Source organism: Drosophila guanche, unplaced genomic scaffold (assembly GCF_900245975.1).
Source record: "Drosophila guanche unplaced genomic scaffold, DGUA_6, whole genome shotgun sequence".
Lineage (NCBI taxonomy): Eukaryota > Metazoa > Arthropoda > Insecta > Diptera > Drosophilidae > Drosophila > Drosophila guanche.
In genome coordinates, this window is record NW_022995746.1 from 2316616 (window position 1) to 2385213 (window position 68598).

General features: G+C 49.6%; 7 protein-coding genes across 9 annotated transcripts; 2 read left to right on the plus strand and 5 right to left on the minus strand.

The window, feature by feature from the left end:
* Positions 1–9165: 9165 nt before the first annotated feature.
* LOC117582119 (protein drumstick) lies at positions 9166–18338 on the minus strand. 3 transcript variants are annotated; one of them, XM_034269696.1, is made up of 3 exons: positions 18170–18338; positions 11872–12658; positions 9166–10152 (listed from the first exon to the last, which is right to left on the minus strand). In XM_034269696.1, exons 2-3 carry the CDS (start codon positions 12090–12092, stop codon positions 10107–10109), a joined length of 267 nt encoding a protein of 88 aa, XP_034125587.1. In that variant the 5' UTR covers positions 12093–12658; positions 18170–18338; the 3' UTR covers positions 9166–10106. The 3 variants fall into 3 exon arrangements, with proteins under 3 accessions (XP_034125587.1, XP_034125586.1, XP_034125588.1); XM_034269695.1 differs by lacking the exon at positions 18170–18338 and adding an exon at positions 17436–17744; XM_034269697.1 differs by lacking the exons at positions 9166–10152; positions 18170–18338 and adding exons at positions 10287–10768; positions 17436–17743.
* Positions 18339–23802: 5464 nt separating this feature from the next.
* Positions 23803–26158, minus strand: LOC117581906 (intraflagellar transport protein 57 homolog). The gene is made up of 3 exons (XM_034269375.1): positions 25749–26158; positions 24931–25690; positions 23803–24684 (listed from the first exon to the last, which is right to left on the minus strand). The coding sequence occupies exons 1-3, from the start codon at positions 26043–26045 to the stop codon at positions 24533–24535; spliced, it is 1209 nt and encodes a 402-aa protein (XP_034125266.1). The 5' UTR covers positions 26046–26158; the 3' UTR covers positions 23803–24532.
* Positions 26159–26651: 493 nt separating this feature from the next.
* Positions 26652–27643, plus strand: LOC117582628 (RNA-binding protein 7). Its single transcript, XM_034270503.1, has one exon. The coding sequence runs from the start codon at positions 26721–26723 to the stop codon at positions 27444–27446; it is 726 nt and encodes a 241-aa protein (XP_034126394.1). The 5' UTR covers positions 26652–26720; the 3' UTR covers positions 27447–27643.
* Positions 27553–36609, minus strand: LOC117582627. Its single transcript, XM_034270502.1, has 10 exons — positions 33939–36609; positions 32299–32646; positions 31750–32234; positions 31611–31695; positions 31504–31549; positions 31283–31445; positions 30993–31219; positions 30851–30935; positions 29032–29291; positions 27553–28973 (listed from the first exon to the last, which is right to left on the minus strand). The coding sequence occupies exons 1-10, from the start codon at positions 35901–35903 to the stop codon at positions 27664–27666; spliced, it is 4974 nt and encodes a 1657-aa protein (XP_034126393.1). The 5' UTR covers positions 35904–36609; the 3' UTR covers positions 27553–27663.
* A 373-nt stretch (positions 36610–36982) lies between these two features.
* On the minus strand, positions 36983–55996 carry LOC117582626 (cadherin-related tumor suppressor). Its single transcript, XM_034270501.1, has 7 exons — positions 50416–55996; positions 47520–47828; positions 47231–47464; positions 46971–47172; positions 46616–46908; positions 40192–46511; positions 36983–40129 (listed from the first exon to the last, which is right to left on the minus strand). The coding sequence occupies exons 1-7, from the start codon at positions 55906–55908 to the stop codon at positions 37366–37368; spliced, it is 15615 nt and encodes a 5204-aa protein (XP_034126392.1). The 5' UTR covers positions 55909–55996; the 3' UTR covers positions 36983–37365.
* A 6926-nt stretch (positions 55997–62922) lies between these two features.
* On the minus strand, positions 62923–65382 carry LOC117582022 (cleft lip and palate transmembrane protein 1). Its single transcript, XM_034269547.1, has 2 exons — positions 65229–65382; positions 62923–65153 (listed from the first exon to the last, which is right to left on the minus strand). The coding sequence occupies exons 1-2, from the start codon at positions 65268–65270 to the stop codon at positions 63228–63230; spliced, it is 1968 nt and encodes a 655-aa protein (XP_034125438.1). The 5' UTR covers positions 65271–65382; the 3' UTR covers positions 62923–63227.
* A 205-nt stretch (positions 65383–65587) lies between these two features.
* On the plus strand, positions 65588–66538 carry LOC117582189 (ubiquitin-60S ribosomal protein L40). The gene is made up of 2 exons (XM_034269792.1): positions 65588–65715; positions 65996–66538. Exon 2 carries the CDS (start codon positions 66009–66011, stop codon positions 66393–66395), a length of 387 nt encoding a protein of 128 aa, XP_034125683.1. The 5' UTR covers positions 65588–65715; positions 65996–66008; the 3' UTR covers positions 66396–66538.
* The last annotated feature ends 2060 nt before the right edge of the window (positions 66539–68598 follow it).

A 68598-nucleotide genomic window follows, 5' to 3' on the forward strand; every position in this document is an offset into this window, starting at 1 on the left:
GCGGTGCTTAATTAGCGTTTGATTTGTTTGATTCTCAGCTTAAATATGGAAATTTGTATCATTTGTGTCCGGGGAGCGTGACTAATAGCCCTAAATGGGTCAAATTGGTCCGCTTGGCTGCTGGTTTTCCAATCAGTTGGGGGTAATACTCTGCGCATTATCGTGCTGGCTATTAAGTAATCTTTCGAGATCATCTATGTCATAATTCAAAATTAGTTAAATGATAGAAGAGGAGGAGGATTAGGGGTTTGGTGTTTTGTGTTAGTATTTAAGAGTTTTCGGAATGTAAAATATGCTTTTAAGTCACTTTATTTACTATTTAATCTACCAATCACTGGCAGGCAGAAATGCTAATAGATTGTTGTTTGAATTAGCATTTAAATAAATATAAATATAAATAATATTCTTACAGCTAAGTAGGTTAATTTCCTTAAACAACATTTCTTTCATTATCAGCAAACACAAAACAATTACTGCACCCATCAGTGCACTGTCAAAAGTTCAATTGATGTAAAAAGTTCCCACAGTCTGGATTGGGGTAAGGTATTCTCCCATCTAATTAATAATAGAGCAGACACACAAAAAGCGATATCATAGCACTTGCCACCGCGCAAAGTGAGAAGGTTATCGGAATGAGAATTCGGGGGAAAAGGCACAGACACACATTTAATCTTAATCATAACTTTGTTGTGAAGTGGCACTGGGAATAGAGGCAAGCGGCAAGAGAGAGGTCAGAGCAGAGGAGGTCCAGTTGCCAGTTGTCCAATTCCCAGAAATCAATCAGACACAAGGCGGTGGCGGTGGCGGTGGCGGTGGCGTTGTAGCCGTCGTCTGGCTGGGGCAGCTTTCGGTAGCATAGCCAACGGTTCCCCATCCGAAGGGGCAGCCGCGTCTTCTGTTTTTTGTGTTCTTCTGTTTTTCTGTTTTCGGGGCGCTGCCCCGCTGAATAAACGCATAAATCTGAAAACCACAAATTGTAACATTGGCTGTAATAAATGCCGCGATCCGCCCACCATTTGCCCAGGCCCAGGCAGACAGAAGTAGCAGCAGCAGCAGCAGCAGCAGCCACAAGGCGACGCTAATCGAGAGTGAGACAGAAGGAGAGAGGTTCGAGCTGGAGTTCGAGCTCGAGCGGAGTAGGAGGCTGACCCGGTACAGACATTTTGGAATTTTCGACAGTTTTTTAGCCCTGAGCCTTTGAAAATTCACACGGGCCTAAACACAAAATAAACAAAATGTTGTGGCTGCCACGGCAACAGCAGCAGCAGCAGCAGCAGCAGTCAGGATCATCCCGAACCCTTACCCGTAGCCATACCCAAAGCCATATTGTCTTAATGCGCCGTGCCCTGTTACCGCCCCCTGTGCGTTGTGCTGCGGCCCCAACCGTTGTTGCCCCAATTAGTCCGATCTGCTTCTGATACGCGCGCCGAAACTCCGCCTGACCCTGGCCCAAAAGGGTTCAACCTAGAGATGGCACAAGCACACAGGCAGATGATATTAGTCGTGAGAGTTCGTGACAGGCAAAGATCTGGAAGGGAACTGTGCCATAAAGAATGCAAAATTGAATAAGAAAGATGTAACAGAAAGTTGTTGATGAAATTAGGTCAGAAAATCAAGACAGAAAATTATTAATGAGAAATCCTAAAGGCCATAAGGTTAGGGATTATTATCCCACATAGAAAGATCTGATAATCATGCAGAAGATTCTGAAAAATTACTCCAGTCTTCTTGTATCTAAACTTCATTCCCTTCTCGGCATTCCATGACTCCTCTCACGCACTCATCTCCAGCCAGAAAACAACACCAAAGATAAGCGACCACCACTCGCTCTCTCTTTCGAGCTCTCTCTCTTTCTGTTCGCTTTGGTATTATATATTTCTCGACCTTTTGACAATTTAATAATAGGTTTTCTCCCGTGTTGTACTCGCTGACCAAATGACGGACTACAATGTGGCTGCTGTGGCTGCGGTTCAGCTCGGTGTGCGCCCACCACATTTCGTAGAAATCCATGGCGACCTCTGGTCGAAATGCCATATTGCATGCAGCATGTAGGATGTCCATCTCTGCCCTGTGGATGGCTTGTAGTAGCTCCCTTTCGTTTTCGATGGGCGTTAAAATTGGGCTGATCACGTTCCTGCACGCCGTTCACTTTAGGTAGCCGTTTATATCTGCGTGTAATCCGACTTTCAGTCCCACAGAACTTCAGTTCCAGAATGAGAATCCCACAGTTGTGCCTCAATGCATCATCCATCCATCCATCCATCCATCCAAAGAGCCAAAGCGTCGGCGTTAGATGAAATTCTCTCTCGCATTTAACAATCGGTTGGCGGGGCCCATTCTATTGGCTTCCCAGTGAGTGATTCCGTCTATGGCTTTTGATTTTGATAAACGCTGCTAAATTGTGGCAAATTAAATTATTAAACAACATTTTTTTCCGTTGCCTTTTACTGATCGTTTGGCTCTGACTTTGGGCTGGGTTGGGTTTTGGCCAGGTTCTGATTCGGGGACGCTGCAAATTGTTGCAAATTATTTTTGGCCTTGTTCTAAGTTTCGCTATATGGAACGTGATCCAAACCGATCCGAGAACCGAGTTCTGTGGGCCGTCCACAGCCATTTGCAGTTTGTAGATCGATTTAAGCCACAATTTGGAGTCACTTTGATGTGGTTGTGGTTGGGGCTGAGGCTGAGGCTGGGGCTGTGATGTGTGGTCGAAAGGGAAGCCGAAGGCTGCTGAAACATGTCATTAGACAAATGGTGGGATGTGGCCTGTGGCCTGTAAACATAAAAGGAGATTTGCTTCTAAGTAAGGGGAGAGCAAGGGAATTCTTGGATTTATTTTTCGATTTTTACCTATTTTATTGGTAACTCTCTGGTCCGTTTCCGCTTCACAACTCGCTCCAGATGCCATTTGTCGCTAGTTTCCCTGCCATGCAATTTGCATGACACATTCGACATAATCACGATTACTTTCCCGAATTACCTGTCTTCGCGGTTCACTTTCCCCGCGCATTCTGCCGAAATGCCATTGACTAATGATTCAGTTGATAATAAAACAAAAAGTAAGCAAAAGGGAAAACCAGTTCCCCAATCGCGGAGGGCTCAGTCCACTGACAAATTTGCTGACAAATTCAAGGCAGCAACAGCCAGAGCCATCAATCAAGCCATTAAAAAGAATGCACCGCACAAATGACTCAAGGAACGCCACCTACAAAAATGTATCCACTCCAGAGCGGAGAGGGGAGAGAGAATTGCGGGTCCTGACCCTTCCTTTTTTTGGTTGGGGATCGTTCTTCCGACGACTGGCGAAATTATCAGCAAACATGTTGATTGTTATTGATCAGCGATGCTGATTAAAGCGACGGGGACCCGGAGCGTTGCCTTTCCAAAAGGGTCTCGCATCGGACACGGGACATCGGATATCCATGGCCTGGGTGGCCATCAAAGCGACACTATGTCGCCTGTCAAAATTCTTAATCAAATACGCAGCGGAATGTCATCATTATGCAAAAGAGGCGCACTGGAAGGTAGGCAGCCAGGGAGCCTCCTTCCTCTCTTTGGAGGAGACATGCAAAGAGCTTGCCGCTGCATGCCGCAGACATTTACAATTACATGGGGCAGGCATTGGTGGTGGCACCTCTTCTAGTCTTGGGCCTCTCGCTTGACAGACGGCCAACAACATTTGCGCCACATTTACTTCACACGGCGGCCCTCCAAAGTCCTTCTCTCTCACTCTCTGCTGCTGCTGCTGCTCTGCTCTGTTGCTGTGACATTTTAATCGCATTTGCTAAAACTCAGTGAACAATTCCCCTTTCAGCGGCCAAAAGGGATGCAAGAACAGCGAAGCTTTAGGTGCGAAAATAGCAGAATATTTAGACACACTTTTGGGACGAAAATTAAAGGGTAGAGGAGTGCTGCGAAGATCGTTCTAGTTTTACTTCAAAAAGGGAGAATATTATATAGAATTATATGGAATATAATTATCCTAATGAAACAATTTCAAACTCTTTCTTTTCACAGCTTCAAATGTCCGATCCCAAACTTGATATCGCATTGCTGTCAGTAAAGATTAAATTGCTCTCTAAAACACTCCTTTGCCTATCCAAATCTATTCATGTAGTCAGCATACCCTACGCATAGACAGAGTGAAGCCTGCGTCTACGACTGTCATTAAAAGAGAGGATCGCGAACGCGCGCGACTCGCACACGCATTTTACGAGGCAGCGGCAATCCGCAAGATCTGGGCGTTCCCCTACGTTCCCCCAGAGCGCAGCTCTGGCCCACTGTGACAAAGCGTAGCCAGAGCCTGGAGACTCCTCCGACTGAAGCCTGAGCCTCCTCCGACTGAAGCCTGAGCCTGATGATAGCTTACTTAGCGACTGGCGGAGAGGGGACTGCATGGAGTGGAGTCTCAGTCTCAGTCTCAGTCTCAAGTCTTCCTCTCGCTCTCTCGAGTGTGTGTGTGTGTGTAATGTATGAAGCGGATTTGTGCAGACTGCGTCGCCTTATTTAGGAGATCGTGATAAAAGTTGGAAGTCGCTTGATTTATGTCAACGCACACACCAGAGCCCAGAGCCCAGAGCCACAGAGCACCAGAGGGACTTGGCCCGAAGAAGAACTCCAGATACGATACCGCCTAAGATTCTCCCATCCCATCCCATGCCGCATTCGCATTTCGCATTTCGCAATCCCAATGCCGCTCAGCCTCATTGAATTTAAGTGCCAAATTAGGAACAATATTGAAGCACAATTGCCAGGAGGGGAACGTTCTGGAGTTCTCTCTCTCTCTCTTGGTCGAAATCCCCCAAACACTGTCACTGGATGAAGTGAGCTGTCACGTTTGCGGTCTGCTTATGTCAGATTCAGCTGCAACCGTCTGCGGTCTCAGCAACAGCATCAGCATCAGCCAGAGCCTCTCCTTTAAGCCCTTTAAAATGTGTTGTTATGATCGGGCGGCAACGATAAGTTAACTTTTTCAGATGGTTGGAAGTTGGAACTGAAACGGAGACTGGGGACTGGGGACTGCCAACTGCCAACTGCAACTGGGATGCCCTGATGGAGAGAGAAACTGCAATCTCAGTTGCAGCCTTGCAACAGGCTCTAAAGTTACGCGGCATTGGGGTTTTAGGTTTTCTCCCGACTTTCGATGCAAATCATTTTACGTGTTGGCGACATTAAGCGCGAAATGACCCCGTTATCCCACTTGTCATCATCACTTCATAAATTAATGCTAAACCCAAGAAGGAGGTAGCCACAGACACAGACCCAACACCAGCACCAACACCAACCAGGTATTCCTACTCCTTTTGGGGCCACAAAGCGGGTCAAGATCAGAAACAGAAGTTGTACTCCTTCCAGTTAGAGTTTGGTTGGAAATTTTGAATCATAAACTTAATTCCTAGAGTCTGTTCCCCTGTCCGTGCCCCCTGCTACATTCAGTCTCAAATTTGTGTCGACAAATTGGTCCCTTTGGCTGTGTGTGTGTCTGTGTCTGTGCCTTAGCCTGGCCAAAACCCAGCCAAAGTAACAGACTCTCTCGAGAGACACTCGGTCTGGGGCCGCCTCGAGTGTGTGCTCCGCTTTGCGATTACGATCACTTTTAGATCCAATATATCAGAGGCGCGTTGACGTTGTACATTGGACGACAATTGATATAAGTTGTGGTGAAAAGTTTAGTGGCATTCAACGATTGCTTTGCTAGATTAAAAGCGACAGGCAGCCAGGACGGGGACTCGGACTGGGACTGGGACTGGGACTGGACCTGGACATCGATGTGGACTTGAAGCTGATGCTGAAACGAGGCGGCACCGGGATCGAGGCGACTGTTGGCTGGCTGACTGTGCCTGGCCCACAAATCTTTTGCAGTCCCACCAACAATCACAATGCCAGAGCAAAACACACAAAAACAACCAAAAACGAAACAAGGAAGAAGGCTGTAGAATTGATATTTCGAACTCAAGATACCCAGTAAAATGATTCCAGCCTTAACTCGTGATTGTTATTAGTTTTCAGTAGCTGAATATGGGCTATAAAATTACATTAATGTTCAACAAATTGTGGAAACACAGCACACCTTTCCCGAAAGTTTGTTGGATTATTTTTGGGATCTAAAGCTAAATTGAATTCATTGAAGAAGCACATTTTCCGACTCAAATAAATATTTGTATAATTTCTGGGACTTCCAGAACCCTGCCTCCCGCCTGTTACAAACACCTCAACTCACACAACATACCCCTGTGCTCCCCTAAATACCGTTTGCAACAAAGTAAAATAAAATAAGTAAAGAAGCAAGCAGACAAGTCAGCAGACAAATAGCCGCACGTTGTACGTGCCGCTTTGGAATCTGTTTGGATATACATACAAATATCCGTATATATACGTATGTTGCCTTGCTCTCTGTACATTTTATGGTAGTTGAGCTTTTTTAATTGCAGCCACAGCCACACGGCACAGCCGCTGCTTCAGCAGCAGCAGCCGCCACAGGAGCGGCCACATGTACCCATCGTCAGTCGTCAGTCGTTCGTCGTCTGTCGTCTGTCGGGTGCCGCCACCCGTTAACAGTAAAACGCAAAATTATGCGATGCTACGTGATGACAACAAGGTGGAGCATTCCAATACGTCTCGCAGATGCTATCAGATCCAAGGGGGGGATCTCAGGGGATATGTCTCAGTGGCATATGCCTGGGCCCAGGCCTGTGGCCAGCCCACTGTCGGTTATTACGTATAAATTAGTGGGGAATATTTTAATTTAGAATATTGGATGCTCTCTTTAATGAAAGTTGTGTGGTATATATCAGAAGTATTTGACTGATAATGTAGATATTTTAATTACGAGTATTATGGAATATTTGCAGCTTTATATGCACAAATTATTGCACCTTGAAAACTTAAAACTATAAACAAAAACTCAATCTGGTTTTAATAAATTCTAAAAATTCACCATACCTCCCTGCTATAGAGTACAGCAAGAGTTTATCATCAAATGACATCTAATGAGTTAGACATTGTCGCTTAGCGGGTTGCCGAGGTTCCACTGGGGTTCCAGATCGTGTCTCAACCTGCGACTGCTTCTGCGGCTTCAGCGCACCTTGAAGTTGATCATTCCTCTGACGAGGAGGAGGCTGGAACCTGTTGCCAAATATCTCGTAGATTGGGTGAGATTTATGTGTTAGCAAGGCTTAGAAAGAAATTTGGATGAGTCAAGGCGCGTGAGGCGACTCAGTTTTGATGTGGCAACTGCTGTTGCTGATGAATCAGATGAGAAATCTGCATCTGCATTGAAGAGCGTGGGGGAAAAAACCCAACCATAAAAGTTGTCACCTTCCCGATGACGGAAGTGATGATTGGGCTACCGAAGTGTTGAATCAGTCCGTGGTCGGTCCAGCGGTAAGATGGCCGCAATTGATAAGTCCGCGTGGACGGGGTCTTTCAGCAGCGAGTGGGTGCAGTGGGTGGGCAGTGAGTGGTACGCCCCCTGGCCTGGAGTGCAATAGAGTCTTGGCGATCGGCTGCCATCGACGATCCGCAGATCCTAAGCCAATGTGCGGCCAACAAAAGCAGCGGGTGACGGCGCGGCGCACACAGCGGGCCGCCTCCTTCAGGTCGGATTTGTGCGTCTTCGCTGGACTGGGAGTCGGAGTCGAAGTCTTAGCCGAAGTCAAACTGCGTGGATGTCGTCCTTTTGGTGGAAGGTGGAAACAGTTTAGGTTAATGCCATAAGCAGCAGCAGGCCAAAAACCAACGGCAGCGGTTAACTGGAAAACCACACGTGCCTCAAAAGGCGACCACATGCAGATCTATATGGCCACAGCCTACATACAGAATGCAGAAGATACACCAGCAGCCACATCCACAATCCACATCCTGGGACACACTCGCCACAGTAGCTGCTCTGGCATTCGTTTCGCATTTGGAAACGCTTTCATTATAGCCAAGTCGAAGTGGGTTCTGGGTTCTGGGATCCTGTCGTGAGACGCGCTAACATTTAAATTTGTGGAAAATGAACCTCAACAAGGGTCCTCCTTCTCCCACTCCTGCTGCTGCTGCTACCCGGGCAATGTTACGGCTTATCAAAACATAGTCAATATTTAATTAACACGAACGCATCAAGCCAGCAAGGGGGACGACGCTTCGGACTTGAGTCATGCACGGGACGAGCGCTGCCCCGAACCGAGTGATTTATGATCTCTCAAGTGAAATTCTCACTCTCTATCTCTTGCTCTACGTCTGTATGTGTACCTCCTTTTTCAGTCTGTTTACCAATTTCGCTCGCTCACCACGAATCAATGTGCGAGCCGACAAAGGAACAGTTGTTCTAAATAGTGTACTTAATTGTTGGTAAATACCATAGCAAGCAGTTCCCCTAAATGCTGAGCAAATGAATTGATTATCGCATCCCGCACAGTAAACACTCGTGGGGTAGAGACATATCCTAAACACACACTGAATACACCCACATAAGGTAAAACCCAATTGAGTGCATCAACATGTGAAATGGTGGTTTTTACTCATCCAAGATGATCGCAAGAGCACATGTAAATATTCCCCTTAAGTGCAGTGGCTTCAGTTTGGTTCACTTTGTCTAGTAGGCACTGTAGTTTCTCTACCATCAATCAACTGCGCATCAAATTAATTCCACCTCGTATTACAAAACCAACAATTAGCTGTAAATGCACATAAAAGAGAAGAGAGACAGCCATTACCTGCTTCAGCTTATGATTCTCGCTATGCAAAAACAACATCAACCCATTGCACATGCAAAAGCAGAGCGGCGATAAGAATAAAGAGAAGTGGAGAAGCAATGAAATAAAAGAAATGCAGCTTATGCAGGCCGAGGCATGGTGCGTAGTAGTCAAGGTGATACTTTGGCAGTAAAGCTCTTTATCATAGCTATGGCTTGTGGACATGCGTCACCCTACGGAAAGCACCTTGGGCAGAGTCATTGCAATCATCTTAAGCGAGTGAAGAGTCTCATAAGCAAAAGAGAGTGAGTTCCCAAGCGAAGAGAAACCTGATCTCTGACCCATGAGCCTTAGTGCCCACTTATTAAATCATAGAAAAACACATCATTTAAGGCTTTTTTTGTTGTCTTTTAATTGTATAAATATGTTTATGTATTAACTAATTGTTTTGCTGTCTCTCTCTATGCATATAAGTACATTAATTGCGTTTATTTTTTAGCTGATTTATTGGGGAATAAAACAGAAAATGTCTAGAATTTTACACTGTCTGCACTTTCTAATTATTTTATTTGCTTTATATAGTAGGTATATTTAAATGGTATAAATAGCGGAAAAACATGTACAATCTTATTGCCGGGCACTTAAAAAAAGAAATAAAAAAGAACAAAAACAATTTCGGGGTAATTTTTTGTTTAAATTTTTGTTTTGTTTTTGTGATTTTTTTTAGCAAATATTTTCTGTTTTTATTCTTTTAAAATTTAAACTTAAACAAAACAATCGCATATCGTAGTATTTACTTGATAATGTTTTTGTTTATGGTTTATGATTAATATTATGATTAATTTTATGTAATACATTTTCAACGTGTTTTATTTTCATTTTTGATTTTAAAATAAAAATACTTATCATTTAGGGCATGTGTCTGTGTGTGTGTGGGTGTCTTTTGTAGTATTATTATTAAGTTTTAATTAATTTCATTATTCATACAAATATAGCGAGGGGGCAGGGGGTAAATGTTCAATTTTTAAGGCAAGATAATTGCAGCTGATGGTTTCTTTCTATGTCTAAATGTTGCACTGTGTGTGGCTTTCGTTACCGTTAGTATGGAAAGCACAAGAAGCTGAAGCTTAATTGCACTTTCGCTGGCAATGTTAGCCCCACTGGAGAATGATTCTGGCAACAAGTTGGTGGCGGTTAAATGTTGCTTCCTTCCGGCTTGCTGTTTCGGTTATTGTTGCTCTAGCGGTTAATAATGCTGTATAGAAATATGCTGCTGGGTTGACGGATCCTCTAGGGGGTGTGTTGGATCATCCCCGAATACTGCTGGATCGAGTGATTATGTTGTGTGTTTAATGTGGCTTAAGCGAAAGCTCTATCGGTTATTGTTGCTAGGAATAAATGTTCCACCGATTCCTTTAGTGGTTTCTTCTACCTCCCATAGCCGCCACGCCCACAGGTGTCCTTGTGTAGATTTCTGCAAAATATTTTCAAGAGAATTTTGTTGCTTCTGTTCTTTTGTTGTTGTAGTTGTTGGTGCTGCTATTGTTGCTGTTGCTGTTGCTGTTGGTGGTGCTGCGCCTGCGCAACATTTTGTGAATGTTTCTGTAGGTTGATGGATGGGGGGCGTGGCAAGTGCATTGAAGAGACCAAAGAAACCAAAAAATCGAAATAGTAGATAAAACCAACACCCGATCTAGCCATCCATTCATTCATTATAGTACACGATGTTGTGGCTGTTGGACTTATTCTTAACATTTTTTATTTTTTGTTTGTATTTTTTTTGAGTGGTGCATGAAGAAGGCGGTGGTGTGTGTGTGCTTGTTGTAGCTGTTGCATTTGCATTTGCGGCTGTTGCTTCGTTTTGCCTTGCTTGCTGTTCAGATCCCATTCAAATGGATATATTGTAGTTTATTGTATATATAAGATATAGCTGTGATATTGCGTGCTGTTGTTGGTGCTGCGGTGCTTAGATATCGGTTTTACTTTATATATTGCTCTGTGTGTGTGGTTTTTTTATATATATTTATATATATATATATTGTATGTATATATATGGTATTTTAGCTTATCGCCAAACACACTGACTACATCTACAAATAGAAGAGAGAGAGAAAACGAGAAAAATATAGAGAATATTTTGTGATGTGGCAGAAGATTGTGCGATAATTCGGTGAAGAGAAACAAATTACAATATAAATGATATATTAACAAAGCGATTCGGTGGTTCTGTTTGCCCCCGAAATGGGATTGCGATTGCTGTTCTTTTATGGTTGGTTAGGTGTGCGTTTGTGTGTGTGTGTGCTTTTGTGGGTGTGCATTTGTGTATTTGTGTTCGTGTAAGCTTTTTGTCAAATTCGAGAGCTTTTGTCCGGAAATTTGATGGCTTATGTCCTCAATTATTTATCGAATTGATAGATTAGAGCTCTACCAAAATTGGTATTTCCTATTGGAAGCATTTATTAGAACAATATTTATGTGGACTTAGGGGTTCAAGCTTCCCATGGTAAGCACTTTGTAGAAATAAAACAGAATATGCTCTTCAAGTTATCTGGAGACTGTTTTCTGTACTAAAATGGTAAGTTAATCAACAAATGTCAGGCAAGTATTCTTTCTTAGTATTCTCTCTGGGAGTTTTCCCTTATGCAATCTATAATATATAGGCATACTTCTCATACATCTTCTAGCGAGAATTACGCTCATTGAAAGGTGATTACTATATCCATCTGCCTGTGCTACGTTCCGTTCCGTTATCAACGTTTTTCCCCTGGCTATAAATACCTCTGGTATATCTCTCCTATATATAATCTAAATATAACAATTTTCACATGGAATTCTAACCATTTGAGGTTTTTTTTTTGTATATCCAGCTATATAGCGTGATATATGAATAATCTGCCTCAGGCAACGCGTTTTTCCATTTAAGTGAATCCCACTGGCCATGAATAGATGATAGGGTAGTCCCCCTTTATCTGAGAATGTACATTACATGAATACACCCAGCTCTATGGCTCTATCTGTGCCCAACACCGAATATAAGTAATTATGATCCATGCACTTTAACCTTAGATATATCAGACATGTGTGTGGATTTGTTTATATAAAATCCCTTGGAACAACCCTGAATCGGAAGCATTTTGAATTAAAGGTCTTAAAGGGGTCAGGTCAGAGGGTAAGTAGGGAAGTTGCGACTCACCTGTGCTGGCGAAGATTATCACGCTGCTTGAAGTACTTGCCGCAGACCTCGCACGAGTATGTGATCTCCGGCGATTTGTGGGTGCGCTCGTGGATCATCAGGTTGTATGGCTTGGTGAAACGCCGCTGGCAGTACTTGCAAATGAACTCGCACTTCGGACGCATCTTGCGACGGAAGTCCGACCGGCAGTCATCGTTGTCGATTCGCATTACAGCAAACATTTTGACGGGCGGTATGTGCGGCTGGCTTCTCCCTCGGGTGCTTTTCGGTGACTTTTTCGGCGTATTGTACTCACTGTACTCACTGCTCTCTCTCTCTCACCTCACTTCACTCTCTGCTCTGGGCTCACACGCTCTCTCTCTCTCTTTGACTCGCTCTCTCGCCCAACCAACAAATGGGGGGACCTGACACTGACTGACTTGCTCGTTCTCACTCGCTCTCTCTCTCTCTGTCTGTCTGGCTGTCTGTCAGTGGGGGAGTTGCCGTGTGTTGTGTTTGTTTGTTGGAGCTTTTGCTCGGTGTACACTCTCTTTCGTCTAATCGCTATCTCTCGCCAGATAACACCGTTAATTGCGGTGAGTGTTGCCAGTTGGTTGGTTTTTTCCTGGTGAAATGCGGCAACGCTGCTTCCGTCAGACACTATCGTTTTTTTCTGCTGCTGCTGCTGCTGGTGCCGCTCTATCTGTGATTTCTCCCTATGGTGTTGTGGGCGTTTTGGGTGGGCCGTACTGCTGCTGCTGCTGCTGCTGTTGACTTTTTGGTTTATGGCGCACTTTAAGGCAAACACCTAAAAAACACAGAGACAAAAATATATAAAGTTAGCAACGCCTGCGACAACTTTTATGTGCCAATAAATTCAGTCAGAAAAACATATATGTATGTTTTGTATTGTTATTCCATCCGACAAGTTGTCTGTGTCCGCTTGGGTGCTCACGCAACATGAAATTGAAAATGACTCATTAAGCAGCAACGAGCAAGCAGCAACCAAATCCGTTGCTGAAACACGGTGTTGACATTTACAAATCACCACAGATGCCCCCCATACACCATATCCCTGCTCCATCCACTCTCGGATGGTAACCTTCAACGGGCCTTATGATAATTTGTCTCCAACCGACACCGACATTGATTGTTGTCTCTGTGTAGTGTCGCCTTTCGGCTCTGTTACGGACTGTACTGTACTGTACTTCACTTTATTTTACTTCCGCAAACACAATTGTCCAATTAGCTGTAGAGTTATCGTATGTTTGTGGATGAAACTATGAGATAACATGAGCCCATGATAAAGAAATGGATATTCTAATTAATTATAAATCAGTTTTCAAAAAATTCTGACAAAGTTTCGATGGATTGAAGATTAAAAATCCCAACATGTTTCCTCCTCCCCATGGCATACAATTTTTGGCACAACCGACTTCACTTGCTCAGCTTTCGGGCATTTCTTACAAAACTGAGTCATAACAATAATTCACCCCATTGGAGCTACTCCCCCGTCGCGTTATGGCCAAGTACAGTTGCCAAATACGCCCTGTTCTTGGCCACTTCATTAAGGTGGCGCTGTAACAAGTTTATTTTTAATTGGCGCCTTGCGAAATCGAATGAATATTTATGCCCAACGCTTCCCTTGGGATTCCTCGATCCCTTGGATTCCAGGGTCCGCGTCCGCATCCTCGCGGTAGTTAACAACTGTTATTTTTTATGTAATTTTATTTTTGTCATTTCGGCGCCGCTGGATGGCAGTTTTTGTTCTTTTTGGGACATATATTTCCCAGATTTAGTATGTCTCTGCCTTTGGGGATTGGGACTGGGATTCGGATTCGGATTCGGATTCGGGAATTTCTGTGCGAAACAAAAGGCAGCGCTGACTGGTAGCGACAAGCGTCTCGGCAAGGCCCGATTTCGATATTTATTTATATGTTATGGTGCTTTCAGCTCGCAGCTGGAGCACTTTTTGGGTATGGGTATGGGAACGGGTTGCCGGGTTGCCGGGTTCCCCGTGCTACCCGGGTACCCGATTCGGGATCGCTTCGCTTCGGTTCAGTTCGGTTCGGTTAAGGGGGAGCTAACGTTGACAACAAAAGCCAAACGTCACAGCGGGTGCTGCACCGGCCGCAGACGGTACGTAGTTATTGTCATTATAACATTAATGCCCACTAAACATATTCAAATTATAACACTGACTCTCTGGCTCTTTGCTTGTGTTGTGTTGGTGGAAGAGGTCCAGGTCCCCGGCTGAGTCCATGGCTGGGTCGCTGATCGCATTGGTCATGTCTGTCTCAGTCTACGTTTCGGTCCCCAGTCTCTCTGTGTCTCTGTGTCTCTGGGGGGACTCCTCCTCTGCGACTCCTCCAATGTTAATTTGTGTACACAATGTGGCGTCACATTGGCATTTTAACGCCGTTAATCATGCGACACAGGGCGCCTGCATAAGGCCATCCATTCGATATGGATTCTTTGACTCTGTCGCTCCGTCGCTCTGCCCCAGCCTCGCTTTGGTCTCGCATTTGGATTTGGATTTGGATTTGGCTGCGGCTTTGACTTCGACTTTGGCTCTGGGCTCTTTCAGCGTGGGCTTAAGTGGAGCACCATTAGCCACGGGTTACGGCTGGAGGTTAAGCACTCTATTTGGTCATTTGGTGGATGAGGATGAGTCGCAGATGATGCTGGAATTATCTGTAGTTGAAGCTGAAGGCTAAAGGAGTGGGATGTAGAGTGCAGATTTCCCTCCAAAAGTACACCCAAAAAATAATCATAAATTCGTTCTTTTAGCACAAACCAAATGCCACTTTCTGATCCACTTAACAGATCAGCATAATCTGTTGAAAATCCAAGCAAACAATCATGGCAAAAGCATCACACAATCTGGCCAAAATAATCTCAAATCCCAATGGGCGTTTCTTGGCACCTTCAGCCGTCAGCAGCTGACGACGAGGCGATCTCCAACTGTTAGTATTTGGCAACTGCGAATCCGCTTAGCCGCCAGAGACACAGAGCCACAGAGCCACAGAGCGAACACCCACAGATCGGAGCAGAGAACTGCCCAAATATTGTATAATAAACTGTTGTCCAACGCAAAGATAATCCCATTAATCCGCACTGAAAATAATTAGTGTTGTGAACACACGGAGAGATCTACCTTTGAGAGAGAGATGGAGAGTGATGGGAGAGAGACAGAGAGAGGGTTCACACAGCATGATCCTGACTCTGCCTGCCGAGCTAGTCCCAGTCCCAGTCTCAGTGCCAGTCTCAGTGCCAGTGAAGGGCATGCGAAAGGCGTTAATGCTGCGTGAAATTAGATTTGCAGCAGGGAAAGAGCCAGCGAACCAAATAAAAATGGCATGACAGCAACACACACAGGGAGAGAGAGAGAGAGCGATTATTCCATATCTGTGATGGGAAGAAGTGCAAAGTAAGTGCGACTGGAACAGCGCCTTCCACGAACCCACGAACGACACAGACACAGACACAGACACAGAGTTACAGTTTAACACCCCGACAGAGCCGTGCCAGAGATGAGATAAATCGTAGCGGTACGAACGATAACCAAAAAGTGACACACACGTCGAAGGACCGACCGAGGGACATGGTCAAAAGCGATTACCACACCACACTTCTCCTGTGCTCCTTTCACAAAAAAAAACTCTTCTTTCTCTCTTTTTGGAGGCGGACAGTGAGTTGGCAAGGTGCCATTAAAAATTACAGCCGAAAAGTGAAAAAAATATAAGAAAAAAAAAAAACGCAGGGCGAGATGACAATAAAGGGACGACAAAAGGCACCGAAACCCATTTGATACGAATCTAATTGTGCTAATGGCACAAAATTCCTGGGAAAAACACCCACACGGTGACCGAACAGAGCTGAGGGTTGGAGAGCAGAACCAATATGTTGCCGGTGGAAACAATTAGGATATGTGGCAGTGCCACTTCAAGTAGAACAAAAGGTGAATGCAACACACAAGAAAAGATGACCCCAAACAACACACCGCAAACAGACAAAAGGAAGAAGGATCGCATCTCTCTGATTCTCACTCATCTGCTGCCAAAAGCGAAACGGAAAGGAATGTGAAAGAAAGTTGATTTCTTATGGATCTCACAGCTCATATCTGAGCAGATATGACAGTCGGTCAAAGTCAGGCAAGATTAGGTGCCAGCCGATGTCCATTTACAGTAATCGTTTAACTAATTAGACTCTAATTGATGAGGCACAGCGTGTGGTCCAGACGAGGCCGCACAACAGGCAGAAGATCACAAAAAACCAGAAGGTTCAAAGTCAAGAAAGAAATGGGATAAACAGGATAAAAGATAAAGGAACCAACTATTCAGGAATACCTCAAAAATATAGTCTCAAAAGTCCCCTCTTGATTCATGCAACTTTTGCAGCCACATCTGTTAACCCATTCGACTCATTGGTATTTCATAATCCAACAAAAGGCGAAAACTTCATGGCACAATGCCTATGACTCACCATCTGGAAATTTGGCCAAATCTGCTGTTGCTGATGAACAGATCATCGCTCAACATTCCTGGCGATGATTCGCCTTGCTCGATTCGATGGTGCGTTCTGTGATTAACCTTCTCTAGGCTAGACCTTGTTTTAAGCCACAAGAAGTTTGCCTCGCTTCATGCTGACTCAGCTGTTGGCCAAGCTTTCAAGGGGGCAAGTTTTCGATTTGACCAATTGCCGACGGCTTTTGGTGGTGTGATTTTTTTTGTTGAGTGGAATTATTTCAGTAACTAGGAATACAGTTGGAAATATATAGCAACATTTGTGGGAGTTTCTGAACCTGAATATATCTCAAACGAATACGGAAAAGATTTTGAAATGAATCTGTGATGAATGCATAAACATAAATCATAATCTGACGAGAGTTTTCCTGCATCCATTTCAAATTTAAGCTGTGGGAAATTTCAATAAATTGATGCTTCATAATGGAAGATAAATAAAGTATATTTATTTTGCTAGAAAAACTTGTCCTTCAATGATAGAGGATCTGCTTAGATATTCTTCTAAAAGTCTAGTTTCATCGAAGAGAGACGAATAATTTGTGAATATTTTGTATTTCATCATAATCCCCAATGATGATGAAATTCAGTTCATCTTTATTCTTGCTCAAAAATGTATTTGTACAACTTTTGTTTTACTTTCATCTGCTAGATGCCAATAGGGAAATGTTCGATTTGCCGTCAGCCATTTTGCCAAATGGCGACACTTTCACACACGGACACAGACGCAAACACACGGACGACAAGTGACCGAAAAAAGCTCCATTTGCCACACGCACGCCATATTAGCATTAGACCAGCAGCTCTATCTCCCTCATGCACACACACACACACGCACACGCATGGAGAGAGCGAGAGCGAGAGCGAGCGAGAGGGAGAGGAAGAGAGAGTCACGCACCCACATTACGTGGTTGTCCAATGAAAGAGCGTAAAACTGGTAGCAGCCCGAAGCAACAAGTGAAGTGAAGACGGGGCAAGCAGAAAGCAAGCAAGAGGCAGAACAAGAACGAACACGAACGAGCGCCATTGCTACTGGAATTGAAATTCGAGAATAAAACTTACCCAATGGGAGAGAGCGGAAATGTTACGACGATGCTGACTGCTACTGCTGGGGAAACCAAACGGGTGGAATGCTGTGTGTTGGTTGTGGCAGCTGGAAGCTGGAATTACGCGACGGTTGCTGGAATCCGGTGGACTCTGTGGTCTCGAGTCACGTACTTAACGATGTGGGTCTGTATGGATCTGTTTGTCTGGGAATAGTTAGATCAGATCGCTGGCTGAGGCTGATGGCTGATCTCTTTCGTACGTCGCGAAGGAACTGACTGACTGAGGGAACGAACTACGCACTGCGCGGCACAAAGTTGAATGAATGAATGAATAACTGAAAGAAATAGTAGTCAACGCTGTTGCTGCCTGCTGCCTGCTGCTGCTGGCGGCTGCTGCCGTCTGCTGGCGTCGCTGCTGCGGCGACGCAGAAGCAGAAGCGGCAGCGGCAGCAGCAACAATCGCTCTGTCTCTGTCTCTGTCCGAGCGAGTGAGTCAGAGCATAAAATACCAGTAGTCCCGAAGCGGGTTCGGCTAAAAGAAGACAACAAAAAAAAACGCTTCGTGCTACTGCGCATGCGCAACACTTAAGCCGTCTCGCTCTGGCTCTCAGAGCTCCACACTCCTCTTCGGGCCTTGGTGTATGCGTGCGTAAGAGCGGAAGCTCTCTTTCGAAAAAGGGGTAACGGTCACAAAACGGTAGCCACAAAATGGCTACACTTCTAAGAGCTACAAAATGGCGGTGCGCTTACCTATCGAGCTGATTTCCCCGTGGTTTCTGTTGATATTGTACAATATATTCCACTGATCGCATATACCATATAGTCTTCCTTTGTGGCAAGAGACCTTCTTCTGCTGCCTCGACGGTAATATTATTAATAAAATATATTTCACTTCCGAACGCTTCTGTGCGCGAGAGTCAACTGCAAAGTTACGATCGAAACTTCAGGCTTGATGGGTTGTTGTAGCTTTTTTGTTGTGTGTTTTTTACCTTATTTTATTTTCAGTTGCTCACTCTCACTCTCCCTCCCGCTCTCACGACTGCGTGTGCACTGACGCTGTCCCGCTCTCACCTAAACGCTGTGAGCGTAAAACAAGTTTTGAGTGCGACTGCTGATTGGTTGTCCCGCGATTCTGCTCAAGAGCGAGTGCCAAACGAGTGGCAAAGAGTGTCAGAGTGTGTGCCACGTTCCTCTCCGTTGGGATTTTGAGTGTTTTCTGGGGCGTTACATGATTTGACTGTTAATTAGGTTTAAGTAAGGCAACATTTCAATTAGTCGCTGTGCTTAATGAGAGAAAGGTGAGAGCTTTTAATCGCTTAAGCTCTCTCCCCCCTCTCTCTCTCTCTCTCGCTCTATACACGCAGCTCTCTTTCTCTCTGCGAAACTTTCTTTCACTTAGCTTAGTGTCAACTGGGCGTGTCCTATTTTTGTGGCGCTCTGGGCGGCGCTCTGAAGCCTGTCAAGAGAGCAGCGCAACCGTATTACGCAGTTTCTTTCACTCCCCGTCTCGCTCTCTCTCTCTGACTCTGTCTCTCTTTTGCTGTTGTTCTTCTCCTGCTTTCAGCTCCATTTTGTTCATGTGTGTGGGAAACTTTTTGTTCGAGACATTTCCTTTCGACTTTTGCCGCCTCTTGCCGTGTGTGTGGCCTCTTTTGTAGATTGTCTGTTTGTCTTTATCTTTCTATAGATATAGATTCTCCCCTGGCTCTTCCTGCTCCTCTTCCTCCGCCTTCGTTTGCTCTTTCGCAGCGATTTCTCAATGGAGTCTCCCATTCACAAAATATTTCATTAACTTTTTACATTTGTTTTGTTAATCAAGTGTTTCGCCAAAAAAGGATTTGCTGGCCAATTTTTTAATTAAGTTTTCGCCTTTCGACATCGACATCCAAGCATCAATAAAGTTTAACAAATTATCTCTGTCTCACTGTCTCTGTGGCCCCCTCTGTCTGACTCTCAGTCTCTCTGTTTTTGGGCATTTTTAAGTGCAGTCTGTTGGCGGCATTCAATGGAGGCTCCAACTCCATTTGATGGCTTCATTTTTGCTTTTGTTTTTGTGTCAAATTTGCATATTTTAAATGGGCAATCACGACTCTCGAAAAGGAGACGCTCCGACAATTGTGAGGAGCTTCCTTATGGAGGCGAAACTAATTATGAAACGTCCACAGAAGACGCTCCACAAAACAAAAAGGGAGAACAAAAAATGAGAAATCAACTTGAAGACTTCATTTGGATGATGAAAACAATGATTGAGACTCCGCAGATTTATGGTAATTAATTGGTGGTTTGATTCACAAAAAGACTGAAATAAATGCCACAAAATATCATCTGAAATATTCGACATAACTCCTCAAGGCCCTCTCATCACACTTCCCTCCATTTTGACTCATCTAAAAAGTCTTCGGCTATGTTCTTTTAACCCATTTGAATTCCCATCGATCATCCGTCTATCAACTGCCCTCTCAAAGACCCTTCAAACCCATTCAAATGGACTACCCTTCCAGCCCGAATGCTTCAAATGACTTGCCACAACTTTCCCAATGAGCAAATCAACCGCCAAGAAGACAATCTCTCGACCCAACAGCCAACCACTGCCCCAGACAGTGCACAAAAAGTATTAAATTTCATTAATTGCCAAAATTAAAAAGGCAAACAAAATCAGGCAAGGCAACAGCAACAGCACAAGCAAAACAAAAAGAAAAAGAATAAAAAAAGATTGGTGAAAAATTAAAAATTCATACGGCAGCGATGCGGTCACATAAATTTAAGGGGAGCAGCCAACAAACCGAAAGCAGAGAGCAGACAGATGCAAAAAGAATTATAATAAATATATGTGCGAATACACGGAAAGAAATTTGATTAAATATTGATTGGAAGAAAACAAAATTAACTCCCTTTGAATGTCATAATTTTTTCTCTCTGCACAAATGGGAATCTGTTGAAGAAGCTCCAAGCAAATGCTAAAGACGTGGGCGTTCAATGGGCTCGTTTTGTTTGGGGTTTTGTTTTTGTTTTGGTTAATAAAAATGAAACTGGACCGCAGCCACCGCAGCAAGGCGTTGTCAACAGTTGGAGATGATGATACGCGATGATGAGAGGAGGCTGATGACGAGACCAACGGCCCTCGGAGCTGGGCTTCATCTTCATTTGGCACACGGTAGTTGTCTCAGTTGTCATTTAGCCGCAGCTCTCATTCTCATTCAAGGTGTACTGGCAGCCATTCGCGGCGAAGAGCTCTTTCTCAGTGTCGTGACTTGATTTATATTGGCCCACACTTGGGCCCCAACTCGGGGACTTGGGCTATACATAAATTTGAATTATGGTACCCCCGCTCGTAAATTCGTCGGATGATGTTTCTATTTTAACAGTTAGTCAGAGGTAGGAGTCGATCGAACGATCTATCAATGAACTCGCATCGCAGCTGAATGAACTGCCCCGAAACCTGAACACAAATCCGATTGATCGAATCGAGTCCCTCATTTGATATGCAGTTTCGATCTTCAGTTTATATGCTAATTTCCTGGCTGGTTCGGTTTTCAGTTTCAATTTTTAGATGTCCATTGTGTTTGCATTTTCGGTTGGCTTTTTGTTTTGCTCGTTTTTTGTTTGTATTTTTTATATAATTTTAATTTTTATTTCGTAAATTTGAAATTTTTTGTCACTTCTGTGGGAGCAGCAAAGGTTTTTCCACTCTCCACCGACTGGCTGGCCGAATGGCTTTCGAGCTGTTGGTCGTTTTTTATTATAATTGGGTGCGGTTCGGTGTGGTTCGGTAGTGTTTCTGCAGAACTCTATGAATCGACGGCTATTGTTTAGGCACACACACAGCTCTTTTTGTGCGGCAGCAGCCATAGAAATTAATAAAATTTATGGTTTATTTGGAATTCTTGTTCGTTTTTTTCTTCGGTCATTAATTCGCCATAAAGAAGTAGGCAAAGTGTGTGGCAAAAGCTTTTAGAGTCGAATGACATGGGGGAGAAGCTGCGCATGTTCATTGGAAGTTGTTTCGGAATGATAACTCTATTGGGAGCAGAGTTATGATGCTGTGGTGGGGTTTACAGCTGAGTGGGGATTGTTTTCTTAGTGCAGATTTCTCTCTGTTTGAGTACTTTTATGCCGACACTCAAATGGAAACTCTTAAGTTGAAAATTCTGTGGAAACTCATTTAACACTTAATCCCTTTTGCACTTGTTTTCATTCATTCTTATGCATCGTAACTGGGCTCCCCCATAACACTTATCGCTGAACCATTTATCTCAAAAGGTGTCAACCCATGTCTTCTAGATTACTATGTATCTGGCATACCCTCAACCCATCTTCTGCTTTGTGTTTAAAAACCTGTAAATTGTCCTATTTTCATGGGAAGACAATCGAACTGCTATACAAATTACCAGCCCACATCTTTTGTAAGAGTTTTCACTTTGATTCCAAGTGATTTACGATCGATTTGGTTCTTTGATGGTGTCCTAAGCGCCACATGAACTTCCGTTCCCTGCCAGAGAGGTGTCGCCCGCGTGGGTGTCTCTCTGTCAAACAAGGAGAAAAAAACCAAATTCAATTCGGAATTAATAGTCGAGGAGGAGGGTATCCCATGAGACACCGAATACGAGACCGAAAAATGTTTTATTACATTGATTTGCATTTAAATCGATGTTGGCGGCGGCGTCATTCATTCTGTTCGCGTCCGAGTGGGGACTGAGATTATTCCATGAGCAGGGGATAGACCGATGATTACGGGCCCAGCGAGCGGTCAAAATGTTGACAATGATCCCAGATATCCCACACCAAGAAGTCGGAATCGAACTTGGACTCGAACCGATTCAAAAACTTGGAAGTTTTCAATGAATTTGTCTGTTTCTTTCTGGTTGTTCGTTGCGATGATCGTCTCTTGGGGTTGGTTCTTCTTTAAGATGATCTTCTGCTACTTTTTGTATAATTTCTCTTCTCTGCTGATTTTTTGATTTCTAATTCTTTTGGAATCCTCTTTCCTCTCAGTTTTATTCTCTCATGAATGAACGCGTCGAAGTTTCTATCCTTTCAGCTCGAAACTTTTTCTCCCTGTATATTAGATCATAAATTATTGGATATTTTGGATATATGACAAAACAAATAATATTCGTTCTTTTTCCAGTTCGTTTTTTTGTTTTTTTTTCGGGCTTATGTCGTGCTTCCAGTAGCCACCCCGCTGTGCAGGCCAATGCCTCCCTGCCCCTGTGCTTAGGCAAAATTTATTGGTTTTTTCATTTTTATTGAGAAATTACAAAGAGTCCGTGGTGAAGCGGGGGACAGAAAATGAAGAAGGAAGTAAGGAATCTCAGGGGAGTAGGTGGCGCCTGGCTTTAGAGGATTAGAGACAAGCGCTTACTCACTCGCACAAAGAGGCTGAAGGAATGGGCAAAAGAAGAGAGAATCGGAGTGAGACAGGCACACATACAGAAAGAGAAAGAGACAGAGAGAGAGATCGATCCCCCTCACGATTTATGCCCGCAAAATGCTTTAGGGCACACACAGCATATTTCTGTTCATTCAAAGTAAAGTCGAAATCGGGCAACAGGTTTATCTTTTTGTTGTCCATACCCACAGCCTCCTCCTCCCCCTTGAAAACAATGAGAAAATGAAACTCTTCGGCAAGGCACTCGCTCTGGTCGCCCAGCAACAACAACAACAACAACAGCAACAATGAGAGCAACCAACAGCTGCCTCCCACCAAGTGCTGCTCACGAAGCGCAGAGCCCCAGCCAAGCCGAGCCGAAGATTGGAGCCGAAGCCCACAAACCTTAGCCGAAGCCAGACCCAATCTCGAGCTGGGCCGGCACTCGTTCCACTCAGTGGAATGGCATCCGAATCCTACCGTGGGAAATGAACAGTAGTCGTTTCGTTGAGGCTTTTTGCCAGCAGCAGCCAGCAGCAGCAGCAGCGGCAGCAGCCAGTTTGCTGACGTTCCACCTCCTCCGCTTCCTCCTCTTCCTTCTTCCTCTCTCGCATCATCTGCTGTTGCTTTTGTTGTTGCTGTTGCTGTTGCTGTTGCTTTGAGCTTTTCGCAATTTCTCTGCAGCGTTTTGTTTTTGGTTTCGCTTCGTCGTCGGTCGGCGCGGCGCATATCAAATAAGCCTAATAATAATGCAATTTATGTAAAAGAGCGAAAGATGTACACAGAGAGGGGGAAGAAGAGGAATAGTGTGCTCTATTTTGTGAAGAGAGAGCGGGAGAGAGAGTGTGTAGCTCTTGTGTAGTTAGTGGGGAGGAATATCAATTTGTTTGCTATGAGGAGTGCAAGGAAATTCTATATACTATTCTGCACTCAAAGGAAGCTTTCACTGCTTATAAAACCCAAATTGTTCTTTGGCTGTAAAACTCCTGTGCACTTCGATTGTCTTCCCATTTGCGTGTTGCCGTTTAGGGGAAAAACCTTTTAGCACCTAACCTCTGGCAGGCCGCAGCGAAAATCACAACAAGTTGCGGGCCAAAACCGCACGCTCTCCATCCAGCCAGAGTCCAGTGTACAGTGTACAGTGTACACACTGTGTCGATGCCGGGCGGCTTATCAGTGCGAGTGGGCAAACAAAGGATGCGCGTGCGGGGCAGGCAACACCTTCCCTTCTGGATTGCGGGTTGCCAAGGCTCGCTCTCGACGGCGGCGGCTCTCTGTCAAGTAGTACGTGCGCAATGGACGATAGTGCAGCAGCTATACAGCTAGCTCCCTCGCTCTCTCACTCTGCCTTTGCTCTCACCGTTATCTTCTCGATCGTAAAGGATCGCGCGCATGCGCATGCTTATATTTGTGGAAGGAGCAGATAACAAAGAGGTGATAATTGACCGCCCTATTGGCCTTTGCAACCAATTACGATACTTATCAGCGCGCGGCAATCAAACTAAACAGAGTCCCCGGCAACATTTCTCGGGCGGTGCAACGTCGGTGGTCCCACTCCCACACCCACACCCACACCCACTCTCTCTCTCTCCCTCTCCCTACCTCTCTCTGGATCACTAATCGCTGGCCAGATCGAACCTGAAACGAGAGCAGCGCCGCACACCCATGCCCAAGGTGTGAAAAATACCTAAAACCAGGCTCCGGGACGGGGTTTGTGTATGCTAAGCAGCCGCATTTTCACTTTATCAGTTGTTTGCCTGGTCACCGGCCTGTCCCTGGGCCTGGCGCACCACCGTTTCCTGATCGTGGGCATGCACCAGCAGGGCCACCTCCAGATTCAGTTGCGCAATGTCCTCCTTCAGTTTGAGGATCGATTTCTTGATCTGTTGCACGGAACCTGGAATGATACGAGGGATTAGTAGGGGAATGCATCGTGTGTGGTTTATAGGACGAGGATTACAGCTGTGATTTGGATTCAGAAATGGATTGCAAATAGGGGAAATATTCTTATCGCAGCAGATTGAGTGTGAAAAGTGAATGTGTGAAAAAAGGTAAATTGTTGGCTGGCAGAGATTCATTCTTCCTTGAGATATTTCAATTATTTTCATATGCATTTCCATCTGATACTGTTTCTGATACTCACTTCCATCGGACATAACCTGGCCGCGTCGCTCCATTTCCTCCTTCTTGAGCTCCTGCTCCAGCATCACCTCATTCAGCTGAGCCAACTGCTTCTCGGAGTCCGCCTGCACCTGGTTCTGGGCATACTGAATCGTGGATAGCTCAATGGACAGCTCCTTGAACTGTTGGATCAGCGGCTGCAGCTCGTTGTTCAAATGCTTCTCGCGGCTCTCGACCTTCTCCAGGCTAAAGGTGAACTCGCTGTGCAGCTTCTTCAGCTGCGCCTGCGTGGTCTCCGAGGACTCGTTGATGCTGTTCTTGAAGGCATCCATCTGGCTGATGTGGGTGCGCCAGTCGCGTGCATCCGCCTTCACAAACACCTTCAGATGGGGCAGCACTCGCTCCAGCTCGAGGCGCCACTCCTGATGGTCGCTGAGGCGAGCGTCGACCTCTTGGGCCTGCTCGTCGAGAGCCACATCTATGGATCGCTTCTGAGGTCGGTTCAGCCAATTGAGTTGCCTGAAATTGTGCGCCTCCAGCTCCAGATCGCTGTCGTCGCTGAGGCCGGCTGCGTTTTGTTCGTCCTCCAGCTTTTCCAGTATGATTTCCGCATTGTCCTCGAGGTAGTCGCCCAGGAATTCCTCCTCCTGCATTTTCTGCACCCGCTGATAGCCCACTTTGGCCACCTTGCAGGCCTGCGTGGAGAGGATGTCCAGGACATTGAGGCAGATGGGTCCGGCACCGCGAATCAGCTTGTTGGGCGGAAAGTCCACAGGGACATCCTGCCAAGAGGGAAACAATTAGCGAAGGGGAAACCTTTACCGCTTTCAGCCAACTTACAATCTCCTCCAGCAGTTGAATAATATTCGCCGCCACTGTATTGGGATCATCGTATTCCTGGGGCCGCTCCATGTCCTTGCCGAGCTTCTTGCAGAGCCACCAGCAGATGAGGGTGAACATGTAGAACTGCTCCCCCGGATTGGTGGCCTTCACAAAGTAGAACCGCGACAGCGGCTTCAGCTTGAACTCCTTCAGCAAATGTTTTTCATAGTTGAGTAATTTCAGTTTCTCCAACAAGTCATCCGACTGGAAGTTCTGCAGCTGTTGGGTTTTCTCCTGGCCATCATCTTGCTGCATCTTTTAGCAGTTAGTAAACTTTACTCGGAAAAACTTGAATGCAAATGAAAAATGTTTGTTTTTAAATGAAGGAAAGTTTCCATGGTAACCGGGAAAGCAGCAAACAAAACGAGAGCGCAGCTGTGGGAGTGGCTGTATGGAACATAAAATAAATTAGGGAAATTTTAGATTCAATTTGAACGGGTATAAACTGTGGCTTGTGTTATATTATATAAATTTACTTTTTTTAAATACATTTTAAATATTGCGCCCCTCATATTGCCACTAGATGGAGCCAGTTGCAGCTGTTAGAATTGCGTCTAACAGCACATGTTGAAAGTTAACATTTATCGTGGCGAGATATTCTCTCAGAATGTAGGGACTTGTTGGCCTCTTCTGTTAGAGGCTGATATTCGAATTGATTGAATTGAATAACATATTTGTGGCTGGACAATCAGCTGTTAAAATTAAAACAAATATCAAATCAAATATAAAAAGAAATATCAAAAAATGCCAATTGGAACATACCACTTACCTCCAATCAGCATTTGTTAGTGCTTTTCCTTGGTATATTTCAGGTATATTTCGCCAGCTGGTATATATTTGAGGGCCAAGCATTAATACGCGGTCACACTGTGCAGCATACAAAAACAAAATAAAAATAGAAAAATTGAAAAATAGTAATATAAAAAAACAATGGATCTCCAAGTAATAATGCAAAAAATGATGCAGGACTGGAACAACTATGGCTATGGCATGGAGTTGGCACAGCATCCCTTCGACCAATTTCCACCAAATGGCATGGCAGAGCAGGCTCCAGCCCAGGAGGAACCAGAGGACGACGAGGACGAGGACGATGATGAGCAGCGCACGCTGTTCTGTGGCAATCTGGACGAGCGCGTCACCGAGGAGATCCTGTACGAGGTGTTCGTGCAGGCAGGACCGCTGGAGGGTGTACGCATTCCCACGGACAACACGGGGCGGCAGCGCAACTTTGGCTTTGTGACGTACCAGCGAATATCCGCGGTTCCCTTTGCCCTAGAGCTGTACCAGGGCTTGGAGCTGTTTCAGAAGAAGGTGACCATCAAGCAGCAAGGAGCAGACAAGGCAAGGCCACCGCAACCACCACAATCATTTGGACAAAGTCGTTTACGGAATCCGTTCATGAACGAGCAGCCCGCACCCATGCCCATGGACCCTGGAGCACACCGCCACGCGCGTCACAGCTTGCACGGGGCCAGGCCGTACGATCGAAATGCTGGACAGAACAATGGCATGTACAATAATGGGGATCTGCGTCGCCGCTCCGACAGCTCAGTGATGGATCGCAATCGGCCGAGAGCACACCAGCATCCGCAGCCGCACCATCAGCACGACCGACGCTTGGACCAGCGCAGCAACAACAAGCGGAGGCTGCTCTGAGGGCATGCCCATAAAATCGATCTAAGCCGCTTCACTTACAGAAAAAAATGTTTTTAATAGTCTTTAAGTAATCGCCTTAAGAACATTCTACACAAATAGATAGAAAGTAAACCACACACAACAAACACATTCATCTATGAAATAAGCATTCCATATGAAGTGTCTGTCTACCTTGAATAGAGTTTAAGCTGTACAAAGATGCAGATTGTTTTCCCTACTAACGTGCTATGCTCCTCAGCGTCTTCTCCACATTCCGATACGTGCGCGCTGGTATCACCTCCAGCAGCAGTCGCTGGTAGCTGCTGTGCTCGGAGAGCGCGCGGAACAGCGACTTGGCATAGCTGCGCGTCTCCAGGCTGCCCTCGAGCAGCAGATTGGCGCCCACCACAAAGAACTTGTCGCGATGGTCCCGCCCCATGGCGTAGATGCGATCACTGCCCAGCCGCTCGACGAGTCGGAACAACAGCTTGGCCGTGGAGGTGCGCACGAGAGCGTTCTGATGCTGCGCACCCTTGCTGGAGAGGATATTCAGCACCTTGACGGGCTGCGCGTGGTCCACCATGGACTCCAGGGCGTGCGTGGCATCCGCGCGTATAAAGCGATTCGTGTCTGCGGTTCGATGCAGCAGCGCACACACCAGATCATCGCACTCCTGCTCCAGATACTTGGACTTCAAGCTGAACAGCTCGGCGGCCGCTTGGCAGGAGGCCCGAGCCACCTGGGAGCGCAGATTCCGCACCGAGCGGGTGAGCTGGATGCAGGTCATGTGCATGTGGCTGTCCAGAAACTCCGCGTGGCAGCGTATCAGCCGCACCAGACTCTTCAAGCCCACAATGTTCAGCTCCCAGTTGCTGGAGTCCAGCTGGTCAAAGGTCTTGAGTAGGGCCTCGCGTGGCTTCTCGAAGCGCGACATGTTCTGGGGGAACAGTTCCGCCTGCGAGATCTTGATGGCCTGCTTCACGGGCGAGACACGCCGCTGGCCGCGCAGGAAGTACGAAGTCTTTGACTTTTGCTTGAGCGGCGTGTGCTTGGCCTTTCCTCTGACAGCAATGGCAGCGATAGCACTGATGTTGCCCAGCTGCGAGCCCGACTGCGAGGTGTTGTCTGTGGTGCTGGTGCTGGTATTATCCAGGGATCCCTGCTTCGAGGCAGGGCGCGCCCCATAGAGTGACTCCAGGGAAATGCTGCGCGGCTGCAGGCCCAAGTTGTCCGACTTTAAGCTGAAGGAACTGCGTGCTGGCTCCACACTTTCTGCCTGTGGTTCAGCCTCCAACTGCTCCACCGGCGAGGAGTCACTCGGTGATGCCTGCAGCTCATGCTGCACCTCTTCCACCACCACAAAGCTGTTGCTGCCTTCAATGTCCTCTTCGATGGGCAGCGACTTGGTCGATTGTGCTCTTGAAAGCTGCGGGGACGCGTCCTCCAGCTGCGTTTTGATGCTCTCCGTTTTGCTGTGCAGGCTGTTGACGCTCTCGTTGCGTTTGAGAGTGTCCTCCTGGCGCAGTTGCTCCGCTTCCTCCTCTATGTCTGGAAGTGGATTGAGCATTGTAATACATAAATCTTGCTTGGGTAATGTAATTCCTACTTGATACAATATCATCCACCACGAGCTCGCCAAAGGTCTCCACCGCATTGCGCTCCAGACTGAGAACTTCCAATTGTTTATCCACGCTTTCGGCACTCCGCGCGGCACTCGCTGGTCGTCGCTCCGTCTCACAGTGGCTGTTGCTCGACTTGGCTGAGGCTGTGGACTTTTGGGAGTAGCTCGTGGACTTTACGGACAGCGGTGAGCCATCCGTGGCACCTTTGTTCGCTTCCGACTCCGCGCCAATGTGAACGCTTGTACTGGGAAAGAGATAATAAAGAGAGTTGGAAAATGGAAAATATTATATGGACAACTTACAACTCCTTGTAGGGAATCACAGCATAAACATTTTCTTGTGCACCATCTGCCGGTGGCGGAAACACTTCCCAGGTGGACTTATCATCGACCTGCTGCTGCTCACTCTCTGCAACAATTTGCATCGATTTTCTGTACTCCGCAGTGTCCGTGCAGCAGGTGCCACCAGGCGGCTGATTTTTGTCACCACTCGTACAGAGAATAACCCCGCAAAGTGCTGAATGAACCTCGGCTGCCTTTTGGCAAATGTACGACCAGCCGGAGTGTAGCAGAGTGCGTGTACGAACCAGCAGACTGGCTGGCTCTGCGCCGCAGGAAAATGCATTCTGCATTTTAGGGAAAAGGCCACGACACTGCCTGCCTCAAAGGAACATTGAAGACCAATGCGTGGACTGACGTTGAGCAACTACTTCAAGCAAGACCACTGTGCAGACTGTTTGGCAAGTCGCTTTGACCATTGGCTAACTGGTTGACTGCCTGACCCCACAGCTATTCAGGTACTTTTGTGTATTTCCCTACCAGGAATCCACAACAAAGCCCCAGAGTTGCAAATGGAAAACAGGACATTGCGTTTTCCACGTATTCACACACACACACACAAAGGTGGGAACCCCCCGCACCAACCCACTGGCCAACTAGCCAAAGGAAAAGCCAACGCAAAAGGTCGCGGAATGGTCTTAAGTGGCAAACTAGCGAGGAACTAGCCTCGGCTCTGACCAGTCGCTCGTTTGCGGTTAGACACTTCGTTCCAAACGAATTTCTTAGTCTTCTTCGGGTGACTTCGTGTGCCGAAGTCTGCCATGTGAGAGGGCTGTGGGCACAGGTGTGTGTGTGTGTGTGTGTGTGTGTGTGTGTGTGTGTGTGTGTGTGTGTGTGTGTGTGTGTGTGTGTGTGTGTGTGTGTGTGTGTGTGTGTGTGTGTGTGTGTGTGTATGTCTGGAGAGTTGACATTTTCACCAATATTCCCAAATAGATCGGAATACATAAATACATACATATGTACATATTTACATACATTTTTACATATTCCTTACACAAATTCTAAACGAAGTTTCTTGACGTAAGCACAAAGAATTCCTTGGCCATCACTCCTCACTCTGGATCCACATAGCCAGAACACAAAGGAAAATTGATTTTCTTGGCCAGCCAGATGCGTCCAGTGGCCAGTGGTCGCTCACTTCCAATCAAATAATGCCCCTCATCAGCCTTAAAGTGCAGCAACGCGCTTCCTACTGCGCATTTAAATTATTTAGGTTAACTAACGCGACACCTTTAAGCGCCTTTAAGAGCTCCTTTTTGGCTGTGAGTCACAGGTGCGTGTAGCCGGCTGCCGGCTGATTTTGCGGTCTAATGGTTAACCCGCTTCGGGGGTTCCCCCACATCTGGCAGTTGGGTCATTCAAAAATGTAGGTTAGCATTTGTCAACGTAGGTGGGACGTGGCAAGGGGCAGAGACTGAGCAGTGTGGGGTTCATTTAATTGGAGGAATATGGTGGCAGAACTTACTCTGATTTTGATTCCCTGCCCAACTGCTGTGCGGATTGTAGATTATCTGTGGAAAAGCTGCGCTGTTTCTTGTGCATTTCGCCATCTAAAGAGTACGAGGAATAAAGTTACGAATACAGCTCAGAGATATGTTCATCCTTGCCTTGTGCCTGGCCAGCGTTTCGTGTTCGGTTGCTCTGCTGGGCGATGGTAAAGGAGTGCTGATGCTGCAGCTTCTTGCGCAGCATTTGGCTCTGCTGCGTCGACTTGGGGTTCGTGTAGCTCACCTTTGGATATGCCTGCCCATCCATGTTGTAGGACGTGCTGGAACGCTGCATGCTACGCATAAAATTGTTCACAAAATCCGTGTGCTGATGCATGGCGGGGAATCTGCAAGAAATAAACATTCATTAAACGATGAAGGAACTCTGCACGGACTGCTGCATACTCTACCTCGAGTTGGGTGCCGCAAAGTGACTGCCAGTGCGGCCTGTCAGCTGTATAAAACTGCCAGTGCTGCCACTGCTGCAAGTGGTTGCCGTGCTGTCAGTGCTTCGGCCATCCATCGAAGTGTCTGAGCAGGTTTTGCCCACCATGCGGCGATCCATGAGGTTGCCTACAGTTTGGGAAACATACCTTAAAGGAATCTCTAGCAATTTATTAAGAAAACTCACCATGCATTGTCCTATTGGCGCCAAAACTTAATCTCTGAGAAAAGTCCTGAGGGATAAGGAATATTTGATTTATTTTTGTGGAGCTTTTGCCATTGGATTAAACTCACATTGGGACTGGGACTGGTCATGCCTAGGGTTTCTGGCGGAGATTGGAAGGAATGTCTATGCAGATTCTCATTGACGTGACTAAAACTGAACATAAAATGAAGAGCTATCAAAGCTGCTTATAGGTAATCCGCTGCTCACCTGTGGAGTGTCTGTGCGCTGTCTTTTGCCTCTGCACCTTCCTGGACCCCACGCTGTCTGCTTGCGGCACGCATGCGACGCCGCTTGATGGCATTTGGTGAGGCTGAGCCATCGCCCTGATTGATCCAGTCCACATCCGCGCCACGCCGGTTGCCGGGCGTGTCCGTTTGATTGAAGACAAACAGCACGGAACTGTCCGGCGTGATGATGGGCAGCTGCAGGCGGGACAGGCGCATTCTGGCAGCCTCCAGCATGGGCGGACCGAGCTCCACGCCTGCAGCCATTTCGGACACAATGGCCAGCACCTGCTTGACCGAGGAGATGTCAGCCAGGACGGCAAGCACCTCCAGGGCAGCCTGACGCACGCGTCGCTTGCGATTCAGCGAAGAGTAAATGGTCTGTGCCGTGAGGAGATTAATGTCAAAGCAGGTGCCGGGAAAAGTCATCAACGCGAAAATGGACATTTGGAGGGCATGATCACGGAACTGTGGAGCAAGAACAAATCGTATTAGCAGCTGTTGGCATTTCGGGGTCCAGTCATAGACTCACCTTTGAGCTCTTGGCATGCATAAACTCTGGCGCTGTCAGCTTGGCCACAATTGTGCCCGCTGGCAGTCGCTGCATCAGCGCCTTGCACACTCGATTGGCTCCCGCGGTGCCCTGGCGACACAGTCCCGTCAGGATCTGCAGCGTTCGCTCCTCCAAGTTGTCCAGCGGCAGGCGTGTAATCAGATTCACCAGCAGCTCACGCTTCAGCTCAGCCACCTCAAAGTGTCGCTCCGAGGAGAGCAAAGTGCGCAGCAGACTGTCCAAGTACGGCTGCACCTGAGCCAAGTTGCTCGAGGAGCTGAGGGCGAGCTCCAGATGGGCAAAGCCCTGCAAGCGATGCCGCCAGTCCTGTGCGGAAAGAGAAGCAATAAATGGAAAGTGTTTTATTGCTACTAAATTTTCGCAAATTAGATCTATTCATGCAATGCAAATATTTCCCCCATAAAGTGTTTGTTCAGTTGCCAAACTTTAGATAGTTCCCAAGACATTGCCCGAACCCATGCCATTGCTGGTTGAGTTTTTGCTTTGCCCGTTTTGTATTTGGTACGCGCTATAATTTCGGTTAATGTTTTTCTTATATTTTTGTGCTCGAACTGACCCACTTCCTGGCACGCTCTGCACAGTCCCACAGTCCCACAGTCCCAGTCCCGGTCCCAGCCGGAGGACGTTGGTCCTGCTATTTTATCGTCGCATATGCAAGCTGTGGTGTGAGTGATGGGTTCTTGTACTCGTTCCGGCAAGCTGCCGCTGCTGCTGCTGCTGCTATGAATATCGCGTGCACTTAAATGATTGACCGTAGGACTCCTCTTTGGCACTCCACTATGTAGTCGCTGCTGCTGCTGCAATCCAATACCCATTCCGCATGGATTCCGCATAACATGCAACTAACTATTACCGGAATTCCCAAGTTGCTCTTTTTCCACTCAAAAAGTTCAGCTTGATAAGCGGCACATCTCAGCCGGCGAGTAGCAGCATGATTTTGTGCTTTTAACTTTAACTTTCAACTGCTGACTGACGCACATTGACGTGGAAACCTTAAGAGGTTTTTCCGCCCAAGAGAAAGTGGCAAGAAATTGGGTGGATTTGCCCAAATAATTTGTTGGCTTTTGAAATGGAAACGTCTAAAATTAATAGGTCATTGATACTCATGTGGGGGCTCGTTCCGACGCCCAGCCATGATTCGCTTTTGTTTTCCCCATCGTCATCGATATGAGTGAGTGCAGGGGGGGGGGGGCAAGGGCTTATCGCTGAAATTTTCATTAGCAAGGGGGTCGAAGCAAAGCGAGTACGGAGCAACAATAATAATAGCAGCGCCAGGCCACACGTCGAAGGTGGAGTTGGAGCTGGGACGATGCGTGTCTCGTACGTAATAAAGCCCAGCGCTGGCGGTGGCTGCCATTATGAAGGCAGAATTATGAACGCATATGAAATTGAACATATCCTAGTGACCCAGTTAGAGCACGGAGTGGAGAGGGGGCACAGGCGGGTGGGTTAGCGTGTGGTATAATTTCATTGTTTCATTTTCGGGCAATATACAACACTGTTTGGTGTGCAGAAACAATTACCGTTGGAGCATGCTAAATTTGGACAACAATTCGACTGCAATTATGGCGACAATCGACACAGTTTTCGCAACTTACCCCAGATCTGAGATTCATTAGAGTTTTATAGTTGACAATGTCCAGATCCTCCCAGGACTTTGGGGTCACTGGCGACTCTGCTGATATGATGGAGTTGCTGCGTGCTCGCTTGGTTTCGGTAGGGGTTGGAGAACGCTCTGCCATATCCTCGCTGCGACGCTGTGAACGCGGCGAGGGATCCCGCTGAAGATTGTGCAGCACTTCGATTTGTTTGTGCGGCACCTTGGGACTTATGTTGTTGCTGCCCGCTGGACTCGTGCTGCGACTGCGGTAGAGTTGCGGGGAATGCGGCGATGGAGTCTGCTTGGAGTCCACTTCTTGCTGTTTGGAACTCGGGCTGGGACTGGGACTTGTCGTTGGCTGATCCGCTTGCACTTGGCTCTGTGCTCGCACCGACTGAGAGCTGTATGGGCGTGGCAGTGGCTTGGTATTATCGTAGGGTATTTCCACAACCAACGCTGAGGTCTTGCTGTCACTTGGTAAGCTCACGGGAGGTTCATCCTCCAACGGAGATTGCAGCGTGGCGCCCGAGGATTCATCCAGGGCTATAACAATGGGTTGAGCTGTTCGCTTGGGATTGCTGGTAGCTGCATCGCTGTCCGGAGTGCGCATTTTCACTACCTCCCCACCAAATGTCACTCGCTTCAGGCCCCGCGAGGGCGTGCTGGGCTCGGATTTGTTCTCCGTTCCCGCCGCAGCAGCTGGAGGCTCATCCAGTTCAGAGTCGCTGATGACCTGTACGATGCCTGCAGCCTCTCGCAGATCCTGGTGGGAGGATCTACTGGCACTCGGCAAAGCGCGGCAAACCAGCTCTTTGGTCTCCATTTCTTTGGAGTAAACTCGCGCTGGACTGTCGGACTCCTCCGTCTCAGTGTCCGCCTCGAGCAGTCGCATGGTGACGGTGTCATCGTTGATCTGGATTTCCGTTTCCATTATCACCTTTCCCTTGTCCGAACAACTGGCCTGCTGCAGCTGCAGCGAAGCGTCCAAGGGGTGACTGCTGCTCCTCCAGCTCTGCTCTCTGGGCAGTGCCCGCCAGGCGCCCGTTTTGACTTCTCCCAGGCGATTCTGCTTCTCAGACACTCCGTACACCTGACACAACTGGTAGTACTTGCTGAGGGTGGTGTGTCCGCCCACCGTGTTCATAATGGCTTCAAATTCGTGGACGCCCAGGAGCTCTCGCATCTTGGACAAGACCTTCAGCGTGAGCTCCTGCTGCGGCAGTTGCTCCAAATGTTGCACCACACGCTGCAGTGCCTGCTGCACGATAAAATGCCGCTGGGGGGTGTGCAAAATCGATTGGAGTATGGCGGGCAGTGAGAGCAGAACGCCGCAGCTGAGCCGCCCGTGGTCCGAGTCCATGGGGGACAGTCCCGTGTCGAGTATCCTGAGGACAACCGATTCGGGTACAGCTGTTTCCGCCAGATACACGCGCAGGCAGTCGAGTGCTCCCTTGCGAACGGTGGGCGCCTGGTGGCCCAGGTTCTCGACCAGCAGCCCGATCAGCTGATGCTCCTCCATGTGGCTGTCGGCGCGGTCTTGCATCACCACAAGGACATCGACGAGCACTCGCAGGGCGTGCTGGCGCACCTGCCACTCGGGATCCTGCAGCCGCTCATGGAACTCGGCAAACATGGCGCTGGGGCTAATGGTTTCCGGCAGGCGGCGTGTGCGAAGAATATGCTCCCACAGGGGTGTCAGTTGCACAGTTGCACCACCCATCGCCGGGGCCTCCGCTCGTCGTTGCATTTTCGGCTGGGTGTGGAGCCCAGCCCCAGTCTCTGACTGATTGTTATTCTTGTCCTTGACTTCACTGGCAGCGGCACCACTCACATAAGTGACACTCTCGCTGTCCTCGCTGTTGTAGTCACTGCCATTGGCCGCTGACGTTGCTGTGGAAGCTATAGGGAGCGGCGCATTGTTACTGCTGCTATCTTTGCGTTCCAAAATTCGTCGAAAGAACATGCTGCTCCTTCCCACTTTACTGCCTGCAATTATCTGACTTGCACTGCCTTTGGTTGCCTTTGGTCTATTCACTTGGATTTTAATTTTTAATTGTCACGCACGCTGGCATCCGGTCCGAAATGTCCTGTGACTAGGGGCAATCCCTCTTCATTTCTTACTTTTTTTCAGCCACAACATTAACTTTCAACTCGCTAGCAACGACTGGGCATATTACTGTTTGCTGACTGCTTTTGTAGCCAACGCTGGAGCTAGAACATTGAGCGCCGTTGCTCTGCGCATGCTCTACGGGCCGTTACTCTCTGCCTCGATTTGCCGCTTTGCTCTGCTGCAACAGTTAGTGTCCAACCACCAACATTGCACTTGGCTTAGAACTGGCTAAGAAAGGACAAAGTTTCTTACTGCGTGGCTTCAAGTTTCCAGTTCCTAAAAGTACCATGTATAATTTATGTGCGAGGGAAAGGACTGTAATGAAATTAATCCAGAGTGCTGGGTTCTCACAATGCGCTCTCTTTTCGGGTCTTATTTTTCCACTGGACGCAAGCTTCACTTTTATTGCATGATTGTGAGCATGAATAAGACCCCAAAGAGAGGGAATACACCACATTGTATATTTACATAAAGGCCCAGATGGTCGATCGCCATTCAAAGTGAATTACTCAAAGTTAGTTTGATATTTTTACAAACTTTTCCAGCATCTTGAGCATCAGTTTTTGCATCTTTGCAATAGCTTTTTGCAGCATTTCATAATGGTAGAACATTCTTTATGATTTTAGGTATTTAATAACATTTTTACTACGTAATTAAAATACCAATTTTACATTGTACATGATCAAATGTAGGTAGGCAAAAGTAAGATGTAAGTAATGTATCTAGACTCTAGAGGAATTGCGAAGTATCTCTGTGAAAGTCATTAGTCTATGGCTACGCGACCAAAGACAGTGTCGGGCGGTGTCGGTGAAGTGTGTCAATAAGTTAGAGCAATGTTTTATATAAAGTATTTAAAGTAACTACTTAAATGGCAATAAATATCGATACAGTAGCTGGAACTAATTTAATATAGCACACAGAAACAAAGCATATACACACAAGTAGGGAAAGTTTAATTATCAATTAAAAGTGATCCAATTCGCTCATAAATACATGGATAGATCAGTCAATACATTTGTCCATTTGTCAAACCCTAATGGAAATTTACTTAGGATGTTTTGGCCTTGATACAAGGCGTTTCAAATAGCAACTAAACACTAAATTATTATCAGATTAGGCATTAGATCTATGGAACTACAAACTATTTATCTGCGTTAGGTTTTTCGTTGTACAATAAATTGCGTAATGGAATGGCAATACTTTTTAACACCTACTTAGAGGATGGAGGGATGGGTGGGTTTGGGTTTGGGTTTGGGTTGGGCAATTTTACACACAATTTACACATAAATATAAATACGAATATTTGTCTGCCTTTCTAAACGTACTCCTCTGGCGCTGCCTGTCCATTCGAGGGCATCCGCAGCGTGGACACGGACTGTGGCTGTTGCTGTTGTGGCTGCTGCTGCTGCTGTTGATTCTGTTGCTGCTGCTGCGTGCCTGTCGTATCCGGCAGCTCTGCTATGTCCTTGAACACGCCCATCAGATTCTCATAGCTTGGTCCCCAGTTCAGCAAATACTCCCAGCCCAGGGTGGTGGCTGAGGGAGAGGCAGCGCCGTTCGCTTTGCGATAAATGCCGCTCAAATGGTTGGCAATGTCATCGTCACTCGCGACGAGTGTGCTGAGCGAGCCGCGAAACGAAGACTCGAAGCCATCGTATGGGTGCGGGGGAATGGGCGGCGTCTTGACGACACTCGGATTCCGGCTGGGCTCACCGCTGAGCGCTCGAGCGACCGGACTGCGGCCATCCAACAAGCTCTTGCTGGTGGAGTACTTTCCATCGCCGCTTAAGCTGTTGTTGTCATACTCGATCTCGGAGCAGGTGAAGCTGTCGTTGCCGCTCTCATCCGTTGACGTTGAGCTGTGAGCGTCCACGTCCGTGTTGTGCATGCCACCGCCCAGGGACATGTGCAGGGCGCTGCTGGGCACGCGCGGCGCCTCGCTGCTCGAGGACACAGCGTCGAGTGTAGAGACGAGGCTGCAGGCTCTCGGCCGGGCATTGAGGCGTTCAATCTCCTCGGCAGTCAGACCCATGGAGGTTTGTGGCGGCGCCTGCTGCGGCACTCCAGGCTTCTGCCTGCTGGCACTGGAGCTCTGTCCCGAGAGCTGGGACATGACGGGGCTGTTCAGGCTGCGCTCGCTGTTCGAGTGGAGGGCATCCTTGCCCACACCGCCTGAGCTGGAGGTGGTGGCCAGCAGCGCGCTCTGCAGCGGCTTGCCCGATATGTCGTGTAGCGTGAGGATGCGCGGCTGCTGGGAGCTCAGTTCCGAGCTGGGCGAAAGACGCGCCAGCGGTGTGCTCTGATGGGTGCGCGAGGCGCTGTTCGGCGGCGGCGGCTGTCCGCCTTGGTTTCGCGACACAAATGGCGCCACGCGGGGCGAATGACGATGCTGCTGCTGGCTGGCGGCACTCTGATGCTTGTGGTGCGTGTAGGCAGCCACGGGCGGAGAGGTGGCCTTGTACTTGCGCATGCCACCCGCCTCGCGGTAGCCCTTGTAGTGGTACACAATGTCAATGTCCGAGGGAGCGATGGAGCTGGCATTCTCCAGGTCGTAGTGTTCGGGGTACTCGGAGCCCATGTCCACAGAGCTGCCGTGATCGAGCGGATGCATTGCATTCGGCGGCGGCATGGACAAATGATGCTCCTCCCTGATCAGCGGACTCTTGCCCACGACTTCGCGTTCGATGATGTCCGGCCGTTGGGGCCGCTGCTGTGGCTGTGGCAGCTCTGCCGTTGGTGTCAGCTCGCTGCGTTCCTTGAACTTTTTGGTCAGCAGCTCCGGTCCTACGAGATGATGCGTGGGTGGACGCAAGTGCTCGTTGGCGCCCACCGGCGGTGCAGGCGCTTCGTTGGGGTGCAGGCCACGTGCCAGCACGTGATCCACTTGAGGCACTGGTGGCCCGCCCAGCACTCCTCCAGGGTGTTTGATTTTGAACCCAGGCACGCCGCAGCTGAGGCTGCCAATCTTCTCCTGTTTGCCGCGGAACCTGTAGATGACATACGACCCGAGTATGGCCACCACCAGAATGACAAAGAACACAATGACCAAAGTAATGCCAATGCTCAGTGGATCCGCCACTTGGGCCGCATCCACGCCAATGTCTCCGCTGCAGCCGAGCTCCACCTTGCCGTGATGCCGCACCTCGGGAAATATGCTGCCAGAGCCGTTCAGTGGCTGCAGCTCATGGTTGATGGTGAAGTTAGCCACGCAGCCAACGAAGACTTCATCAATGCCGCGTCCGCTGGGCGCTCCGCCCACCGTGAGTGTGGTCAGGTAGGGATCCAGAAAGTCATGCACGCCCGCAATGTCCAGCTCATCGCCCACCTGGCGCCCGTCAATGAACAGCTGCAGACTGCGACTCTCGCTGTGCAGACTGACATTATGCCAGCGTCCATCGTGCAGCGTCGTTGGCTCCTGCACCGTCATGTTGATGGTCAGCTGCTGCCTGGAGTAGTAGACGAGTTTTCCCTCCTTCAGGGAGAGCGAAGTGAACATTTGATTGGTGGCAGAATAGAGCAGCAATCCTTGGGCTTTGTACGTGCGAAAGAGCAGACTGAGCACTTTGGGCGCTTCGTAGATCTGGGAGGCTGCTGCTGGTAAGCTGCTAATGTTCTGCCTCACAATCTGTCGTCTCTCTCGTGTGCTGCTGTCCGACCAGGCGTCCTTGCTGTTGTACAAATTATCCAGCAGCTGCATGCGACGATGCAGCTCGGAGATTCTAAACTCTAAAAAGGCGCCACCGCTCAGCGTGACAGGCTCCAGGGATTCCGAACAGTCGGGTGAATGCAGTTGCCCGCCGCACTGGCACAACGCGCTGGACCAGCGGTCTATGCACTGCCCGGCGTAGCCACCACAGCGCTCGGCTGCCAGGGAAGGCTGACACGCCTGGCGATTGCAGCCAGGCAGAATGCCCCGCTGACTCAGCGGCGTGCTCAGGTTCAGCGCGCGGCCGGCAATGTGCACGCTGTGCAGACAGCCCACCAGATCATCGCTGTGCACCTGGCCAGGTCGCTCCAGTATGGGATCCGCCGAGGCCAAGCCGCCAATCAGCAGAGGTTGCTTGTTAAAGTTGAGTGTGCTGCGGGGGGAAGATAATGAAAATGTAGAAATTGGAGAGGTAAATGGAGCAGCAGCACTCACCCCACGGGACCCACTTCATCCGCATAGCAGCTGGAGTCTCCCGGCGTGCACTCGGCACACACATCCCCGGAGTCCGCACACTTGGCGACGCTGAGAGACATGACACGTCCATTGCGAGTGGCTGTGACCTTGTGCCAGCTGCCATCGGCTAGATTGTGGCCTGCCACCACGGTGCTGATGGCTGTGCGTGCCCCACCCGACGAGAAGTACGCCTGGCCGTGCACCAACTCAATGGCCAGGAAGTCCGAGCGGCCGCCACTGTGCATGCCGTAGTTGTAGAGCAGCAGGGAGTTCGGCTTGGTGGTGGCAAACACAATGGAAATGTCATTGGTGGTCACATCCAGCGCGGGGAAGGTCATAAAGGACAGCGGCTCGAAGCCGTAGCTAAAACGCTCGCAGTGGCGCCCGTAACGCCCGGCGGTGCAGCTGCACTTGTAGCCCGGCTTGAGGTTGACACAGAGCCCACCATGCAGACAGGGATTGGGTCGACAAGAGTCTGACACGCTCTCGCATTGGTTGCCGCGGAAGCCCGGCCGACACAGGCAAAAGTAGGAGGATCCATCGGAGCTGCGCTGGCAGCTGCCTCCGTTGCGGCAGGGTTTGCTCCAGCACACGTCGCTGCGTTCCCGCTGGCACTGTTTGCCATCACGATTCGACGGACAAACGCACTGAAAGTCGTTGCCAATGCGGCGGCACTGTGCCTGCAGCTGGCAGGGATTGGGCAGGCAGGGATCCTGTCTGCGATTGCACTGCTCTCCCGAGAATCCATTGGTGCACTGGCAGCTGTAGTCGTGCACAATGCGCGGCCCACTCAGCACCAGCGTGGGACTATCCACGATGCCAAAGCTGTGGGTATCCAGCAGTCGGATAGTGGCACTGCAGACGCCGCCATTCTCGCACACCTCGGGCTCGCTGCAGGGCTCGTAGCCAATGACGACTTCCTTCTGTAGGAGTTCGGACAGCGCCGCACGCTTCTCCCTCAGCCGCTCGATCACATGTCGCGGCTGCTGGTAGCTGCGCTTGGCGGAACGCACAGCCAGCAGCACCTCCAGACTGCTGGCATTGCCACTGCCATTGCCCAAGAGGCTGTAGAGGAAGAGTTCATCATCGCTGGCCAAGCGGGACTTGAGCATATCCACCACAGGACGATAATGCTGCGCCAGGAACTGCCCAGCTGTCATGTTGCGCACCAGCACGGACACCGTGTGCGCCAGTGTCTCATTGTTGAACGCCTGAAAGTCAACAGTTAGCTTAGAGGTAACATCGCTGTGCTTGCCATCGTTGCCCGTGTAGCTGTAGGCGTAAGCTGTGGGCGTGGTGTGCGCCGTGGTGTACAAATCACAGCCACGGGGTATGGCCAACTGATGCTGTGCCTGCGGCTGACTCTGCAAGCGGCAGCGATAGTCGCCCACAATATCAATGTCATTCGGATGAATATCCGCCAGTTTGACATGCGCCGGCAAATCTCCATTGAAGATGCTGACTGTCACGTGCAGATTACGCGGCGTTGAGGGATTATCGTTCTGATCGAGCACCGTGATGGTCAGCGTGTGCTGCGCCCTTTGCCTCGGTTTGCCGCTGTCCTCCACCTCAATTATTGCCTCCAGCGTGGGCGTAATCTCGCGATCAAAGCTGGCCGTGGACTGGACCAGTCCCGAGACCTTGTCCACACTCAACCAAGACTTGTGCTTGCCCGCCACCAGCTGATAGCTGAAGGGTCCACCATTGCGCGGTAAGTCCGGATCGGTGGCCGACAGTGTCATGATTGAAGTGCCTGCAGGTTCGTTCTCGGACACATAACCCAGCAGTCCCTCGGGCGCGAACATCGGCCCATTGTCGTTGACATCATCGAGGTCTATGCGAACTGTGGCGCTGCCCGTTTGTGGCGGCAGCCCGGTGTCAATGGCGCCAATCACGAGGCTGTAGTGGGCAATATCCTCGCGATCCAGCCGCGCCGCTGTGCTGATTTCTCCGCTCTGCACATCGATCTTGAAGCCCTGCTTCAGGTTGCCATTGATGATGGAGTAACTGAATTGATTATTCTGCGGCCGCACATCCTTATCCACAGCCCGAACTGTTGTCACTTTGGTGCCGATGGGCGCTGCCTCCGAGATGACCGATGTGTAGTAGCGCTTGAGGAACTCTGGCGGATCGTTACCATCCTGAATGGAGATGATAACCTGCGCCTCATCCGTGTCATTGCCCCGAATGCTGCCATAATTCTTAGCCATGACCGTGAGCACTACTCTATTCTGAGTTTCCCGATCCAGATGCCGCGCCACGTGTATAACGCCCGTGTGTGTGTTGATGGCGAAGCCCTTGTCATTGCTGGAACCCACCAGCAGATAGTAGACGCGTCCATCCTCGCCACTGTCCTTGTCAGTGGCTTGCACCGCGCCCACAATGGTGCCCACGGCGGATGTCTCAGACACATCAAAGTGGAACACGGGCTGCAGGAACTGCGGATAGAACTCGTTGACGCCCAGAATGTGCACGAAGAGCGTGGCATAGCTCTCCATGCTCGAATCGGGGTTCTTTGCCTTCAGCTGCATCGTGTAGGTGCGCCGTTCCTCGTAGTCAAAGCTGGCCGCAGACGTGATGGTGCCATTGCCGGAGCTCATGGCAAAGAAGTGACGATCCGTGCCGCTGGGCAGGAATGAGTAGTGCACGATGGCATTCTTCGGCGAGTCCTTGTCGGTGGCGTGTGCCTGGAACACGAACGTGCCCACTGGCTTGTTCTCAGCCACGTAGCCATGATACTCCGACTGATTGAACAGCGGCGGATTATCGTTCACATCGGTCAGGATAATCGTGAGCATGGCCACCGCAGACTGCGGCTGGAAGCCCAAATCCTGCACTGTAATATTCAAATGATACTCCTGCACGAGGTCATAGTCCAGCTGCTGGCGTATGAGTATCCCACCTGTGCGCTCATCCACCATGAAGTCGCGTCGCTCGTTGCCGCCCGAAATGGCATAGCGCAGCATGCCATTGGGTCCCACATCCTCGTCCGTGGCGCCCACTGTCAGTATGGTGGATCCTATGGGCTCATTCTCGGGCACAATCACTTGGTAACTTCGCGCTGTAAACTCGGGCGTGTGGCGGTTCTCGCCTGTGACAACAATTGTAACGCGTGTCTGATCCGTTTGAGGTGGGACCCCATGATCGATGGCCTTGACTGTCAGCTCGAAGCGCGTGTTTGTGGGCACATTCAGCAGCGGTTTGGCCAGCGATATCCAACCATCGTGCTTGCCAATGGTGAAGAACGCGCTCAGGTTGCCATTGACCAGCGCATAATCCATCTCATTGGCGGCGCCCATGTCCTGCTTGTCTGTGGCATGCACACGCACAATGCGCTGGCCGGGACGCGCGTGCTCTGGCAGTGGCGACAGATACGCGGACTGCTCGAACTTGGGTGGATTGTTCTTGGCATCGACAATGTTGATGTTGACCAAACACTCGGAGTACAGCGGCGGTTTGCCGTTGTCTGTGGCGAGGATGGTCAGGGCGTACATGTTCTCCGGCGAACGAACGTACTGCGATCGCTTATACTGAATCACCTTCTTGCTGAAGATCTCACCCGTGGCTGGATCAATGCTGAACATGGGCGAGGGCTGTTGCAGCGAGTACGAGATGACAGAGTTGGGTCCCTGCTTATCCCGATCGGTGGCTATGATCTGACCCACAAGTGCCACGGGGTGCAGCAGCTCCGGAAAGCTAAAGCTGTAGAAGCTGTGCTCAAACTCTGGCGCATTATCGTTCTGATCTTGGATGGTAATCGTAATGGGCGTTTCCGCACGCCACGCGCCATCCGAAGCGACCACTTTCAGTATGTATTCGTCCTGCTGCTCACGGTCCAGATGTCCCGCCACAGTGATGTTGCCGCTGAGCGGCTCTATCCTGAACTTCTCGCCGGGATTTGCGCTGAACGAATACGTGGCATTGGCATTCTGTCCCAGATCCAAGTCCGAAGAGGTGACTCGTATGACAAAGCTGCCAATCTCCGCGTTCTCGGTGACATTGAGAGAAAACAGCCGCGTAAACTTCGGCGGATTATCGTTCTTATCGAGCAGATGCAGCAGCACGCTGGCTGTGCCTGTGAGCTGCGGCACGCCCTGATCCACAGCCTCCACCACGAACGAGTAATCACTCAGCTCCTCGCGATCCAGTCGCATTGTTGTGTAGATCTCCCCGGCGTCGGTGATCTCGAAGGTGCTCTCGTAATCGTTGCTCAGGCGGTAGCTGACTTCGCCGTTGTCCCCCGAATCACGATCCCTGGCCTTGACCACCGCTATCAGCTGCGGCGGTGACTCCTCCTCGAGCACCTCGGCGTTGTAGATGAGCCGCTCCATGATCGGAGCATTGTCGTTGGCATCCGTGACGTTGATGGTCACCAGCATGACGCTGCGCAGGCTGGGCCTGTCCCCATCCGCCGCCTCCACCCAGATCTCGTACACGTGCGTCAGCTCATAGTCGAGGCCGTCGTGGCCCACGCTGAGCGCCCCGCTGCTGGCATCGATGCGGAGGGCATCGCCCATGTTTCCACCCGCTATGCCATAGCGCACGTTGCCCGCGGAGCCCTTCTTCGGGGAGGTGGCTGCCACTCTGGTCACAATCTTGCCCGGCTGCACATCCTCGGGCAGCGTGAAGCGTGTGTTGGCCATGTACGCGTAAGTGGGAAAGAGCTCCGCGGGTCGCAGCAGCACCGACAGCTCAGCGGTGGAGCTCTGCGGCGTTTGTCCCTGGTCCGTGGCGTGCATGACGATGCTGAAGCTCGTCTCGCTGGGGGGTTTCTTCGCTGTTTTTAGTTCCTGCCTCGTGCTTATGGCTCCCGTCTTGATGTTCACCTCAAAGTATTCCTTGTCCCTGCCGCTGATGCTGTAGTGTATGACGGCATTGTCACCTTCGTCCAAATCCACAGCTCTGGCGCCGAAAACAAACTCCCCCGCAGCTATCCTATCCGGCACCGCAGTGCTGTAGCTGCCAGACTCAAACGTCGGCTCATTGTCGTTCACATCGCTCACTGTAATGGTGAGATTTACGGACGAGGCACGCGGCTCAGTGATGGAACTGTCCTGCGCCATAAGCGTCAAACGGTACACAGCGGTCTCCTCGCGATCCAGCACCGTGGCTGTGGTAATCTCGCCCGTTTCCGTGTCTATGTGGAACCGCGACATGTGCTCGCCCAGCAGATTGAAGCGCAGCTTAGCATTCAGTCCCGCATCCTTGTCCGTGGCTGTGGGCTGCAGCACCAGCGTGCCAATGGGCAGATTCTCCTGGATTCTGGCGTGATACGACTGCAGCTCAAACACTGGGCCATTGTCGTTGATGTCCTGCACCTCCACGCGCACAATGCCAGTGCCCGTGAGCGGTGGCGAACCCGTGTCCATGGCCACAAGTGTCAGAATATATTCGCTCTGCAGCTCGCGATCGAGTGGCTTCAGCAGTGCAATGGCTCCAGTCGAGGCGTTGATGCGGAACAGATCCGTGTCGCCTTCCTTGAGGAAGTAGCGCACCTGCGAGTTGAGCGGCGGCGTGTCCGCATCGTAGGCGTTCACCGTGAGCACATAGCCATCGTTGGGCGGCACCGTGTTCTCCATGACACGCGCCAGATATGGCGAATCGAGGAACGTGGGTCGATTGTCGTTGATGTCGAGTATGCCAATGGTCAGCTCCGCCGTGTCGCTGGCACTGTTCTCCAGGGCACAATCCTCGGCGCGCACGGTGAGTGTGTAGCGTGCCTTGCGCTCATAGTTTAGGTTCTTGGCCACACGCACCACGCCCGTGTCCTCGCTGATGCTGAAATCCTGATTCTGATCGCCCGTCATAATGGAGTAGCGTATCCGGCCGTTGGCGCCCTCATCCACATCCGTGGCGGACACCTGCAGCACCATCGCCCCAATGCTGGCGTTCTCCGCCACCGAGGCTGAGTACTGCTTCGGATCGAACACGGGACTGTTGTCATTCTCGTCGAGTATGCGCACCAGCAGCTGGGTGGCAGTTTCCTGCGGCGGTTCCCCTCGGTCGCGTGCCGTGATGTTCAGCACGTAGCTGGCTCGCAGCTCTCGATCCAAGGCATCCACAACGCGCACCAGTCCGTCGGTGGGATTAAGGGAAAAGGGAAGCGGCTCGTTGTCGTCGCCGCCTGTCGCTGCCTCCTCAAGCAGATAATCGATGTAGCCGTTGCGGCCCTCGTCGTTATCGACAGCCTTCACAGCGATAACGACCGTATTGATGGCCACATTCTCCATGATCGACGTTTCATTTGCGGAAACAAAAACGGGCACTTCATCGTTGATATCTTTGATGAGAATCGTTACCTGCAGGGAGAGAGTGGAGAGTCAGTGCCTATCTTAGATATCGATCAGTCTCAAAGCAAATTGAACTCTTAATTAATTAGAGCCTGACACTTTGTTGGCTTTACCTTCACCGTCGATGAGAGTCGCTGCTGTTTCTGATGCGCCAAAAACTGTTGCTGCTGCTGCGTCTGCTGGTAGCGCCGGGGTGAGCGATATTTCAGCTTCAGTTGCGTCTCCTCCAGCTCACTGAATGTGGCAATTTCATCGGCACAATCGCGCGCGGTGACCGTCAAAGTGTACGAGGAGCGACGCTCTCGATCCAGCTGGCGACGCGTTCGTATGGTGCCATTGCTATCGATGCCAAACTCCTCATCGGCATCGCCTGCCGTGATGATGTACTCAATGAGTCCATTGTTGCCTGCAAATAAACAAGAGTTAGGCAACAAATTGTGGCGGGCAGGCTTCGTGCTCAAGGCTTACCCGAGTCAATGTCCTTGGCGGACACCGTGACCACCTCCATGCCAGTGGGCACATTCTCAAACACTTCGCTGGAGTAGCTCATGGGATCGAACAGCGGCGCATTGTCATTCAGGTCCAACACATTGCAGTACACTGTGATGGTGGTGGACAGACTGGGCTGGCCACTGTCCTGGGCCTGCACAATCAGAATGTAATGTTGCACCTAAGGGGAAGAAGAAACATTTGTAGATGCCACAAATTCGAAAAGGATCGATCCCTACCTCCTCGTAGTCCAAGCGTGCTGTTAGGGTAAGCATTCCCGTTTGTGGATTCAGGCTGAACACATCGTTGGCCCAGTCCGAGACGACGCCGTAGGAGAGCTGCGCATTCGGGCCAAGATCTGCATCTCTGGCCACCACTTGACCCACCTGATAGCCACGCGGTGCATTCTCCGGTATGTCAAAGGAGTACACGGACTCCTCAAACATCGGTGGATTGTCATTGGTGTCGCTCACCTAATGGGCAAAGGCAGACATTAGATGTGATCAGAAAAGGCAGAAGTTTACTCACCTCAATTACGATGTACGTCTCCGTGTACTGTACCCCATCGGAGACTCGCACGCGTACGTCATACTTGCTCTTCGTTTCCCTATCGAGTGTGTCGTTCAGTGCCAGTCGGCCCGTCGATGCATCCAGCTGGAACTTTCCATCATGGCCGTTAATCAGCATGAATGTGACAGTGCCCAGTGTATCGGGATCGTGGGCGCGTATCGTTGCAATTGTGTGTCCAATCTCCAGCTCCTCGCTGACATTATAAACGAATGGCGCATCCAGGAACTGCGGGGGACTGTCGTTCTTATCGAGAACTGTTACTTTGACCTGCCCAAATGATGAATACAAAACGTAACCATGAGTGAGTGAGTGACCCATAAAGCAACTACGAGTAAGCGGAAACTCGTTCCATATTTGGCACTAAATACACAGCAGAACATATGAGAATACATCTGCGAGTACGAGAGTTCCACTTTTATGCCCCGAACTTCTGTCGCAATGTCAATCGCATTCCTCATCTCTGTGGCCCGGCCTGGGCTTGACCCGCTTATGGCTGCGGCTGCGGCTCTGGCTCTGGCTTTCTGTTGAATGTTTCGCTGGTGTATGACCAAACGGAAAACCGGCTAAACCTACTCTCAAAGTCGTTACAAATTTACTTTTGGTTGTCGCCATTGTCACCATTTAACATTCATTTCGAATTTGATATCTGTCTGTGCGTGCAGCATGCCTTTGGCATCTATCTCTCCGCAAGTACTTACAGAGGAACATGAACATTTGACTACGTCTACGATTTGTATGGTGGGGTAGGCGTTGAGCACACTCTATTTCTTGCAGGAGTGCTTGGAGTTCTTACATTCCCTAGCTTAAGAATCAATCCTCTAATCAAGCCGCACTAAAAATCGTGGCCGTTGGGGCTACATAAAGCGAGCTCGTAACTCTTGCTTAAGTTTTAACTTCCACTCTGGACGCTGCCACTCCGGAGGACAAAAGCCAAGAAAGCAATAAATACGCCAGAAGAGAGAGAGAGAGAACAGACACAGAGAGACTCGTAGAACGCTGCACGTAAAATATAGCATCGTGTGTGAGGCTTTCGGTGCTGGTGTTAAGTCGGTCGCTGGTCAGCGGCTGGTCTAGGAAAATGCATGCGAGTAAATACTGCATTTGTAATAAAGTTTATGCAAATTTGTAACATCAGACAGCGCCTTGAGTGTGCCATTCAACAGACAACGACTAGGACGTGGATGGGTTGCAATCCTCGCTCCTAGCAGCAGCCACAGAATGTACATTAGCTTGGCTTTGGCTCTGGCAGAGACTCTGTCTATCAGCAAAACACCATTTACTGCCTTCGGGGCAAAGTGAAATGTGTGCAGCTAATTGAACTAATTTGGAGCAGTGGAAAGCGGGTGCAGCTGCAAGAATTGTGACCATTTGTCAATCCACTTAATGGAGGCCCACGGAGCAGAACACAACACACACACGACTTGGAGTGGAGTCCCAGCAGTGATTACGAATGGGATGGCAATAAATTTGCGTGCAATTCTAGACCTGATTCTGTGTCCTGAAACGTGCGACATTTTGATTGAAAGCCAACCAGCCGCAAGACAATCTCTCTGCGTTTTCATTTCCGTTTATGCCACGCGTTTTCTCAGCTTTTGCCTCTTCCTCTGCTGTTTCTCTGCGCTTTAATTGGAGCCTCTTTTCAATCGGTCATGCGGCCAAAGCAGACTAGAAACCGACACTAAGCACCAGTCAACTCCATTATCATTATAAAGCCCCATAGTGGGAATGGTAGATGGTTTTGGTTGTTCCAAATTTCATGGTTTGGGCACCGGATACTCAGGGACAGTGTGACCGGCGGCGTATATTTAAAATGAACGCAAAATAACGCAACAACAAAAAATGGAAAAACATGACAATCGTTTTAAATCAATGCAAGCAGCAAGCAACAATGAATTGATTGAAAACCTCTTCGCACGCGAGCAACATCCACTAAACCATAGTTCCATGTACCAGGAGAGAGCTTAAACGTTGCTGCTTTGTGCCCCATGGAGTTGCTGTCTGCCTGCTGCCTGCCTGCACGAAACTGAAACTTCATACATACATACATACAGCGCTCACATTTGCATGCGTACATTGTTGGCATACCTACGCATCCGCAACGAACACGCGGAATCGGAATCTGCGAAGAATGAGAGGATCGAAAGGAGAAGAAAAGAAGGGCAGCGCAGCACAGAGCAAAGAAAGGGCCAACCGATGGCAGTCGGGGGGTGGGTAACTTTTTGTTTCTTATATTTTTATTCTTGCTCGCAAAACCAGTAAAAGAAGGCCAACAAACAGACGAGATCTGTGCGGCTGTGCACATGCCCTGCAACCCAAAAGTGTTGGGGAATGATGCTGACTCCTGACGTTGTAGGGTACCAGCAGCAGCAGCCATAATTAAAGGCATCTGCCAATGAAGCAACTTATTATAATTCTATCCCTGAGGCCCATTTATGCAGGCAGCAGAGCACCGAGCCGCTCTGCAATGTAAAATATTTTCTCGATACACAGGTCTGGCTGGTTTCCCTTTGCTCCGCTCCCCAGTTGAACCCAACTCCTCTATCAAATTCATTCAGCAGATAGCAGGAGAGCAACTTAGGGATGCCGAATCCGCCTGTTGTTTGTCTGTTAATTTGCATTTCAAGGCATAACCGCAACCGCATGTAGAGCCGAACCAAAAGCCGATCCGAACTGGTGCTCCTCGCGTGTAATCAACATTTCATATCAGCACAAGACATTAAAAGCGCATTAGTGCGGCCTCGACTTGCACTGATAAGCCCGGGCCCTTAAAGCTGCCTGCCCCAGTAATGGCTGCCACAATGGCCAGAGAGGACTCTGCATCTGCATCATGCGAGTGGAATGTATCTGAACTTACCTTTGTGTGCGCTGTGCGCGGCTGTCCGCCCAAAGCGATGGCATAGACCTCCACCTCGTAGCTGTCCGGCCCCGCCTCGCGGTCCAGTTCGGCTGCCGTTGAAAGTATCCCCAGCTTTGCATCGATGTCAAACAGTCGGTCCACTTGCACGGGCTGAGCTCTGTTGCCGTTCCCATTCGCCGTCACATTCGTCACAAAGTATTCGATTTCGGAGCCCTGCAGATGGGCGCTCACCGTGAGGATGCTCGTGCCAATTGGTTCGTTCTCGTAAACAGAACCGGACAACGCGTTCAGCTGTTCGAATACCGGCACGGATAGATCGCTGCCTGTCGTGATGATCGTTATGTACACCTCGCTGCTCCTACGCTCGCTCTGCACCGCCTCATCTGTGGCTTTGAGGGTGAGCTGATGCCGAATCTCCGGCTTGTACTGGACACCTGGGCTGAAGGTAATAATCCCCGTGTTGCGCTGCAGTCGAAAGAGCTCCTGTGGGCCGCTGACTATCTCATATGTGACCAAACCATTGCTCGAGGAATCGGCATCCCTTGCTTGCACTTGTATGACGGGCTGCTCCTTGTTGGCCTGCAGCTTCGGTGGCAAGATGGCCGCATTCATGGACACAAAGATGGGCGCATTGTCGTTGATGTCCTCGACAATCACCGTCACCAGTTTCTCCGTGGAGAGCTGCCTGCTCGAGGGCTGTGCTCGATCGGTGGCCACCACAGTCAGCCGGAATGTGTCTATGGTCTCGCGGTCAATCTCCCTAAGAGTATGGATAACTCCAGTCTCCGTGTTGATGCCAAAGTGCCGTCCACCGGGCAGCTCCGGTTCCTGCCTGCTGATGGCATAACCCACTTTGCCGTTTAGCCCCGAGTCGGGATCATCCGCGGTAACCGTAACAATCGGTGTCTTGAGGGCAATGCCCTCCTTGATTTGCCGCACAATCGCGGTGCTGGGGAAGATGGGCGGATTATCGTTGTCATCCACAACGACCACGTTGTAGATCACGGTGGTAGAAAGCGACGGAGTACCGCAGTCGGAGGCTGTGATGTTCAACGTGTAGCTGGTGATGTCCTCATAGTCCAGCGCCTTGTGCAGGTACAAGCTGCCGCTCATGCTGTCAATGTGGAAGGTGTCCCGGCGGTTGCCCGCTGATATGCTGAACACCACCTGATTGTTGACACCCTGATCCGCATCGCTGGCCCTAAAACGCATCAATTCCGTGCCACTGGGGCTCGTCTCCAGCACGGACACCTCACTGCTCGATTGGGTAAACTCGGGAGCATTATCGTTCTCGTCCAGCACCACAATGCTGATGCTGGCATTCGAGCTGAGCGGCTGCTTCAGCGCTGCATCGCGGGCCACGACAATCAGCTGGTGCACCTCCTGGGACTCGCGGTCCAGCCTTCTGGCCAACGTTAGCTGTCCCGTGGCACTGTCTAGGGTGAACAGACCGGCTTCGTTGCCCCTGGCCAGGGAGTAGTACACATCGCCATTGAGGCCTTCATCTGCGTCCTGCGTGAACACGTGCATGATGTGCGTGCCCTCGGAGGCGCCCTCGGAGAGGGTGACATGGTACGGGGCACGCAGGAATTCCGGCGCATTGTCATTGACATCCGTGACAATCACCTTCACCTTGACTTTGTCGTGCAGCCGCGGACTGCCGTTGTCCGAGACCATGGCCTCCAGCATCATATAATTGCCGAATCCTCCTCGCTGGCTGGCACTGCGCTCGTCCTCGCTGCCGCCGCTCTCCGTGTTGCGATTCTCCTTCACCAGCGCCTCGCGATCGAAGGGTCGCAGCGTCTTGATGAAGCCATTGCGTGTGTCAATCGTAAAGTCCTGCGTCTGGCTGGACAGCGTAAAGCTGAGCTCTGCATTGCGTCCAATGTCCCGGTCCACAGCCAGCAGTTTGCCCACGAAAGTGTCCGCGGGCGCATTTTCCGGAATGCTGAAGGTAAACGTGCTGTTGGTGAACTGCGGCGCATTGTCATTCTCATCGATGACATGGATCACCACAGGCACAACGGAGGAGCGTGAGGGATTGCCCGCATCCTGGCAGGACACAGTCAGCGCGTAATAATCGCGCTCCTCGCGGTCCAGTGGGGCGCGCACAAACAGATAACCATCCGGGAAGACGCCAAACATGCGATCCGCATTGCCCTCAATGATCTCGTAGGATATGCGGCCATTCTCCTCCAGATCAATGTCGGTGGCGGCCAGCGCAAAGAAGCGCGTATTCACCTTGGTCGTCTCCAGCAGCGAAGTCTCGTACGAGGTGTGATCGAAGACAGGCGTGTGATCGTTCACATCGGCAACGTGCACCAGCAGACTCAGCCTGTTGGACAGCGGCGGACTGCCCGCATCCGTGGCCATTAGTTCCACGCGCAGAATGGAGCCAGGATCCGCGCGTACTGGACGCTGCAGATAGAGCACTCCTGTGACTGGTCCAATGCGGAACTGCTGCTCGGGATTGTGGGTGAGATTGTAGCTGACTCGACTGTTGATGCCCGCGTCGCGATCGCGCACTCGCGACAAGTAAATCTCCTGCCCCACGGCAGCGTTCTCTGGCAGCGAAATCGTTGGCTCTGCATCACGATCGAGGGCAAAGCTGGGCGCATTATCGTTCAGATCGATGATCGCAATGTTGACATTGCACTTGCCATACACAATGCCAGTTGCGGAGCTGGAGCTCGAACTGGATGCCAAGATAACTAGCCGATAGTGTGACTGCTCCTCGCGATCGATGGGGCGAGCGGTGGTGATGCGGCCCGAGTGGGCATCGATGGCAAAGTTGCCCGCTCTGTCGCCATGGATAATGACGTACTGAATAGCAGCAGCAGCAGTAGCGACCTGCCCCTTAACCTTAACCTGCACAAGTCCCACCTCGCGGCCGAGGCGCGCCTGCTGCTGCTCGTGATCCTCGGTAAGGTGGAACTCATAGGCGCCCTGGCTGCCACACTCCAGCTGTGTCGTTGTCGATGTCTCAGTGACAATGTCCACCACAGCGTTCTGTGCGCTACGTCGCTGGCCGGAGTCTCGCGCAGAGACCAGCAGCTTGTAGTGTGGCTTTGTGGCGGTGCGTAGCATGTCGCCGCGCAGCAACACAGCGCCAGAATGGGCATCCACATGGAACAAGCCCTCTCCACCTGACTCCAGGTTGTACGTAATTAAGGCATTATCGCCCGCGTCCCGATCTGTGGCTGTGACATGCAGCAGCGTTCGTTCCTGCCCATTCTCCTGCCCCTTCGCTTGGCCCTGGCCCTGGCCATGATCGTCCACATCGCTGAACGTGTAGATGTAATGCTTGGGATAAAACTCGGGATCGTTATCGTTGATATCTGCCACGCTCAAGTAGACTGTGGCCGTGGCCGACTGTGGTGTGGGTGCACCCTGATCGCGAGCGATCACAAAAATTTCATAATTCGCCATTGTCTCACGATCGAGCGCCTTGCGCGTCGTTAATTGGCCCGTTATGGAGTCGATCGCGAACTGCTGCGGATAGAGACGCTCCACGCTGGGCGCCAGCGAGAATGCCACAGAGCCGTTCGTGCCCTGGTCGTGATCGGTGGCAGTCAGCATGGAGACGAGGCTCTGCGCTGGCACATCCTCGCTGAGGCTCACGTTCAGCTGCCGCTGCCCGAACTGCGGCGCCTCATCGTTCTCATCCAGCACGGTCACCTTCAGCTGCGTGTAGGCAAACTTTGGATTGGGTCCGCCATCGCGCGCCGAAATGCTCAGCTCCACGCTGTCCTTGATCTCCCTGTCCAAAGCGCCAGCGGTGGCAATCAGACCCGTAGCGGAGTCAATCGAGAACCACTTGAGCTCGTTGCCCGAGAGTATCTCATAGTGGACCTGCGCATTTACGCCCGTGTCCTCATCCGTGGCGGTTATCGATGCCACATAGCTGCCTGTGGGCGCCAGTTCGCTGAGTACAGCCGAATACTCGGACTTCTCGAACACCGGCTCGTGGTCGTTCACATCGTTCACGTCAATGATTAGGTGCGCTGTCGTGGTGCGTGCCGGGGTGCCCTTGTCCATGGCCACCACCGTCAGGTTGTACTTGCCAATCTCCTCGCGATCGAGCACTCCATTAACGCGCACAATGTGGAACAGTGGCGTCTTCTCCAGTCGGAAGTGGCCCAGCTCATTGCCAGACACGATCCGCGTGGTGGTCTCGCCGTTGAGGCCATCGTCCGAGTCAATCACAGACACGGCGGCCACCACGGTGCCATTCACCGCATTCTCATCGACGGTGGCCACGTTGCCTGTGGGCGGAAAGTACTGGAAACGAATGATGGGATCGTGATCGTTAGTGTCCAGCAGGTTGACCGTCACATAGGTGCGTCCGTCCTGCCGCGGCGAGCCGTGATCCCGCGCAAACACCGTGAACACGCAGCTCTTCTGGCCACCGCCTCGAGCATTTTGCTGCGTTTGCTGTGGGCAATTGACGCGCTCCGTGGTGGAGATGACGCCCGTCTCCGGATCCACTGTGAACTGGTGCTCCGTTTCGGCCAGGTAATAAGTCAACTTGCTGTTGTCGCCCAGATCGTTGTCCGAGGCCATGACCGTGACCACTGGGGTGCCGGCCACAGCCGTCTCATTCAGCGACACATTGTAGTCGCTGTGATCGAAGATGGGCGGATTATCGTTAACGTCCAGAATGGTGACATTCACCTGCAGATAGCCCAGGCGGGGCGGAGAGCCGCCGTCCCGTGCCGAAATGTTCAGCTGGTAGCTGCCACGCGACTCGCGGTCCAGGTTGCCCGTGGTCTCCAGGTGCAAGTAGGATGTGTCCCCGCTGGGGTTGGTGGTGGTGGCCAGCCGGAACTTGTGGTCCACGTTTCCAGCCACAATCTCGTACTGATCGGTCACCCCATTCTCTCCGGTGTCCGCATCGGTGGCAGCATCCAGCAGCAGACGCGTGCCCGACACGGCGCTCTCGGAGAAGGACACCGCAATGCTGGGCTCCGGAAACTCTGGCGCATTGTCGTTGATGTCCAGCACCTTAATGCGCACCTCTATGGGGTACGTCGGCTGCGAAGAGAGCACCACCAGGTCGTAGTGATCGCGCATACCTTCGCGGTCGAGTACCAGATTCGTTTTCACCTCCCCCGTGACGGGATCCAGCGAGAACTCGCGCGGCGGCTCATTGAATCTGTACGTGAACTTCGGCTTGGTGGGTATAAAGCCCACCAGGGTGCCACGCGGCTGACCTTCGAGCACCTCGAAGTCTGCACTTGTATCCACTGCACGGGATTGCATCTCGCCCGCCGGCGATGAGCTGCGTCGCCTCGGAAAGGCCGCGTACTGTTCGTAGGTGGTGGCGTAGCTACGCCCTCGGGGCGCTAGTAGCTCCAGCGTGGGCCCCAGCTTGGTGTCCGCCGCCTGGCAGCCGGAATCCATGGCAGACAGCACAAACAGGAGCACCAGGGGAGCCACAACTCCGGCCTGCATCCCCCATCCGCGTCCATGGAGCCGCCTGTCCATCATCTCTTGGGAGCTCCTGGGAGCGTTCTCCTTAATTTTCGCACTTTCTTCTTCACTTCTTCTCCTTTTCCTTCCCACTTGTCTTTGTCTACTTTTTAATGTTTTCATTTGCTCTTTTTGTTACTTTCTGCTTTGCTTTCCATGCATTTTCACGTCATTTCACGTCTTTTGAATGGTTTTTCGCTGCGCCAGTAAAGTTCGCCTGAAAAGGAAACAAATAAGAGTAGAGTATTAGTAAATTTATTCATGGACAATAAATGCGCTAATAAAATACGAATTCGTTATTTTACGTCGGGTTTTGGTTAAATTTTGTACCGCTTTCAGCATTCTGTTTGCCAATTTGCAACTGTTTAATTTCACAATGCGCATGTCGTGCGCTCTCATTATCCTCTCTTCTTTGATCCTCTCTGAGCGAGTCTCTCAGTAGACACTGTCTCTCTCTCACAAACTAGTACCGCAATCGCATAGACAGAAGACAAGAACAACTGTAAATCGCTTGAGAGATCAGACACACAAGAAGTAGAGAAATACAAAGGAAACAGTGAAAATACACTGAGAACAATCACATAGGAATTAGATTAACATCAATTTCCGACACATACTTGTTGGAATAACACTTTCAATTAACAAATTTTGTGGCTCCGCTTAAGCATAGTAGCCGCCATTTCATACTCCGTTGAGCATAAAATTGCATGCGGCAGGCGCTCTGCGTTACAGTGGCTTATGAGGCGCGAAAGCGTAAAGTTAGTCAGCGCTTGGCTGCAGTTCTCTGCCGAAGTGTGGCAAACCAATGACTGTGGAAACGAACATGGGTTGCAACAGAGAGGGAGGCTTCTCCATTTTTCGTAGTTCATAAATCAGCCCCTATTAGACCCACGCCTACACCATGGAGTGGGGATCTTTGTAGCCAAAATATAAATACGGGCAGCGTTTTGAAAAGTTCGAATTGATTGAAGGCAGGGCGAGGCAGGCACTGCTCCTCTTAGGCTTTTAGGAAAATCTAATCAAGATTTAGGCGGCGTCTATTAATCAAATGAAATTCCAAAGCACACACACAGACACAGGGAGGAAGGGTGGGAAGGGGAAAACAGCATCGCATCCATTAATACCATGCGTGTCAGCTTTGGTCCAAATTAATGTTTTGTGGGCAATCTCTTGTTAGTTTTCGATTCCATAAGAGTATCAATACAAAGACCCCCTGCCCTTGCCCAGCTTAAACCAAGAACAACGTGCAGCTTTGTCTAGAATGGAGAGCTCTAAAACTGATTCGTATTGGTATTAACACTCGGAATAGCGTAAAATCCCAAAAGGAAAGCGATAGCAGCTCGACCAGGGTATACCCTTTCGCTTGCAACAAAGTGCTGCATTGTTGGAACTAATAATATAGTGCATAGCCCTTGAAAGGATAGGGTATAGACCTCTGCTAGATGGACTAACTAGACAAAAGTATGGCAGGGGACCCGCAGTAACTGTCAGAATGTGGGCTGTGGATCAGAACTCTACATATGCATGTTTGTATGTACATATGTATGCATATGTATGCGTGTATGTTTGTAGCTGAAAATGCGTCGTTAATTTCGTTTTTTGTTGCCTTGTCCGAGACGAAGCGAAGCTTTTCAAGTCGAACCCGTTCATTAATCTTCAAAATCTACCTGCTCTAATGGTATTGTTGGTTGTTGTTGCTGCTGATGCTGCTGCTGTTCCTGGCAGTTTCTTCTCATTTCGTTTTTTGGTCTCTATCAAAGATATTTTTTATTTCTTGGTGTTTTGTTTTCTTTATTGCGGGGCCAACACACACACAAACACTCAGCCCAGAAAAGGTCTGTACCTGTGCGCCTGTCTCTCTCTCTTGTTTCTATCGAATACCAAACACCGAATACCGATTGCATTAGTAAGACATTCAAAATGGGTTCCGAGTATTAAAATTCTGCCCCCTACAAGTCATGTGCATGTCACTCTCAGGGCCAAAAATCATTGTACCGGTCCAGATGTTTCCGAACCCCCAGGGGGGAATGGATATTCGCCAGTCAGTGCAGATTGAACTCTACAAAGATCAAGCTTCGAATCTCAGAAGAAGAGTTCAGTGTTCAATCGTGTTAGTGAACCCCGAGATTTAAATATTCGCCCCATGAATGTCTCGTGGAAGGGTGAAAGAAAGGCAAAAAGCCATTTGTTTGATTGATGTATGCATATTGTTTTATCCGTCTCTTTTACACTTTCCCATACTCATCGCCGGCTTATGGCATATCTGGTTTCCACGCCATTAATATCGATTCGAGGCGATGCGATGCGATGGCTTTTGCGGGCTATTTTTGAGAGCTCATAAATACCATATCTGTGCATGATTTGACTTTGCCTCTATGACTAGTCCTGTATAGCAAACCGAATTAGCAATGCAAATTTCAAATACACAACAAAGGGCAGAGCGTAGAAAATACATTTACAAGTAACGCTAGAACACAGAACAGAAGAGATATCTTTCGGCGACAAGGAACCAGAGTGTATAGTCGTTGATATTTCGTGAGGCAGCAATGGCCTGGAGCAAGAGGAAGTCAAAGAGGCAGCCAACACACCCATGCTCATGCTCATGCCCATGCCCCCCGCCCCACCGATCCTTATTATTATGAATTTTTATTTTATTTGGGCTTTTCACTTTACATCTCACTACAACAAGTCGAAGCGAGCAGCCGAACAGCGGTGTGGCGGAGTGGAGGAGTGCGGAGTAGCTTTTGTGAGTTTTGGAGTTCGGGTTTGGCCAAAGAAAAAACGTGTTTTTCATATTTCCATATGCATTTACATTTCGCTGCTCAGTGGCGGCGTGCAAGCGCAAGCCGATACCAAGGCACAGATACACACTCAAGGGGGGGGGTTTACAACGATTTTGAACAAAAAGGAATATTTTCTTTCTTCTTTCTTTGTCGATATTTCTTTCTTACAATAACAAAACTCACACAGAAAATGTTCAACCATTTCAGCCATTACGTGGCACAGCGTTTTGTGCTCAACTCTCGGCTCAGCGCAGCTCAACTCTCGGATCTCGGCTCACGGTCCCAGCAATGGTTTGGTTTGAGCCCCAGCATCTCTCAGCATCCGACAACAAAAACAGAGGCCAACCTTTGCTTCAACCACAACGACAGCAACAGGCAGCAACAACTGCCGCTGCTGCCTACGTTACCGTTGGCTTTGGCTTATAATAATTCAACAATTAATCTTATTTGTGTTAGTCGCGTCAAGACGCGGCTCTGTCTGTCTCTCTGCCTGCCCTGCCTGCCCCAACTGCTCGTGTGTGTACCACATATTGTTTTGTACATTCACATATTCAACGTTTCCTTTTTGCATACCAAACCTCTTCTTATGAATTTCTTATGAATGCGAATGCATTAGCCAAAGTTGTTTGCTGAGCGCGCGTAGGTGTGCTCCCAGAATGGGAATAAGCGGAAAAGTGATTTGTTTAGCTTATAAATATTATGCAAATTTGTCTGTCGGGCTTTAAGCATTGATTTGTGGGATTATTGGAACTTTTGGATCCATGCGCATTGATCTCGAAATGGAAGTTTAATCTGCTCTAAACTGATTTCCCATAGCATAACTATGAATATTTGTATGTACATAAATATGTACATTTTTATGTATGAATGTATGTATGAAGTACCTACCATTTTTCTTCACATTTTTACATGCATTTTAGTGTTGGTGGGCCTCGCACGTATGGGGACACGGACACTGGCACAGGCACAGGCATGGATACCGATTCCGATGGGGGCACACACACACGAACGCACAGGGGCACACACACACGTACGGACATCTGAAACGGCCGCAGACGCAGCATATTTCTTCTCTTTTTTTTTCTTTTAGCAAAACGTGTTTTGCTTCATTTTTCGCTCTTGTATATGGCTTGTTGCAGCAGTGGCTGCTGCTGCCGCTGCTGGGTTGCTCGCTGCAACGTTGTTGGAATTTTTCACTTATAAAAATTTGCAACGGCGACACACACACAGCTACACACAGGCGCAGGCAGTTACACAAATACACTTGGGGCTAGGCTGTGGGATTTGCCAGCTGCTTTCGATTTATATTTCAACAAATTGATTTGGATTTGCACTGCACTGCACAGAGACACTTTCAGCAGAGGCGGTCTTATAGGTATCCTATCTCCAGTAGTGGGTAAAGCAAAACCGAATCCAAGTCTCCGACGCACCTTCACTTTTGTCAACCGTTTAACGCACGCGCGCCTTGTACAAAATCGCGGAACTTGCCCAAAGCCTCGCTCAGTGGTCGCAACGTAACTGAAAACTCAAAAACTGAAAACTGAATGCCGAGCGCCACGAGTGTGTGAAGTTGCAAGCAGAGATTATGAGCATAGCGGGAGCCGAACCGAACCAAGCCTGCCTTGGAAAAGCCGCCTGACAGGTTTAGGCCAAGAGAATCTCACACAGAGAGACAAAGAGAGAGCGAGAGAGCGGTTCTCTCCTGACCGCCATATACGTGCCAAATGTGGTAGCTTGTTCTTCTCTGCTCTCTTCTCTTCTCTGCGCTCTCCTGCCCAGTCTACCTGTTGTGGCAGCGGCAGCGGCAGCAGCGGAGGCCTGCAACACATTTTTCACTTGTTGCAGTTTCGTTTTTCATTTTCTTGTTCGGAAATGTTGCCTGCTCTGCTCGCTCTCTCTCTCTTTGGCCAGCTCTTCTATGAGTCTATTCGATTCGCTCTCGCTGTGGGACTCGCCTGGGACTCTGGGGCGCAGACGAAGACAGAGCCGCCCCTCCGACTTAGGCCATAATGTTGCCCCCTCGGAGGCGCACAGCCAGTCCGACAAGATTCAATAGCCACCGGCGACCCATACACAACAACAATAAAAATTACTTGCCTGCTCAGCAGTGTACATAGATAGAGTATGTGTGGGGGGGTGGGGGATGCTGCTTCACTTGCTCCTGTTGTTGCTGCTGTAGTTGTTTTCGTTATTGTGCTCAGTCGTGCTCACTCGGTCCCACTCCGACTCTACATTCAACTCCAAGGAGCTGCCTGCTAACCAAAGTTGGTCGCTAGGGGGGGAGAAGGAAACCAAAACGATGACGACGAAGGCCTGCCGCCTGCTTCCAGGTCGGGTTTGCGTTTTGCTTTACGAATAAGAAATTCTTCTGTTTCTTTAGCTCTCTCTCTCTCTCCCAACAACAACAACAACACCGAACCTCACTCCCTCTCTGTGTTGCGCTTCTAGTCCCTCTCTCTCACTCTTCATCGCTCTCTTTGTTTGCGGGCACTTTTTATTTGGTTACTTCCCTGGATCGTCTTGGGCAGCAGCGGCCGTAGAATTTTGTTTAGCATAGAAACTGGTTTCAAATTAAAATTATCGCTGGTCATTTTTCTTATGGTTAGTTGTCGTTTACTTTGCTGTTGTTGTTGCTGCTGGTGCCTCATTTTTTTCGATGCCTGGAATTTCGGTGTTTGGTGTTTGGGACCTGCGTTTTACTTCCCTTTACCGGGGCTGGACTGCTGCTGGGGCTGGGGCTGCGGCTGGTGGTGTGAACTAGCTCTGCCTGCGCTCTTTCGCTGTCCATGTGATGCGTGTGTCGGGCACTGGGCGCCCTGTTCATGTATGTGTGTCTGAGAATGAGTCGCTGTCTGGGGCTTGCTCGGATCTTGCCTGCAGACTGACGGCCGGTGGTTGCTTTTAGCTTGTCTTTTTGTCGGATGTGTCGCTTGGCCCTGGCCCTGGCCCTGGCCCTGGCCATCTTTATTCTTATTAGGTTCGAAATTCGAATCTGGGACTGGTGAAATTCCAGGAATTCCTGATGGCACTTAAAACCTAAGCGAGGCCCCTCGCTTCTTCTATATTGATTGTAATCTACATGGAACATCCACAAAGGTACCGTAGAGTGCAAAGGGAATAGGGTCGGGTTGGTGTCCCACACACACAGGCTCTATGTACTGTACAGCATGTGCACTCTCTGCCGCTGCCTAGAATTGCATGGAGAAAGGGAACGGGAACTAAAAACGAAGCAAAAGCAAAACCGCAGCCAAGTCCCGAGCGACTCGCTGGCTGCCTCGTAAAACTGTCACTTAATGTAGTAAAAAAAAGAGCATAACAAGAGTTTTGTCCGATTTTATTTCTTTATGAATGTCGTCGCCGTCGCTGCCGAAATGCCAGCCATGGACCGTCCGGGCAACAGGCAACAGCAGCCCAGCCGCCGCAAGCAGCAAAGGCCAGCCCCGGTCTGGTCGCATTCTTATCTTTTGAGAAATATTACAAAAACACGCAAAGCCCAGCACAAAACTTCAACTTCAACTGCAACTCCCAAGTCCAATTCCAAGTCCAACTCCTGGCCAGGCTGCAAGCACCAAAGAACCCCGAGAGCAGTCAGAAAGGTAAACCAATAAAAATAGCTGAGCCTACGACGCGACGCGACACATTGCTGTTGCCATTGCCATTGCCGCTGGCAGTAGGAGAATTCGCGGATTCTTCTCCTACTCCTCCTCATTCTGCTGAGCTGCTTATCGTTCCACTTCCAGCGGCAGGCAGGCCTAAAGTGTGGGCGAAGGCCCCAACACAATGCCCAAGTCAACATCAAGTCCACTGCCGCCGAATCGTTGTCGACTCGATCATTTGTAGCCCAATGAAGGGCTCTGTGTATGAACAATATATTTTCAGTTAGTTAATATTTTAGGTTGGCCTTAGTTTACTTTTTTCAACTTCTGAACCATAAATATCTTTGAATTTTATAAATTTAACCGCGTATGTGTTCAGTACTGTAAATGATGCAGGGAACAGTGTTGCAAAGTGCACGCCCATTGCCGAACAGCTGTGCCAATGTTTTTATGATGTACATACAGCAATATTCGCATATTCAACAGCCCTATGTATGTATGTATGAACACATGTTTGATTTGCCATTTCCCCAGACATGAGGTGATCTTTCCCCACGACCCACGCATGCTTAGGGTTTATCTAGCAGTAGGCCACATCATGCTTCAGGCCTTTTGGCTGGCTTGACGATTAGATTAGATCACAATATTTTAGATTCTTCTTTATCTCACACTTAATTTATTTGATCATCGCAACGCCTGCGAAGTAGAAGCGTGGTCTCGAAACACAAACACGAAACATCAGACGTACAATAAGTACACATACAATTTAGCCCTAGGGTTGTGGTGCGGTGTGGCGCTAGGAGGAGTTGGGAGAATATTTTGACTACAATATGTATACCGAAAACTGATTTGATTACACATATACATATTTTTAGAGTATAATGTTTAGATATTTATATATGTTAATGCCTTTGAAATTTCCTAATGCATATACTGGCGCTGGCTCTGGCTCTGGCTTCTAGTCCTTCTTCTTTTGTGCTGCTGTCTTTTTGGTCGCGGGAGCTGCTTCTGCTGCAGCTGCCTCGATGGCCACTCCATTGGCATTGGCCTGCCCCTCCAGCGGCAGTGGCTTCTTGCTGCCTGCTGCGGCCTGCTCCTCCATCTCGCCGGAGAAGCCAAACTCGTTGACGCGCTTCAGGTCGACGCGGTACTGCCAGCGCTGGTAGAGGAACACAAAGAAGATAATGTCATCGCGGAAGCAGCCCAGGCGGTACATGGTGGGCATCTTGATGACGAACGCAAAAATGTCATCGATGAATGTGTTGAGGAACTTGTAGGTCATCATGCGCCACGGCATGTGGGCGACCGACTTCATCTTGTAGTTGATGAACAGCTGGGGAGTCATCAGAATGAAGCCAAACGTCAGCAGGTAGCTGTAGAGCATGTTCAGCACGAAGGAGTACCAGCCCTTGTGCTCGTTGTAGATCAGCGAGTAGATGAAGTAGCACACCAGCAGGGGGAAGCAGGCCCAGCCCAGATACTTGAAGGCCAGCCTGTCGTACTCCTTGGTGGAGCTCTCCGAGTAGGAGCCCTTGTCATTGAAGCTGATGCGCGGAAACACGCCCAAGATCTTCTGCTCGTGATTGTAGTTGATGTCGACCACCTTGTGGATCTTCCACACCTCAATGCCCAGTCCCACGAAGCAGGATATGCGTATCATGAAGTTCGTCTCGTTGTCCAGCACGTACAGCAGAATGATGAGCGATTGGAACACGGCAAAGAACACGGAGCGCACAGACAGACCCTCCAGGGACTTGCGATTGTTCCAGAACTGAATGTCGTTCTTGAATGCGAGCAACTCAAACACCGAATGGAGGATGGACACGGCCACCGTGATGCCCAGCAGATAGATGTTCGTGTCGAGCAGCGTCTCCTTCAGCGAGTCTTGGTCCTCGTCGGTCTCCTCCACAGCACCGGCGGCCATAAGATCCCCCAGCATATTGCCAGCCCATTTGTTCTTCATCTGCTTGGCGGCGTACAGCTGCCACTTGAACATGCCGAGTGGCTGGAAGGTTAGGTGGAGATCCAGCTCGGGCGTTGTCTGGTTTATGGGTAAATATTCACGCTGCAGATTCCAGTAGTCATTGACAAACAGAATGGGCAAATAGGTCTTACCGCCATCCACAAACTTGACATACTCGTCCAGTGGCGGCGGCACCGATCCCTGTGCCCAGTTCGTCTGATCCACCACGAGATTAACCGTCAGATTGGGATGCCAGTGCGACACAATCTGATCCTTGAGATTCGCATGCTTCAGCTCGTGCTCCAGCTTCTCCTTCTCGCTGGCCAGCAAATTGTAGTTGCGATTCACGCGCAGCTTCTTGAACTTATTCAACTGATGCTGCTGATGGCCCATGTGGCCGCTCCTCGCATAATGCGGCGACTTGGGGTCCGGACTCTCGCCGCTGCGCGTTACAAATGCGTGCAGGTAGACGCTGCCGTTGTTCATTAAATGCTGACTGGCTTTAATTTTCAGATTGTGGCTGTAGATGCCGTCCTTGGTGGGGCCCGAGCTCCAGTCCCCATACGTGAGATCCTCCTGCAGCCACAGCAGATTCGCCTTCTGCTGAAAGTTCACCACGTCCGGCTCCTCCGACAGCCAGACGTGCAAATCGAAATCGGTGCCGTTCTCAAAATAATTCCATGCGGTTATTTTTGGACTCGCATTCGCCACGCTCTTATCGTCGCCGGCTGCAGGCGCCGTCGGCTTGCGGAAGAAAGAACTCACAAAGTAGATGATCAGCGCCCGCAGGATCAGCGACTTGGTCATCGCAAAGAATGATTCCATGCGCGAGGGCTGATTTGGAGGCGGTTGTGCCTGCGCTTCTTGACCTTCAGCACCCGCATTGTTGGCCAGCTCAGCGTTCCCATTCCCAGCAGCCACCTGAAAAATGGGGCCAGCAATTGAAATCTCTCGTGCTCAGTTGTTGCAATTGATTGAGGCCTTGATTTAGCTTACCGCGCCTTCAGCCGCAGGCTGTTCATCACCCGCAGTCGACATGTTGTGTACTTTAAACGTTATCCACGTTTTCTTTCAGGGTTCTTTTTTTTACACAACGTTCTTTTATAAATTGCAATTAGCGCTAGAGTGACCGCGCTCAGAAATATACCATGTCAGTTTTGAAATATACCGAGAAAGTATTTATTTGCAAGCAGTCACCTGATGAGCATCGATATTAATATCGCACATGGAAATTATTTGCTGATCTGTTGACTGTTTTAAATAATTATATATTTAATTATTTAAATTCATATAAATGTATGCCTGCCAATTTCATTACAGTAATAACCGCAAGCTCTGTCTGTTATCTCTCCGCCTATCGCACACAACTATCGATATTGTTCGCAGCTCCACTGTGCCATATCGATAGATTGACACATCAAGCTACTAGCACCCCTGATTTTCCTTTTCTTTTGAAATAGCATTTGGTTGCACGTTTTCTTGGGTAAGTTGCTAAAATAATGTGAAAATAATTGGTAAACAGCGAAAGTGTTGCAAATACATGCGGCCCATGGGCGCGCCATGTGTTTGTGCACCGAAAACTGGTGGCATCGAGGCGGTTTGGCCAGAATAGAACTGCAAGTCGAACGCCCACTTGGCAGCAAGTCGGACCTAACCTCGAAGCCGCCACACAAACCAAAAAAATTGCAAAAAATGTGACACTTTCGTGGAACAGAACTAAAGCAAAGTGAACTCAATGCTAATGGTGACTTTTGTGCTTGCAGCAACGAACCGAAAATGCAAATCTTCGTGAAAACTCTCACTGGCAAGACCATCACCTTGGAGGTCGAGCCCTCTGACACCATCGAGAATGTCAAGGCTAAGATCCAGGACAAGGAGGGCATTCCCCCAGATCAGCAGCGTCTGATTTTCGCCGGCAAGCAGCTGGAGGATGGCCGCACCCTGTCCGACTACAACATCCAGAAGGAGTCGACCCTGCACTTGGTGCTCCGCCTGCGCGGTGGCATCATCGAGCCCTCGCTCCGCATTCTGGCCCAGAAGTACAACTGCGACAAGATGATCTGCCGCAAGTGCTACGCTCGTCTGCACCCTCGTGCCACCAACTGCCGCAAGAAGAAGTGCGGACACACCAACAACCTGCGCCCCAAGAAGAAGTTGAAGTAGACGCTGCCACCCATCAACCGGCTGTGCCTGCTGTGCCGCCACTCTACCATCTGCTATGGCGGCAGCAAACCACAACAACATCCAATACAATGGTTAACAATCTAAGTAAATATATGTACATTTTGTAAAACGATCAGCCACAAGCCAAGAGCCTACAATTCACTTGAGAGAGAAATGTATTTTGCCTGTGTATGTACATGAAATATTTGCTACAAGGCGCACCGCAATCATCACCATGTGTATCTGTGTTTGTGTCTGTGTCTTGTTATGATGTGGAAGTCCGTTGCAACCCGTTTTGAGTCAAACAACTGGAGCTGCGGCAACTCTTATACTGGATGAAAATGGAGCTGCGAGCCTGTTTCGGTTTGGGTTCTTGCCATGCCAGCAGCAGCTGGTTTCAGCTTACACATCCAGGAAGCGGCAGGCCCGACCGCAGTAATTGATATTCCTTTTTCTAGCGACCTTTGCTGCTGCCTCTCTGCGGTTAGCCAAAGGGAAAGGGGATCATCATGGATCGCTGGAGCAGACCTACTTGGGCATAACGACAACTGCGAGTTACAGTTAATTGGTTCCAGAAGTGGACTCTGGACTGCTGCTGGCACTTGTTCGCGCTTAGATGGGCAAACGAACTGGTTATCAGCCTCCAGCCCAGCCCCAGCCATATTCTACGTCTTTTCCCGCTCTTGGACTCCCCCGCTCTGCTGCCAGTGCGTATTTTGTGAATCTCTTAATAACCCAAGGGGTGTACTGCTGCCTGGTGACGACCCAAAGGGTTCACTTCGCGCCTGATGAAACAACGCAGCTTCGCCCACCTTGCGGCCTGTGTACAGTGGTCCATGGAGAACCGACCAGAGACGCAAAGCTGCCGAGCTCCGGGCATGTCCCTCATCCTCCTCGCTCTGCAATATAAAAAGGTGTTATGTGCGGGCGTGTGGTGCGTGAGGGAAAAGTATTTTAAAAATTAAGGCAGTGGCTCCAGGAAGGGCGCTTATTTATGGGTCCTGGATTCTGGCTCCTGTCTCTGGAAAATTCCTACCTTCTGCACGTCCCCCTGCCTGTCGTGGTGTTGTTTTCGTTTTTAATTTTTGCAACGCACGAGAGAGTGAGGCCAGGCCGTCTCCGCCTCCGCCTCCGCCTTGCCGTTTCGCAAGTTTCGAGCTTTGTCTTTTGGGCTTACTTGAGGCTGGAGCATCTTTGGGGACTTTTATGGCCTGGTCGCAGTTTACATAACAGATGTGACCAGAATAATTAAGAGTGCGCTTCGTGGTCGAGAGAGCAAGTGGCTTCGATTTCTCGTTGCTCGATGCGGGCCTCTCGAGTGACCCAAATATTCCCTTGCTCCTCCTCCGCTCAACTCCTTTCGAGGACAACCACTTGGATGGCTGCTCTGGTCACTCGCCCGCTGACACTCTTAACGTTTGGGGCGTTTCTCTTTTGGACGGCACTGTGGGGCGGGATTCGGGGCGTTTGAAGCGCATTAATATTGCAGACAGGAGTTCGTGCCCCCATCCTGTACCCCACCACTCCAGGGCTCTACTTTACGACGAAAAGTGCTCATTGAAAATTGAACGAGTTTCCTTTTGCGCCACTTCCACTTTGCGGATTTCTCGTTTCCATATGGTGCGGGCAGGACAGGGCGCTGCTGAAGGTTCTTGCGTGAGTTATGGCCGCCGCTTATGCAACAAAGTCAACTCCTGATTGCCTGGATGTTCGAATGGATAGTTTCTGAATCCAAAAAAAAAAGAATGGAGCAGCACGGCTGCAACCGTAAGTTGCTCTAAAATATGCACTCCGCGGGTCTCGGATTGGAGTGGAATTTGGCTGCAGCATGGAGAGGTGTGCCTCTTACTCCAGAGAAAAAATCCAGCCCAAGAATTTTCAATTTGAAATAAATTTCCAGGCCTGGTCCTGTGCCTTATCCGTGCGTCTCCATCTTTTTGGCTCGACTTCCGCGTGGACTTTTCTCTCTGTGGACTCGCCGCCAAGTGTCCTGCTAGGGCTGGCAGGCAGGCAGGCAGTCAGAGGAGGCGGAAACAGCCCCAAGATAAGCCAAACAGCCAAACGTTTATAAATTGGGCGCTAGTGTGGAATCCCAATGGTAATGATGTCGAGTAAGAGAGGAGACCGGGACAGGGACCGAGACCAAGAACTGAGATGTCAGAAATACACACGCAGCGGCACAAAGGGCTGCGGCTGGCATGGC

Excerpts from the sequence above, each read along its gene's own strand:
- LOC117581906 (XM_034269375.1), bottom strand. The coding sequence starts at position 26,045 with ATGCAGCAAGATGATGGCCAGGAGAAAACCCAACAGCTGCAGAACTTC. Across the intron at positions 25,691-25,748 it reads TTCAACTGCTGGAGGAGATT|GATGTCCCTGTGGACTTTCC; the intron begins GTAAGTTGGCTG and ends CCCTCTTGGCAG. Across the intron at positions 24,685-24,930 it reads CCAGGTTATGTCCGATGGAA|GTTCCGTGCAACAGATCAAG; the intron begins GTGAGTATCAGA and ends GTATCATTCCAG.
- LOC117582119 (XM_034269696.1), bottom strand. The coding sequence starts at position 12,092 with ATGTTTGCTGTAATGCGAATCGACAACGATGACTGCCGGTCGGACTTC. Across the intron at positions 10,153-11,871 it reads GATAATCTTCGCCAGCACAG|AAATCTACACAAGGACACCT; the intron begins GTGAGTCGCAAC and ends AATATTTTGCAG.
- LOC117582628 (XM_034270503.1), top strand. The coding sequence starts at position 26,721 with ATGGATCTCCAAGTAATAATGCAAAAAATGATGCAGGACTGGAACAAC.
- LOC117582189 (XM_034269792.1), top strand. The coding sequence starts at position 66,009 with ATGCAAATCTTCGTGAAAACTCTCACTGGCAAGACCATCACCTTGGAG.
- LOC117582626 (XM_034270501.1), bottom strand. The coding sequence starts at position 55,908 with ATGATGGACAGGCGGCTCCATGGACGCGGATGGGGGATGCAGGCCGGA. Across the intron at positions 47,465-47,519 it reads AGACGTACATCGTAATTGAG|GTGAGCGACACCAATGACAA; the intron begins GTGAGTAAACTT and ends TTTGCCCATTAG. Across the intron at positions 47,173-47,230 it reads CACGCTTGGACTACGAGGAG|GTGCAACATTACATTCTGAT; the intron begins GTAGGGATCGAT and ends TCTTCCCCTTAG.
- LOC117582022 (XM_034269547.1), bottom strand. The coding sequence starts at position 65,270 with ATGTCGACTGCGGGTGATGAACAGCCTGCGGCTGAAGGCGCG. Across the intron at positions 65,154-65,228 it reads AGCCTGCGGCTGAAGGCGCG|GTGGCTGCTGGGAATGGGAA; the intron begins GTAAGCTAAATC and ends CCCATTTTTCAG.
- LOC117582627 (XM_034270502.1), bottom strand. The coding sequence starts at position 35,903 with ATGTTCTTTCGACGAATTTTGGAACGCAAAGATAGCAGCAGTAACAAT. Across the intron at positions 31,446-31,503 it reads CGCCAATAGGACAATGCATG|GCAACCTCATGGATCGCCGC; the intron begins GTGAGTTTTCTT and ends CCCAAACTGTAG. Across the intron at positions 28,974-29,031 it reads GGTGGATGATATTGTATCAA|ACATAGAGGAGGAAGCGGAG; the intron begins GTAGGAATTACA and ends ATCCACTTCCAG.